General features: G+C 44.3%; 3 protein-coding genes and 1 pseudogene across 3 annotated transcripts; 2 read left to right on the forward strand and 2 right to left on the reverse strand.

Moving 5' to 3' along the window:
• Positions 1 to 5,865: 5,865 nt before the first annotated feature.
• st3gal7 (ST3 beta-galactoside alpha-2,3-sialyltransferase 7) lies at positions 5,866 to 20,073 on the reverse strand. The gene is made up of 8 exons (XM_038984525.1): positions 19,819 to 20,073; positions 19,113 to 19,240; positions 18,793 to 18,913; positions 15,908 to 16,266; positions 15,398 to 15,584; positions 10,728 to 10,868; positions 6,420 to 6,569; positions 5,866 to 6,235 (listed from the first exon to the last, which is right to left on the reverse strand). Exons 2-8 carry the CDS (start codon positions 19,232 to 19,234, stop codon positions 6,149 to 6,151), a joined length of 1,167 nt encoding a protein of 388 aa, XP_038840453.1. The 5' UTR covers positions 19,235 to 19,240; positions 19,819 to 20,073; the 3' UTR covers positions 5,866 to 6,148.
• Positions 20,074 to 24,543: 4,470 nt separating this feature from the next.
• LOC120038993 (ankyrin repeat domain-containing protein 2-like) lies at positions 24,544 to 29,920 on the forward strand. The gene is made up of 4 exons (XM_038984522.1): positions 24,544 to 24,606; positions 28,517 to 28,621; positions 29,397 to 29,537; positions 29,704 to 29,920. Exons 1-4 carry the CDS (start codon positions 24,544 to 24,546, stop codon positions 29,857 to 29,859), a joined length of 465 nt encoding a protein of 154 aa, XP_038840450.1. The 3' UTR covers positions 29,860 to 29,920.
• Positions 29,921 to 31,303: 1,383 nt separating this feature from the next.
• Positions 31,304 to 46,351, forward strand: LOC120038994 (annotated as a pseudogene).
• Positions 46,352 to 53,244: 6,893 nt separating this feature from the next.
• Positions 53,245 to 57,811, reverse strand: morn4 (MORN repeat containing 4). The gene is made up of 4 exons (XM_038984528.1): positions 57,746 to 57,811; positions 54,498 to 54,613; positions 54,315 to 54,424; positions 53,245 to 54,184 (listed from the first exon to the last, which is right to left on the reverse strand). The coding sequence occupies exons 1-4, from the start codon at positions 57,809 to 57,811 to the stop codon at positions 54,036 to 54,038; spliced, it is 441 nt and encodes a 146-aa protein (XP_038840456.1). The 3' UTR covers positions 53,245 to 54,035.
• Positions 57,812 to 72,089: the final 14,278 nt, after the last annotated feature.

The raw sequence follows: 72,089 nt of genomic DNA on the forward strand, positions 1-72,089 counted from the left end.
GGAAAGTTCTCCCATCTCCACAAAGGGACTCTAGAGCTCTGTCAGAGTGATCATCGGGTTCTTGGTCACCTCCCTGACCAAGGCCTTTCTTCCCCTATTGCTCAGTTCTGGAGTCTTGGTGGTTCCAAACTTCTTCCATTTAAGAATGATGGAGGCCACTGTGTTCTTGGCATTTGGTATCAAGTAAAGTGTTAATGCAAAGGTTCACCCATTTTGAATGTTATTTCATTTTTGTGCGTCTCTGAGCGATGTTCAATTGATTCCCAGGGTCATTTCATGTTTTCATTTGTATCTGAGCTATTGCCGTTCTAGCAGTCAGAGTAGCGAATACCTCAGAAACATATGAAAACATGAAATTACCCCGGGAATTTTTACTACTCAACTTATTTAGGCTTGCCATAACAAAGGGGGTGAACAGTTATATAACCAAGACATATTAGTAAGTTATTTTCTATTAATTGATAACATTTGTGGAATTTCTTTTAACTTTTCTGTAGATCAGTGACAAAAAAAAAACACTAAATTAAATACATTTCAATCCCACTTTGTAATGCAGAAAAATCATAGGCACTGTAGAGTACATAACCTTGTAATAAGTAGGCAGGTTAAATGTAAATTGTGAAAAGGTCAGCATGTATGTGTAGGTAGGGGCAGGTTGTGGAAGGTACTACAACGTGTTGAGGTAGGGGCAGGTTGTGGAAGGTACTACAACGTGTTGAGGTAGGGGCAGGTTGTGGAAAGTACTGTACTACAATGTGCTGAGGTAGGGGCAGGTTGTGGAAGGTACTACAATGTGTTGAGGTAGGGGCAGGTTGTGGAAGGTACTACAATGTGTTGAGGTAGGGGCAGGTTGTGGAAGGTACTACAATGTGTTGAGGTAGGGGCAGGTTGTGGAAGGTACTACAATGTGTTGACGTAGGGGCAGGTTGTGGAAGGTACTGTACTACAACGTGTTGAGGTAGGGGCAGGTTGTGGAAGGTACTACAACGTGTTGAGGTAGGGGCAGGTTGTGGAAGGTACTACAATGTGTTGAGGTAGGGGCAGGTTGTGGAAGGTACTACAATGTGTTGAGGTAGGGGCAGGTTGTGGAAGGTACTACAACGTGTTGAGGTAGGGGCAGGTTGTGGAAGGTACTACAACGTGCTGAGGTAGGGGCAGGTTGTGGAAGGTACTACAATGTGCTGAGGTAGGAGCAGGTTGTGGAAGGTACTGTACTACAACGTGCTGAGGTAGGGGCAGGTTGTGGAAGGTACTACAATGTGTTGAGGTAGGGGCAGGTTGTGGAAGGTACTACAATGTGCTGAGGTAGGGGCAGGTTGTGGAAGGTACTACAATGTGTTGAGGTAGGGGCAGGTTGTGGAAGGTACTACAATGTGCTGAGGTAGGGGCAGGTTGTGGAAGGTACTACAATGTGTTGAGGTAGGGGCAGGTTGTGGAAGGTACTACAATGTGTTGAGGTAGGGGCAGGTTGTGGAAGGTACTACAATGTGTTGAGGTAGGGGCAGGTTGTGGAAGGTACTACAACGTGTTGAGGTAGGGGCAGGTTGTGGAAGGTACTACAATGTGTTGAGGTAGGGGCAGGTTGTGGAAGGTACTACAACGTGTTGAGGTAGGGGCAGGTTGTGGAAGGTACTACAATGTGTTGAGGTAGGGGCAGGTTGTGGAAGGTACTACAATGTGTTGAGGTAGGGTCAGGTTGTGGAAAGTACTGTACTACAACGTGTTGAGGTAGGGGCAGGTTGTGGAAGGTACTACAACGTGTTGAGGTAGGGGCAGGTTGTGGAAGGTACTACAATGTGCTGAGGTAGGGGCAGGTTGTGGAAAGTACTGTACTACAACGTGTTGAGGTAGGGGCAGGTTGTGGAAGGTACTACAATGTGCTGAGGTAGGGGCAGGTTGTGGAAGGTACTGTACTACAATGTGTTGAGGTAGGGGCAGGTTGTGGAAGGTACTACAATGTGCTGAGGTAGGGGCAGGTTGTGGAAGGTACTACAATGTGTTGAGGTAGGGGCAGGTTGTGGAAGGTACTACAATGTGCTGAGGTAGGGGCAGGTTGTGGAAGGTACTGTGCTACAATGTGTTGAGGTAGGGGCAGGTTGTGGAAGGTACTACAATGTGCTGAGGTAGGGGCAGGTTGTGGAAGGTACTACAATGTGTTGAGGTAGGGGCAGGTTGTGGAAGGTACTACAACGTGTTGAGGTAGGGGCAGGTTGTGGAAGGTACTACAATGTGTTGAGGTAGGGGCAGGTTGTGGAAAGTGCTGTACTACAACATGCTGAGGTAGGGGCAGGTTGTGGAAGGTACTACAACGTGTTGAGGTAGGGGCAGGTTGTGGAAGGTACTACAATGTGCTGAGGTAGGGGCAGGTTGTGGAAGGTACTGTACTACAACGTGTTGAGGTAGGGGCAGGTTGTGGAAGGTACTACAATGTGCTGAGGTAGGGGAAGGTTGTGGAAGGTACTGTACTACAACGTGTTGAGGTAGGGGCAGGTTGTGGAAGGTACTACAATGTGCTGAGGTAGGGGAAGGTTGTGGAAGGTACTACAACGTGCTGAGGTAGGGGAAGGTTGTGGAAGGTACTACAATGTGTTGAGGTAGGGGCAGGTTGTGGAAGGTACTACAACGTGCTGAGGTAGGGGCAGGTTGTGGAAGGTACTGTACTACAACGTGCTGAGGTAGGGGCAGGTTGTGGAAAGTACTGTACTACAACGTGTTGAGGTAGGGGCAGGTTGTGGAAGGTACTACAACGTGCTGAGGTAGGGGCAGGTTGTGGAAAGTACTGTACTACAACGTGTTGAGGTAGGGGCAGGTTGTGGAAGGTACTACAATGTGCTGAGGTAGGGGCAGGTTGTGGAAGGTACTACAACGTGCTGAGGTAGGGGCAGGTTGTGGAAGGTACTACAACGTGTTGAGGTAGGGGCAGGTTGTGGAAGGTACTACAACGTGCTGAGGTAGGGGCAGGTTGTGGAAGGTACTACAACGTGTTGAGGTAGGGGCAGGTTGTGGAAGGTACTACAACGTGCTGAGGTAGGGGCAGGTTGTGGAAGGTACTACAATGTGTTGAGGTAGGGGCAGGTTGTGGAAGGTACTACAATGTGCTGAGGTAGGGGCAGGTTGTGGAAGGTACTACAACGTGCTGAGGTAGGGGCAGGTTGTGGAAGGTACTACAACGTGCTGAGGTAGGGGCAGGTTGTGGAAGGTACTACAATGTGTTGAGGTAGGGGCAGGTTGTGGAAGGTACTACAATGTGTTGAGGTAGGGGCAGGTTGTGGAAGGTACTACAATGTGTTGAGGTAGGGGCAGGTTTTGGAAGGTACTACAACGTGTTGAGGTAGGGGCAGGTTGTGGAAGGTACTACAATGTGCTGAGGTAGGGGCAGGTTGTGGAAGGTACTACAACGTGTTGAGGTAGGGGCAGGTTGTGGAAGGTACTACAATGTGCTGAGGTAGGAGCAGGTTGTGGAAGGTACTGTACTACAATGTGTTGAGGTAGGGGCAGGTTGTGGAAAGTGCTGTACTACAACATGCTGAGGTAGGGGCAGGTTGTGGAAGGTACTACAACGTGTTGAGGTAGGGGCAGGTTGTGGAAGGTACTACAATGTGCTGAGGTAGGGGCAGGTTGTGGAAGGTACTGTACTACAACGTGCTGAGGTAGGGGCAGGTTGTGGAAGGTACTACAATGTGCTGAGGTAGGGGCAGGTTGTGGAAGGTACTACAACGTGCTGAGGTAGGGGCAGGTTGTGGAAGGTACTACAATGTGCTGAGGTAGGGGCAGGTTGTGGAAGGTACTGTACTACAACATGCTGAGGTAGGGGCAGGTTGTGGAAGGTACTACAACGTGTTGAGGTTGGGGCAGGTTGTGGAAGGTACTACAACGTGCTGAGGTAGGGGCAGGTTGTGGAAGGTACTACAATGTGTTGAGGTAGGGGCAGGTTGTGGAAGGTACTACAATGTGTTGAGGTAGGGGCAGGTTGTGGAAGGTACTACAACGTGTTGAGGTAGGGGCAGGTTGTGGAAGGTACTACAATGTGTTGAGGTAGGGGCAGGTTGTGGAAAGTACTGTACTACAACGTGTTGAGGTAGGGGCAGGTTGTGGAAGGTACTGTACTACAACGTGCTGAGGTAGGGGCAGGTTGTGGAAGGTACTGTACTACAATGTGTTGAGGTAGGGGCAGGTTGTGGAAGGTACTGTACTACAACGTGCTGAGGTAGGGGCAGGTTGTGGAAGGTACTGTACTACAATGTGTTGAGGTAGGGGCAGGTTGTGGAAGGTACTGTACTACAACGTGTTGAGGTTGGGGCAGGTTGTGAAAGGTACTACAACGTGCTGAGGTAGGGGCAGGTTGTGGAAGGTACTACAACGTGTTGAGGTTGGGGCAGGTTGTGGAAGGTACTACAACGTGCTGAGGTAGGGGCAGGTTGTGGAAGGCACTACAATGTGTTGAGGTAGGGGCAGGTTGTGGAAGGTACTACAATGTGTTGAGGTAGGGGCAGGTTGTGGAAAGTACTGTACTACAACGTGTTGAGGTAGGGGCAGGTTGTGGAAGGTACTGTACTACAATGTGTTGAGGTAGGGGCAGGTTGTGGAAGGTACTGTACTACAACGTGCTGAGGTAGGGGCAGGTTGTGGAAGGTACTGTACTACAATGTGTTGAGGTAGGGGCAGGTTGTGGAAGGTACTGTACTACAATGTGCTGAGGTAGGGGCAGGTTGTGGAAGGTACTGTACTACAATGTGTTGAGGTAGGGGTCAGGTTGTGGGAGGTACTGTACTACAACGTGTTGAGGTTGGGGCAGGTTGTGAAAGGTACTACAACGTGTTGAGGTAGGGGCAGGTTGTGGAAGGTACTACAACGTGTTGAGGTAGGGGCAGGTTGTGGAAGGTACTGTACTACAACGTGTTGAGGTTGGGGCAGGTTGTGAAAGGTACTACAACGTGTTGAGGTAGGGGCAGGTTGTGGAAGGTACTACAACGTGTTGAGGTAGGGGCAGGTTGTGGAAGGTACTGTACTACAACGTCTTGAGGTAGGGGCAGGTTGTGGAAGGTACTGTACTACAATGTGTTGAGGTAGGGGCAGGTTGTGGAAGGTACTGTACTACAATGTGTTGAGGTAGGGGCAGGTTGTGGAAGGTACTACAACGTGTTGAGGTAGGGGCAGGTTGTTGGAGGTACTGTACTACAACGTGTTGAGGTAGGGGCAGGTTGTTGGAGGTACTGTACTACAACGTGTTGAGGTAGGGGCAGGTTGTTGGAGGTACTGTACTACAATGTGTTGAGGTAGGGGCAGGTTGTTGAAGGTACTGTACCTCAACGTGCTGAAGTAGGGGCAGGTTGTGGAAGGTACTGTACTACAACGTGTTGAGGTAGGGGCAGGTTGTGGGAGGTACTGTACTACAACGTGTTGAGGTTGGGGCAAGTTGTGGTAAGTAGTGCAGAGGTGGTCAATCTTTTGTTCTTACAGGCCCAGTGCAGTCAAAATTCTGTTTTCCCAGGGTTTTGTATCATATTGCTGATTAATCTAACTGTAAAAGTCTAAAAATGAGTTCAGTGTTATTTCCTGATAGTTGCTGGTTGAAAATACAATCTACAAATGACCTAATGAGCAGGTTTGTATTGGAGGGTGTTTCTGCTTTCCATGGTGGCGTCACCATGCAGTAAATTAGTTAATAGACCAATAACAAAGAGAGTTCCAAACCTCTGCCAATAACAGCTAGTTTTCAGTTATCCCTCCCCACTCAGACCACTCCCAGACAGTCCTAGCTAAATTCTAGCTTGAGAAATATTTTTTTGCCCATTTTTATTTAAATCTATTACAGTAAGGTACTTAACTGTTACCCAGAAATGATTTGATATTGATATACAAATGGCTGCTTTGGACATTTAATATAGAATAATGACATATGACATTTAGTAGACACTTTAATCCAAAGCTACTTACAGTAATGGGTGCATACATTTTTATAGTGCATAATATAGTAAATAATAATAGTACATTTTTCAACTAAGCATTGATTGGTTGAATCATCATGGTAGTAGAAGGAACCAGGGGTTGTTAAGAAAGGTCGCTGGTTTGAATCCCTGTGCCGGCAAGGTGGAAACCTCCAACCACAACTGCTAGAACTGTGTCCATCCCTGGTACTGTCTCTCTGTCACAGCGCCCCTGTGAGGTCAGTCAAGACACCTGCAGCCACTAGCTCTCTGAGGAAGAGTTTCTCAGCGCTCACATCATGTACCACCTGGACAAAGACAATCAATACAGGAAGATACTTAAGAGACTTTAATTAGAAAAATATATAATTCAAAAGTGCTTCTCTGACCTGGACCTTACTAGTAGCAGAAGCTAACACATATTTTTATGGGAACAGCAAACAATCAGTGTTTGTCATTCTCTCTCCACTGCTCTTATATACTGTAGTGTACCTGGGCCTTGATGGCGTCCATACATAGACTCTCATAGTAGTGTAGTCTGGCACCGGGATGCTGCAGGTCATAACCAAACCCTGCCAGGCTCACCTCATCACACAGCTGTAGGGCCATCACCACCGCACTGGCACCTAACGTAGGAACCAACTAGAGAGAAGTCAGGATGGTAATTAAGTGTTTATTAAGGCTAACTCGTGTTCAGACTACATCAATCTAAGAAGAAACACTTCCACCCAAATGTTAAAGCAAACCACATGGAGAGAGCCATTCAATTATTGAAACATTCATCCACTGGGTACACATTTATACTGTACATGTACAGGAAACTGCCAAAATAAAGGAAACACCAACATAGTGTAAAAGTAGGGTGTTGGGCCACCACAAGCCATAACAGCTTCAATGCACCTTGGCATACATTCTACAAGTGTCTGGAACTCTATTGGAGGGATGCGACACAGAAATTCCATCATTTGGTGTTTTGTTGATAGTGGTGGAAAACACTCTATGGTGCCCCTGCAGAATCTCCCATAAGTGTTCAATTGGGTTGAGATCTGGTGACTGAGACGGCCTTGTCATGTGGTTTACATCGTCTTCATGCTCATCAAACCATTCATTGTCATCTTATAGGGGCATAGCCACGGTAGCCAAAATAATGGAAAAAACAATGGTCTGCACAGCATTTTTATACAAGACCCTAAGCATGATGGGATGCTAATTGTTTATTTAACTCAGGGACCACACCTGTGTGGAAGCACCTGCTTTCAAAATACTTTGTTTCCCTCATTTACTCAGGTGTTTCAGATATTTTGGCAGTTACCTGTATATCCTTTAAAAGTATTATGTTGCTGTGTGTATCAGTAGTAGTAAGCTTCCTCTGGTACTGTGTCAGTAGTAGTAACCTTCCTCTGTTGCTGTGTCTATCAATAGTACTAACCTTCCTCTGTTGCTGTGTGTATCAGTAGTACTAACCTTCCTCTGTTGCTGTGTGTATCAGTAGTACTAACCTTCCTCTGTTGCTGTGTGTATCAGTAGTACTAACCTTCCTCTGTTGCTGTGTGTATCAGTAGTACTAACCTTCCTCTGTTGCTGTGTGTATCAGTAGTACTAACCTTCCTCTGTTGTTGTGTGTATCAGTAGTACTAACCTTCCTCTGTTGTTGTGTGTATCAGTAGTAGTAACCTTCCTCTGTTGCTGTGTGTATCAGTAGTACTAACCTTCCTCTGTTGTTGTGTGTATCAGTAGTAGTAACCTTCCTCTGTTGTTGTGTGTATCAGTAGTACTAACCTTCCTCTGGTGCTGTGTGTATCAGTAGTAGTAACCTTCCTCTGTTGCTGTGTGTATCAGTACTAACCTCCCTCTGTTACTGTGTGTATCAGTAGTAGTAACCTTCCTCTGTTGTTGCATGTATCAGTAGTAGTAACCTTCCTCTGTTGCTGTGTGTATCAGTAGTAGTAACCGTCCTCTGTTGCTGTGTGTATCAGTAGTAGTAACCTTCCTCTGTTGCTCTGTGTATCAGTAGTAGTAACCTTCCTCTGTTGCTGTGTGTATCAGTAGTAGTAACCTTCCTCTGTTGCTGTGTGTATCAGTACTAACCTTCCTCTGTTACTGTGTGTATCAGTAGTAGTAACCTTCCTCTGTTACTGTGTGTATCAGTAGTAGTAACCTTCCTCTGTTGCTGTGTGTATCAGTACTAACCTTCCTCTGTTGCTGTGTGTATCAGTAGTAGTAACCTTCCTCTGTTGCTCTGTGTATCAGTACTAACCTTCCTCTGTTACTGTGTGTATCAGTAGTAGTAACCTTCCTCTGTTGCTGTGTGTATCAGTAATAACCTTCCTCTGTTGCTGTGTGTATCAGTACTAATATTCCTCTGTTGCTGTGTGTATCAGTAGTAATAACCTTCCTCTGTTGCTGTGTGTATCAGTACTAACCTTCCTCTGTTGCTGTGTGTATCAGTAGTAATAACCTTCCTCTGTTGCTGTGTGTATCAGTAGTACTAACCTTCCTCTGTTGCTGTGTGTATCAGTAGTACTAACCTTCCTCTGTTGCTGTGTGTATCAGTAGTACTAACCTTCCTCTGTTGCTGTGTGTATCAGTAGTAGTAACCTTCCTCTGTTGCTGTGTGTATCAGTAGTACTAACCTTCCTCTGTTGCTGTGTGTATCAGTAGTAGTAACCTTCCTCTGTTACTGTGTGTATCAGTACTAACCTTCCTCTGTTGCTGTGTGTATCAGTACTAACCTTCCTCTGTTGCTGTGTGTATCAGTAGTACTAACCTTCCTCTGTTGCTGTGTGTATCAGTACTAACCTTCCTCTGTTGCTGTGTGTATCAGTAGTAGTAACCTTCCTCTGCTGCTGTGTGTATCAGTAGTAGTAACCTTCCTCTGTTGCTGTGTGTATCAATACTAACCTTCCTCTTTTGCTGTGTGTATCAGTACTAACCTTCCTCTGTTGCTGTGTGTATCAGTAGTACTAACCTTCCTCTGCTGCTGTGTGTATCAGTAGTACTAACCTTCCTCTGTTGCTGTGTGTATCAGTAGTAGTAACCTTCCTCTGTTGCTGTGTGTATCAATACTAACCTTCCTCTTTTGCTGTGTGTATCAGTACTAACCTTCCTCTGTTGCTGTGTGTATCAGTAGTAGTAACCTTCCTCTGTTGCTCTGTGTATCAGTACTAACCTTCCTCTGTTACTGTGTGTATCAGTACTAACCTTCCTATGTTGCTGTGTGTATCAGTACTAACCTTCCTCTGTTGCTGTGTGTATCAGTAGTAATAAACTTCCTCTGTTGCTGTGTGTATCAGTACTAACCTTCCTCTGTTGCTGTGTGTATCAGTAGTAATAAACTTCCTCTGTTGCTGTGTGTATCAGTACTAACCTTCCTCTGTTGCTGTGTGTATCAGTAGTACTAACCTTCCTCTGTTGCTGTGTGTATCAGTAGTAGTAACCTTCCTCTGTTGCTGGGTGTATCAGTACTAACCTTCCTCTGTTGCTGTGTGTATCAGCACTAACCTTCCTCTGTTGCTGTGTGTATCAGTAGTAGTAACCTTCCTCTGTTACTGTGTGTATCAGTACTAACCTTCCTCTGTTGCTGTGTGTATCAGTAGTAGTAACCTCCCTCTGTTGCTGTGTGTATCAGTATTACTAACCTTCCTCTGTTGCTGTGTGTATCAGTAGTACTAACCTTCCTCTGTTGCTGTGCGTATCAGTAGTACTAACCTTCCTCTGTTGCGGTGTGTATCAGTACTAACCTTCCTCTGTTACTGTGTGTATCAGTACTAACCTTCCTCTGTTGCTGTGTGTATCAGTAGTAGTAACCTTCCTCTGTTGCTGTGTGTATCAGTAGTAGTAACCTTCCTCTGTTGCTGTGTGTATCAGTACTAACCTTCCTCTGCTGCTGTGTGTATCAGTACTAACCTTCCTCTGTTGCTGTGTGTATCAGTAGTACTAACCTTCCTCTGTTGCTGTGTGTATCAGTACTAACCTTCCTCTGTTGCTGTGTGTATCAGTAGTAGTAACCTTCCTCTGTTGCTGTGTGTATCAGTAGTAGTAACCTTCCTCTGTTGCTGTGTGTATCAGTAGTATTAACCTTCCTCTGTTGCTGTGTGTATCAGTACTAACCTTCCTCTGTTGCTGTGTGTATCAGTACTAACCTTCCTCTGTTGCTGTGTGTATCAGTAGTAGTAACCTTCCTCTGTTGCTGTGTGTATCAGTAGTACTAACCTTCCTCTGTTGCTGTGTGTATCAGTATAGCCTTCCTCTGTTGCTGTGTGTATCAGTAGTAGTAACCTTCCTCTGTTGCTGTGTGTATCAGTACTAACCTTCCTCTGTTGCTGTGTGTATCAGTATTACTAACCTTCCTCTGTTGCTGTGTGTATCAGTAGTAGTAACCTTCCTCTGTTGCTGTTTGTATCAGTAGTAGTAACCTTCCTCTGTTGCTGTGTGTATCAGTAGTACTAACCTTCCTCTGTTGCTGTGTGTATCAGTAGTACTAACCTTCCTCTGTTGCTGTGTGTATCAGTAGTACTAACCTTCCTCTGTTGCTGTGTGTATCAGTAGTACTAACCTTCCTCTGTTGCTGTGTGTATCAGTAGTAGTAACCTTCCTCTGTTGCTGTTTGTATCAGTAGTAGTAACCTTCCTCTGTTGCTGTTTGTATCAGTAGTAGTAACCTTCCTCTGTTGCTGTGTGTATCAGTAGTAGTAACCTTCCTCTGTTGCTGTGTGTATCAGTAGTAGTAACCTTCCTCTGTTGCTGTGTGTATCAGTAGTAGTAACCTTCCTCTTTTGCTGTGTGTATCAGTAGTACCAACCTCCCTCTGTTGCTGTGTGTATCTTTGCAGTGCTAGGCCTGTCTTGTGCATGATCTCTGGGTTGAGTATCTGGATGTTCTCCGGCTTCAGAGGAATGTTCTCCACTACGTCTCTCCAGAACCACAGCTTGGACCACCAGCTCTAGACAACACAACCACAGGAAGCAGAACCAATTCAGAAACAGCTCTAGAACACAAACATAAACAGGATTGGGGAGTAATTGATTGCATGTAATCAGTTACATGTAATCTGATTAGAAAAAAGTAACTGTAATCATTTACGTTTACAAGCAAAAATTGTAATTTTTGTAATTGTATTACAATTGTAAAATTGTAATTGTATTGTAATCTGATTACAGATACTTTTGAAAGACGAGGTTATTACTTCTTGGATTACTTTTAAATTCAGAAAGACTGTTAACGAAAATTTTATTCGAAGTGCAAATAGGATCATTTTGGTCATAAAGTCAGTCTCGTCTAAAACGGAGTTTAGAGTCTGAATGTGTCACAACGAGTAAATGAAGGTTAGTTTACAATTATGTTGTCACGACTTCCTCCGAAGTCAGTCCCTCTCCTTGTTCGGGCGACGTTCGGCGGTCGACGTCACCAGTCTTCTAGCCATCGCCGATCCACCTTTCATTTTCCATTTGTTTTGTCTTATCTTCCCACACACCTGGTTTCAATTCCATCAATTACATGTTGTGTATTTAAACCTCTGTTCCCCCCATGTCCTTGTCCGGTATTGTTTATTGTAAGTGCTTGTGCACGTTATGTCTGGTGTGCGTCGGGTTTTGTACCCACTTATTGATTGTTCTTGTTTCCGGTGGGGGTTTTTATTATTAAACTGCGCCGTTGGAAACACAGTTTTTGCTCTCCTGCGTCTGACTTCTCTGCCGCCAGAACGCACCCCTTACATATGTCAACAATTCATACCCCTTTTTTGCCTATTAGCACGTGGTGGCACCGTGTTTTCTGGGAAAAGACTGGGCAACTTTGCTTTGCATGGCCCTGGTGGTAACCTAGTTGGCGCAAAATAAAGAAATGCCTGAAACTAGATCCTCTACATACTGGTCTGAAACTAGATCCCCTACATACTGGTCTGAAACTAGATCCCCTACATACTGGTCTGAAACTAGATCCCCTACATACTGGTCTGAAACTAGATCCCCTACACACTGGTCTGAAACTAGATCCCCTACACACTGGTCTGAAACTAGATCCCCTACACACTGGTCTGAAACTAGATCCCCTACATACTGGTCTGAAACTAGATCCCCTACATACTGGTCTGAAACTAGATCCCCCTACACACTGGTCTGAAACTAGATCCCCTACACACTGGTCTGAAACTAGATCCCCTACATACTGGTCTGAAACTAGATCCCCTACACACTGGTCTGAAACTAGATCCCCTACATACTGGTCTGAAACTAGATCCCCTACATACTGGTCTGAAACTAGAACCCCTACACACTGGTCTGAAACTAGATCCCCTACACACTGGTCTGAAACTAGATCCCCTACATACTGGTCTGAAACTAGATCCCCTACACACTGGTCTGAAACTAGATCCCCTACATACTGGTCTGAAACTAGATCCCCTACATACTGGTCTGAAACTAGATCCCCTACATACTGGTCTGAAACTAGATCCCCTACATACTGGTCTGAAACTAGATCCCCTACATACTGGTCTGAAACTAGATCCCCTACATACTGGTCTGAAACTAGATCCCCCTACATACTGGTCTGAAACTAGATCCCCTACATACTGGCCCGAAACTAGATCCCCTACATACTGGTCTGAAACTAGATCCCCAACATACTGGTCTGAAACTAGATCCCCCTACATACTGGTCTGAAACTAGATCCCCTACATACTGGTCTGAAACTAGATCCCCTACATACTGGTCTGAAACTAGATCCTCTACACACTGGTCTGAAACTAGATCCCCTACATACTGGTCTGAAACTAGATCCCCTACATACTGGTCTGAAACTAGATCCCCTACATACTGGTCTGAAACTAGATCCCCTACATACTGGTCTGAAACTAGATCCCCTACATACTGGTCTGAAACTAGATCCTCTACATACTGGTCTGAAACTAGATCCTCTACATACTGGTCTGAAACTAGATCCCCTACATACTGGTCTGAAACTAGATCCCCTACATACTGGTCTGAAACTAGATCCTCTACATACTGGTCTGAAACTAGATCCCCTACATACTGGTCTGAAACTAGATCCTCTACATACTGGTCTGAAACTAGATCCCCCACATACTGGTCTGAAACTAGATCCTCTACATACTGGTCTGAAACTAGATCCCCTACATACTGGTCTGAAAGTAGATCCCCCTACATACTGGTCTTGACAAGAAGAAAATCATATTTTTCACTGTTCAACCAATCCAGTAAATGTAGAGGAGGAGTTAAGATGGAGTGTCGCCTTGTTAACGTCCGAAAGGGGAAGTTGTTGTCACGATCGTCTTGATGAAGAAGAGTGGACCAAGGCGCAGTGTGATATAAATACATCCTCTTTTTATTTACGAAGAAGATGAACACGAAACGAAACACTATACAAACAAACAAAACAACAAACGACCGTGAAGCTACAAAACGAAAGTGCACACACAAGCTACTAACGTTTAGACATAGACAATTACCCACAAAAGCCTACTGCCTATGGCTGCCTTAAATATGGCTCCCAATCAGAGACAATGAATGACAGCTGTCTCTGATTGAGAACCATTCAGGCAACCATAGACTTACCTAGACACCTACACACAACACAAACCCATACACTCTACCAAAACCCCCTATACCATACAACCACCCCAGACGAGACAACTATACACAAACATCCCCCCTGTCACACCCTGACCTAACCAAAATATTACAGAAAACAAAGATAACTAAGGCCAGGGCGTGACAGTTGTGTCACAGGCTCTCTTTCCATTTCCCCTGAAAACCGGAACACCCAGTTGTTGGGGACTCAGCAGAGGCGGGTGCAGATCTCTCCTTAGAGGACAAATGGAATGATTGAAAATTAACAAACCCCGCACACCCAGGGCAACGAACTCGCCCACTGGAAAGTCTTCCCCAGACAGTGGTTTGTACTTGCCCTTGCTCAGGAAATATCCACTCTAGTGAAAATGGGCTTCCATAAAGTTGTTCAACAATCTTAGGCAGATGGCCAGGATATGGATTAAATCTGACTATCTTCTACTTGGGGTGTCAACCATCAAACCTGAGACTGGTGTGCTGTTGGTAAGTAGCTACATTTTGTTTATAGCTAGCTAGTTATAGCTCTCGAAAACGTTAGGCGCCATTCTGCCTTCTCCCTGTAGTTCTCAGCCATTAGCTTCGCCTACGACTGCCTCATGTGAACTACAGTCCCGACGCTGTTTTAACGTTTTGAAACATCAATAATCATTGCTTGAGATACAGCTTTCGAAACATTATGGCCCTTGTCTTTTATCAGCGAGAAAGAATCCTTCAAGTAAAATAAATACACTTATTGTAGCAGTATTGCAAAGATCCATCCAGCTATGGAGCCTCCATCTGACCAAACTACACTTCTGCTACACTTCCCAAGTTACGCTTACATAGTTGTGCGGAGCATACTAGATAGCTAATTTGCACAATGGTCGCCTCTTGTATTTCGTAAACAAACGCTGTAACATGGAGATCTGGCCATGTGGGAACACTAACCCTAACCCTATCAAGCAGTGTATCAATTTAACCTTTTGTTTTTTGAAAATTCTATGAAATATAAGGACCTTATGCTTCTAAAACCGTACCGCAAGCAATGTTCAGATTGAGCATCGGGGCTCTTAACAAAACTCCCCCGTACAGAAAACGCCTTCGTCCAATGACTCTTAAGTGTAATGTAATGGAACTGAGAGTCATGATCAAGGGCTAGCTAGCTACATGTCATTCTTTGATAGGCTTTGCCACTATGATACTAGGCTATAATACTGTGAAGTAACTAGCTAAATACATAGCCTCTCCTTAACATATAACGGGAGAGGAAGATTTGCATATCTAACGTTGCACCTGAAGACAGGTTTGATACCTGCTAGCTAACGTAAGCTAGCTAGCTCATAATCAAGCAAACCTGACATGTTTGATGCATGTTGTTGGCTTTCTTTCAATAATGTTTAAACTCAAACTGGCTGGCAACTGTCCTTGTAGGTTTTGATTGAATGGCAAAGACACACCCATGAAACAGCCACATCAAACCACACCCCCAACACAACTCTCGTTTGCCTTCGCTCAGGGCCGCTAGCATTTCCTAATGACCATTGATGAAAACAAGGCCAAATCAGGAAGTGCAGTTGACCTTTTAGTTTATTCCACCTGAGTGAGTCTGACAACAAGTCAGAGACCACTATGATAGCATACCAAATGCAGTAACTGAAAGTGCAGATTATGTTAGGGTAATCCAAAAGTTATGTTACTGATAAAAATCTTGGACAGGTAAGTAGTAACTGTAACGGAAAGTAACCTACCCAACCCTGTCCATGGACAGCAGAACGTATAGAAGCTACTTTAGAAGTAATTTTCTGTCTGCAAATCTGCACTAAAATTCCTCAAGCCACTGTGCCTCTGACAGGGAAACAAACAGACAAACAGGACAACAAACAGGTAGTAAACACATTCCCACCAGAGGCTGTTTGGTGATGACAGACGTGAGCCAGTCCAGGTCCAGGCACTTGTAGACCACCAGGGTAACCAGGGAGGTGTGTCTGTACTCGTTGGGGGAAAGGGGAGCTCCCTCTGGGTACATCAGACGGACAGTGGTCCTGGAGCCTGCGTCCCTCTCAAAACCTGACACTGGGGCGTTGTTCATCCTGAGAGGACAGAGAAGAGTGAGAAGGGGAAGGAGAAAGAGGAGGGGAAGGAGGCGAGAGAGGAGAAGGAGGAAAAACAGCTTCAGACAATACAAATCTAATCCAGTATATCCCCTTAGTGACCAGGAGTGATAGAGGTTAGTTTGGTTGCTTTGATGTATTTATTTTAGCAGTCTGGAAAACTAAAAACGGGATTGGTTATAATATCAGAAACAGACTGTCACTTAGGTGGTACAGTAGGGGTCATGGAAAATATTATCTGATTTAAAAAGATTGTGCTTCTTTTACAATTACATTGATTGTATGTTTGATTGGTCATTCACCTGATGATGACATCATACTGGTCAATATGGGATCCCAGGTGGCTGCCATGTAGCACCCCTCCACTGCCCACCACCACACACCTCCTACAGCCCCCACCCCTACCTCTCCCCTCCAGGGATGGGGGCAGGCCTGGATGAGTTAGAGAGGCCAGGGCCCGAGCCACGCTCTCGTCACAGCCCTGGAGGCCCAGGGGAGGAGCCAAGTCCCAGGGAATACGCCTGTCTGCTGCAATCCCCGACTGGAGGAACACAGGGATGTCCTGGAGGTCTAGAGAGGAGTCCAAGGACAGGAGACGAGACACACACCAGCCTGGATGGCAGGGCTGCACAAGCAGGGAGGCAGAGCGGTTTAGTAAGACCTGGAGGAGAGAGGAGAGGGGAGAGGGACGGGGAGTTTAGTAAGACCTGGAGGAGAGAGGAGAGAGGAGAGGGGAGAGGGGAGAGGGACGGGGAGTATAGTATGACCTGGAGGAGAGAGGAGAGGGGAGAGAGGGGAGAGGGACGGGGAGTTTAGTAAGACCTGGAGGAGAGAGGAGAGGGGAGAGGGGAGAGGGACGGGGAGTTTAGTATGACCTGGAGGAGTGGGGAGAGGGGAGAGGGGAGAGAGACGGGGAGTTTAGTATGACCTGGGGGAGAGAGGAGAGGGGAGAGGGACGGGGAGTTTAGTATGACCTGGGGAGAGGGGAGAGGGACGGGGAGTATAGTAAGACCTGGAGGAGAGAGGAGAAGGGAGAGGGGAGAGGGACGGGGAGTATAGTATGACCTGGAGGAGAGAGGAAAGGGACGGGGAGTATAGTATGACCTGGAGGAGAGGGGAGAGGGACTTGGAGTTTAGTAAGACCTGGAGGAGAGAGGAGAGGGACGGGGAGTATAGTATGACCTGGAGGAGAGGGGAGAGGGACTTGGAGTTTAGTAAGACCTGGAGGAGAGAGGAGAGGGACGGGGAGTATAGTATGACCTGGAGGAGAGGGGAGAGGGACTTGGAGTTTAGTAAGACCTGGAGGAGAGAGGAGAGGGACGGGGAGTATAGTATGACCTGGAGGAGAGGGGAGAGGGACTTGGAGTTTAGTAAGACCTGGAGGAGAGAGGAGAGGGACGGGGAGTATAGTATGACCTGGAGGAGAGGGGAGAGGGACTTGGAGTTTAGTAAGACCTGGAGGAGAGAGGAGAGGGACGGGGAGTATAGTATGACCTGGAGGAGAGGGGAGAGGGACTTGGAGTTTAGTAAGACCTGGAGGAGAGAGGAGAGGGACGGGGAGTATAGTATGACCTGGAGGAGAGGGACTTGGAGTTTAGTAAGACCTGGAGGAGAGAGGAGAGGGACGGGGAGTATAGTAAGACCTGGAGGAGAGAGGAGAGGGACGGGGAGTATAGTAAGACCTGGAGGAGAGGGACTTGGAGTTTAGTAAGACCTGGAGGAGAGAGGAGAGGGACGGGGAGTATAGTAAGACCTGGAGGAGAGAGGAGAGGGACGGGGAGTATAGTAAGACCTGGAGGAGAGAGGAGAGGGACGGGGAGTATAGTATGACCTGGAGGAGAGGGGAGAGGGACTTGGAGTTTAGTAAGACCTGGAGGAGAGAGGAGAGGGACGGGGAGTATAGTAAGACCTGGAGGAGAGAGGAGAGGGACGGGGAGTTTAGTAAGACCTGAAGGAGAGAGGAGAGGGGAGAGGGAAGGGGAGTTCAATAAGTCCTACAGCACAGACTAGAGTAAGAGAAATCAGTTCATCACAAGAAAGCAGTTTAATACACCCAACACGCACCCAAATATATAGTTGAAGTCGGAAGTTTACACACACTTAGGTTGGAGTCATTAAAACTCGTTTTTCAACCACTCCACAAATTTCTTGTTAACAAACTATAGTTTTGGCAAGTCGACTTGAGGACATCTACTTTGTGCAAAACGTGTCCTATATCAACATAACCTGAAAGGCCGCTCGGCAAGGAAGAAGCCACTGCTCCAAAACCGTCAGATAAAAATCAGACTACGGTTTGCAACTGCACATGGGGACAAAGATCGTACTTTTTGGAGAAATGTCCTCTGGTCTGATGAAACAAAAATAGAACTGTTTGACCATAATGGCCATCGTTATGTTTGGAGGAAAAAGGGGGAGGCATGCAAGCCGAAGAACACCATCCCAACCGTGAAGCACGGGGGTGGCAGCGTCATGTGGTGGTGGTGCTTCGCTACAGGAGGGACTGGTGCACTTCACAAAATAAATGGCATCATGAGGCAGGAAAATTATGTGGATATATTGTAGCAACATCTCAAGACATCAGTCAGGAAGTTAAAGCTTGGTCGCAAATGGATCTTCCAAATGGACAATGACACCAAGCATACTTCCAAAGTTGTGGCAAAATGGCTTAAGGACAACAAAGTCAACGTATTGGAGTGGCCATCACAAAGTCCTGACCTCAATCCTCAATCCACAAATGTGTGGGGAGAACTGAAAAAGTGTGTGTGAGCAAGGAGGCCTACAAACCTGACTCAGTTACACCAGCTCTGTGAGGAGAAATGGACCAAAATTCACCCAACTTATTGTCTGAAGCTTGTGGAAGGCTACCCAAACATTTGACCCACGTTAATCAATTTAATGGCAATGCTACCAAATACTAATTGAGTGTATGTACACTACTGACCCACTGGTAATGCAATGAAAGAAATAAAAGCTGAAATAAATGACTCTCTCTACTATAATTCTGACATTTCAAATTCTTAAAATAAAGTGGTGATCCTAACTGACCTAAAACAGGGAATTTTTACTAGGATTAAATGTCAGGAATTGTGAAAAACGGAGTTAAAATGAATTTGGCTAAGGTGTATGTAAATGTCCGACTCAACTGTATGTATTCATGTATTCATGTGCTTTTGTGTGTGTTCAGTACCATGTCAGTGTGTTGGTTGTCGTTAGCCCCTGACAGAGGGTCTGAAGTTATAAGAGCAGGGACCAGGATAGCAGAGTAGCATCCCACCAGCAGCACTAGACTCAAGGCTAGGTTGTTAGTCCTGGAATAAAATGGATATACGTGAATGACACACACACACACACACACACACACACACACACACACACACACACACACACACACACACACACACACACACACACACACACACACACACACACACACACACACACACACACACACACACACACACACACACACACACACACACACACACACACACACACACAGAGCCATACCTGCTGAGTAGCATCTCCCTGGTGTCAGGTGTAACTGTAACAGGTGTTATCTCAGTGAAGTCAGCATCCGGAGAGCTGTAGTCATCTGGTTCCTCCACACTAAGGTGTTTCAGAGTCACCATGCTGACCTGGGGTCAGACCAGGGAAAGGTAGGATCAGGATTGGGGTTGTGGCTAGGGTTAGGGTTCAGCCAGATTGTGGCCATGCAGCAGGGGTGGCAGGTAGCCTTGAGGTTAAAGCGTTGGGCCAGTGACCGCAAGGTTTTTGGTTCGAGTCCTGGAGCTGACATTGTGAAAAAAGTTGTTGCTGTGCCCTTGTCCCCAACTGCTCCAGGGGTGCTGGACCATGGGGATTCTGGCTGTGACCACATTCCCTGTGGGTGGCTCAGTGAGATTTGGGCTATGCAATAAATGTATTTACATTACAGGGCAAAAATAAACACCCTTCAAATTATTATAGGGTTAGTGTCACACCAGGAAAGGCTAAGGATGAGATCCTACTTTTCTGTGCTTGTCCTGAAATCCATTAAAACTATCCACACCAAGACATTGACAATACTGACTGAACGTTGCTGTTGCTAGCTAACTCCACACAGCCACTAGTAAACTTAATGAAGACATATCTCAGTGACAAACTTGGCTAAATGAAGGTTGAATAGAACAATTCAAAATATTTTATATAATAAAAATACAACAAAAATACCTACCTAAAGACTAGGGGCTCAGAGATGTTAGAGAAAGTCTGTAGACAGCAGTCGTCTGTGGTGTTCTTCTTCTGTCCTCCATGCTCTGGTGACGAACAAGAAGGCAAATTACTATAATTTAGATAAAATGGCTGCCACACTAAACTGAAGATGTCCCTAACCGCTGATCTAAGGTCAGTTTTGCGTTTGTACTACTTGTGGTAAACGTGAAGATTAAGGTGAGAGTGAGCTGATTCTACATCTGTGTCAGAGAGCGTGTAATGCTGTTTATGCACCAGTGAACTCTGCCTCCTCCTTCCTAACTGAAAATTAATAATTCACCTACTGTTACACAGTAAGACGGTCAGGCTCACAGGAACAACAGCCAGTGTGTGTGTGCGTGTCGTTGGAAAATTGAGGATGTGCACCTGTATGTGTGTGTGTGTGTGTGTGTGTGTGTGTATGCTAAAGTACACTACCGTTCAAAAGTTTGGGGTCACTTAGAAATGTCCTTGTTTTTTAAAGAAAAGCACATTTTTTGTCTGTTAAAATAACATCAAATTGATCAGAAATACAGTGTAGACATTGTTAATGTTGTAAATGACTATTGTAGCTGGAAACGGCAGATTTTTTTATGAAATATCTTTATAGGCGTACAGAGACCCATTATCAGCAACCATCAGCAAATGTCACGTTCTGACCTTAGTTCCTTTTTTATGTCTTTGTGTTAGGTTGGTCAGGGCGTGAGTTGGGGTGGGTAGTCTATGTTCTTTTTTCTATGTTGTTATATTTCTGTGTTTGGCCTGGTATGGATCTCAATCAGAGGCAGCTGTCGATCGTTGTCTCTGATTGAGAATCATACTTAGGTAGCCTGTTTTCCCCATTTTGGTTGTGGGTGTCTGTTTCCTGTTTAGTGTTTGTTTCACCTTTCAGAACTGTTTCGTTTTCTCCTCGTTGTTGTTTTGTCTTGTGTTTCATATTTTAATTAAATAGTATGAACACTTACCACGCTGCACCTTGGTCCTCTCCTCCTTCTCCCGACGACGTGCGTTACAGAAACACCCACCAACAAAGGACCAAGCAGCAGGGGAACATGGACTCCTGGACATGGGAGGAAATTTTGGACGGCAAAGGATCCTGGGCACAGCCAGGGGAGTATCACCATCCGAAAGAGGAGCTGGAGGCAGCTAGAGCGGAGCGGCGCCACTACGAGGAATTGGCGCGAGGTAACGGGCACGAGAGGCAGCCCCAGAACTTTTTTGGGGGGGGCACACGGGTAGATTGGCGGACTCCGGTAGGAGACCTGAGCCAACTCCCCGTGCTTACCGTGGCGAGAGAGTGACTGGGCAGGCACCGTGTTATGCAGAGAAGCGCAAGGTGTCCCCAGTGCGCACGCATAGCCCGGTGTGCTACATCGCAGCTCCTCGAATCGGCCGGGCTAGAGTGGGCATCGAGCCAGGAGGGGTGATGCCGGCTCAGCGCATCTGGTCTCCAGTGCGTCTCCTCGGCCCGGGGTATACTGCACCAGCCCTACGCACAGTGTCTCCAGTTCGCCAGCACAGCCCAGTGCGGCCTGCTCCAACTCCCCGCACTTGCCGGGCTACAGGGGGGATCCAGCCAGGACGAGTGGTGCTAGCTCTGCGCTCGAGACCGCCAGTGCGCCTCCACGGTCCAGTGCATCCGGTGCCTCAGCCAAGGACAATGCCTCCTGCATGTCTCCCCAGCCTGGTGAGTTCTGTGCCTGTGCTAAGCACTAACCCTCCTGCATGTCTCCCCAGCCTGGTGAGTCCTGTGCCTTCTCCCAGAGCCAGGCCTCCTGTGTGTCTCTCCACTCCAGTGATAATCCATGGCACAAAGCCTCCAGTGATAATCTATGGCACGAAGCCTCCAGTGGTGATCCATGGCAAGAAGCCTCCAGTGATGATCCATGGCAAGAAGCCTCCAGTGATGATCCAGGCCACGAAGCCTCCAGTGATGCTCCATGGTACGAAGCCTCCTGTGATGATCCATGGCACGAAGCCTCCAGTGATGATCCATGGCAAGAAGCCTCCAGTGATGATCCATGGCAAGAAGCCTCCAGTGATGATCCATGGCAAGAAGCCTCCAGTGATGATCCATGGCACGAAGCCTCCTGTGATGATCCATGGCACGAAGCCTCCTGTGATGATCCATGGCACGAAGCCTCCAGTGAGGATCCATGGCACGAAGCCTCTAGTGAGGAGTTATGGCACGATCGCTCCAACTAAGGAAGCTAGGCCGGAGCCTCCAGCGTCGCCCTCTAGTCCGGAGCCTCCAGCGTCGCCCTCTAGTCCGGAGCCTCCAGCGTCGCCCTCTAGTCCGGAGCCTCCAGCGTCGCCCTCCGGTCCGGAGCAGCCAGAGTCTCCCTCCTGTCCGGAGCAGCGAGAGCCGCCTGTCTGTCCTGAGCTGCCAGAGCCGCCCGTCAGTCAGGAGCTGCCAGAGCCGCCCGTCAGTCAGGAGCTGCCAGAGCCGCCCGTCTGTCAGGAGCTGCCAGAGCCGGCCATCTGTCCTGAGCTGCCAGAGCCGCCTGTCAGTCAGGAGCTGCCAGAGCCGCCCGTCAGTCAGGAGCTGCCGGAGTCGCCCTTCACTACGGCGCTGCCGGAGTTGCCCTTCACCACGGCGCTGCCGGAGTCGCCCTTCACTACGGAGCTGCCGGAGTCTCCCATCTATTCGGGGCCCGCTGCAAGGGTCCCCAGTCCGAGGTCGGCGGGGAGGGTCGCCGCTCCAAAGGCGCCACTTAATCAGGCAAAGACTATGGTGGAGTGGGGTCCACGTCCCGCGCCAGAGCCGCCACCGCGGACAGACGCCCACCCAGACCCTCCTCTATAGGTTCAGGTTTTGCGGCCGGAGTCTGCACCTTTGGGGGGGATACTGTCACGTTCTGACCTTAGTTCCTTTTTTATGTCTTTGTGTTAGGTTGGTCAGGGCGTGAGTTGGGGTGGGGAGTCTATGTTCTTTTTTCTATGTTATATTTCTGTGTTTGGCCTGGTATGGTTCTCAATCAGAGGCAGCTGTCGATCGTTGTCTCTGATTGAGAATCATACTTAGGTAGCCTGTTTTCCCCATTTTGGTTGTGGGTGTTTGTTTCACCTTTCAGAACTGTTTTGTTTTTTCCTCGTTGTTGTTTTGTCTAGTGTTTCATATTTTAATTAAATAGTATGAACACTTACCACGCTGCACCTTGGTCCTCTTCTCCTTCTCCCGACGACGTGCGTTACAGCTAATCCAAGTTTATAGTTTTAAAAGGCTAATTGATCATTAGAAAACCCTTTTGCAATTATGTTAGCACAGCTGAAAACTGTTGTTCTAAATAAAGAAGCAATAAAACTGGCCTTCTTTAGACTAGTTGTGTATCTAGCTTCATTAAATAGTGCCCGCAAAACACCAGTCTCAACGTCAACAGTGAAGAGGTGACTCCGGGATGCTGGCCTTCTAGGCAGAGTTCCTCTGTCCAGTGTCTGTGTTCTTTCGCCCATCTTAATCTTTTCTTTTTATTGGCGAGTCTGAGATATGGCTTTTTCTTTGCAACTCTGCCTAGAAGGCCAGCATCCCGGAGTCACCTCTTCACTGTTGACGTTGAGACTGGTGTTTTTGGGTACTATTTAATGAAGCTGCCAGTTCAGGACTTGTGAGGCGTCTGTTTCTCAAACTATGGGGGCTTCCCACTCCTCTTTCTATTCTGGTTAGAGCCAGTTTGCGCTGTGCGTTTCTTTCAAAAACAAGGACATTTCTAAGTGACCCCAAACTTTTGAACGGCAGTGTATGTACAGAAATATGGGGCCATCTGTACAAATGTAATAACTTTTGTGTATGCCTTTTTACATTTATCCGTCTGAGCACGAAGGCATGCTCATATTGAGGCTTGTTCTGTGCACTGCTCTCGGCCCATGTGTTCTGGTGATGTCACACACACACACACACACACACACAGCCTAAATAATAACTATTTGTATTTACTGCTCTCTAAAGTCCTCTTAACCTGAGATTTATATCAATCACCATGACTCATCCTACTGGATGACACATTTATTACAGCTCAGATAAGTAGCATGCTCTGGTGGTGGGCTGCTCAGTATGTTAGCCTGACCTTTGCTATCTGCTGCTTTTCAAAAGTGTGCATGTGAAAGGGTGGTGTACTGTGTGTGTGTGTGTGTGGGGGGGGGGGGGGGGTCGGGGAACTGTGAACAACATTTGTAACATACAAAGGCTTTTGTAACAGACTGATAAACCTACTGATATTTGTGTCAAACTGTATCCACAAAGGACGGTATGCTTCACGGTATGAGCCTTGCCGATATTTAAAAGGTATCACTTGACGCACTTATAAATAACGTAATCATCCAAAACTGTGTGTTTACAGGCCTGGAGTCTGGAGGCCTTGTAAAACAACAGCTAACAGGGCTGGCATAGGGGCAGGGTAAAACTAAGAGCTCGTGGGGGGGGGGGGGGGGGGGTCACACACGCTCCAGGTCTACTAGGGTTTCACAATGCCCCTGGTGAGCCTGGCATTCCAATCAGGAAGTATAAGATCATCCGGACTGCCACATCCCAGCTGGTAACCAACCGGTCCCCTGAGCAGGTTATATTGACGTTTAGACAAACAATCTGTTTGCTATTCAGCTGTTAGAACTGTTAGATGTAAATTGGAAGTGAGAATTGTGAAGTTGTTTCAACCACAGGTTGTTTTTCTGTCGTTTTGTTTCCATTTCAACCCTGAACGGACACATCAGTATGGAGGAGGATGTGCAGTGGGCTACCAATGTGACAGCAGAACTGGACCTCAAGAAGTCTGAGGTAGGGGGAAATTATCACTTATTTAGCAAGTTTTAAATTCAAGATGCATTCTAGTAGTAAATAGGTAACATGTCATTGCGTTATCATAAACAACAATGGTGTATTAAAAGTCCTTACCCTAGGACACTTCAACGGGTGACTATCCAGGAAAACAAATGAAAGGGAGCACTCTATTGATATGGCTAGTGGGACACTTACCTGTGAGGCTGTATACTTTATGTGCCTCACACCTTTTCCTAACCAAGGCTCTAATGAAGATGGGTGGGAGCATCAAGGCTGAATCTGAATCATGACATAATAGACAAATGTTTTACATTGAGAAAGTTGCCTGAGAGCTCAAATAATGCCATCATATTTAGCCACAGATGAGTATCTAAAGGTCCAATGCAGCCTTTTTTATCTCAATATCAAATCATTTCTGGGTAACAGTTTGTTTTCAATTAAAATGGTCAAAAATAAACAAAAATAGCTTTGAAGCTAATTTCTCAAGCAAGAATTATGCTAGGACTGATTAAGGAGGGGAAAACTGGAAACGATCTGTTATTGGCAGAGAGGTTTGGAACTCTCTTTCTAATTGGTCTATTAACTAATATACAGCATGGTGATGTTACCATAGAAGGCCAAAACTCCACCCCACCAAAACAGGCTGAAACTTCAGGAGATCTTTTCAAACAGCTCTTACACTAAAAGGGCTTTATCATCATTTTCATAATTTCACAGTATTATTTCAACCTCATAGTGTGGAAATTATATAAAACACATGAAAATATCTGGGCCTTTAAAACAATGACGTATCCTGCTGTACATATTAACATAGACACAAACATGTGTACACACACCCGCACATATATGCACTTGCATTAGCTGGTGTGAACTGTGTGTGAGGCTGAGTGACCTGAGCCTTTGCTGTGACTGTGTGACTATGTGTGACCCATTGACTGTTTAAGAATGGACAAAGCGATCAATGACGTCACACCATTCATTCCTATGTGAAGACTCAATGGCGCATTTAAAGCTCAGGAAGTTGGTTTTAGCTTGCTAAGATGGCGTCTCTTGGAAGTGGGGAGAATGGCGTCCACTTCAGGAAGTGGGGAGAATGGCGTCCACTTCAGGAAGTGGGGAGAATGGCGTCCACTTCAGGAAGTGGGGAGAATGGCGTCCACTTCAGGAAGTGGGGAGAATGGCGTCCACTTCAGGAAGTGGGGAGAACGACTGCCCACTCTCATTGAGTATCTTAAGTCCGACCGCGGACTGCAGGCTGCCGGTAGCAACAAATGTATCCTTTTAACTTGTTCTTTGTGAGATTTGTTTATAATTCGTTCAAGGACATACTGTACATTTGGTGTCATAGAAGCAATTATTGATACCGTGACTGTCTTCTGATTTGAATTTTATTCACACAAATATTGACCACGAAGATTCAGTACATAAGGGGATCCTGCTTTCTGAAAACAACAGCCTGCAGTTTTCTGGTCGGCCATGAACTTCATGGCTTCAATGAGAGGGGGCAGTTCTCCCCCTGGTGTGACCTATAGTTATCTGAGGTATCTATAACCACGAGACCCTTTGCTGCTTCTGAAATAGTTTACAGCTCATTAACTTAACAGCCTGACCTCTGACCTACAGTAGGCTATCTATAGTACATTGCTACATCTTCACAACTAATACATGAAATCAAGTAATTACTGAATTATAAATAAAGTAATGTCCTTGATTAGACATTTATTTTGTTTCATAGACTTTCATAGACATTTGTATGTCATGGTGTCTGCAAGGATTTTACTTCAGGATTGTTGTCTATATTTGTTCATGTTTGTACCGTTCTAATATCATCATTTCAGTTTGCAATGATTCATTTGAATATTCCATGCAAAAATACATGATATTGCATGGACAAGTATTCTTGTAGATTCCTCTATGATCCATGCCAACAGATTGTTTGATACTGCCTCCAGGGAGAAGGCAGAGTTCAATCTCCCCTTCCTCTACAAGCAGACAGATTTGAGATTCACAGATTTTAATGAATAACTTCATTTATACTTCTTACACCAGCAGTTCAGCACTAGAGGGCAATTAGCTTGTTAGTTATACATTATATTTACCACTAATCTCATGTTACAGTTTTGTTCATCGCTTTAGTGCAATATTTAGTGCAAGTATGTGGTACATTTTCACAACTCTTAGTACAAAATGCAAAACAGATCATCAAACAGGCAGTTGTTCCAAAACTTTAAGCACATTTTCAATTGACAAAGTACAACACACAAAATCATAAGTCACTTTTTCACAGAACTTAATCAGTGTTTTATCTAGAAATACAAGTTTCACGTTTCATCTAGAAATACATGTTTCACATTGCAATACATGTTAATATAAAGTAATTTTGTTTCATAATGCAATGTTCACATTACTTTTGATATGATTATTTTCTCATTTGCTAAAATGCGTTTTACCATTAATCCAACTGCTCTTAATCGATAATCACTTAACCTTTTGGTAAACCTACAAATGTTAAACGGGATTGTCTACTACAGATTCAGAGAACTAAATCATTAAAATGTATGTCTGAAAAATAGACACATAAAAAGTATTATATATATTTTAATTATTATAATTTTATAAATTTAACTAATACAGAAATAAATACAATACCAATACGAAAAGAATACAGAAATTCCAAAACAAGAAAGAAATGCATCCTCTATGCAGTAAACATGTATGCAAAATTACGTTTCTGGGGTCTTTTTGATCAGGACATTTCATACTGCTTTACTAAAATATCATTGGCCAATACAGTACTTTAATACAGGCTAATACAGCGCTGTAATACAGTAATATATTCCATTTACATAGCAGATTATTTTATCCAAAGTAACTCTAATCATTTTGGTATGTGACGCCAGTGGGAATCAAACCCACAACTCTGGTGTTGCTAGTGCGCTGCTCTTATGAACTGAGCCACATACAGGACCGCTGCAATACATAAGTACAATACAATACTGTAAAATACAATACACGATTACAATGCAGGTGGAAGGTGTATGATTTCCATCTCCATGAGCACACTACCCTCCTTCAGGCCATGGATGAGGCACGCAATGACATCAGTCCAGACCTATGTCAGGCTTGGATTCGCCATGCCAAAAGGTTTTTCCCCAAGTGCATGAACAATTAACATATTTACTGTTAATTCTTTCTATGGGCGAAATGCTCAAAACAGGCTTGATGCATACTAGTGCTGCTAAACATTGTTTCCTTCATTTATTTCATTTGAATACATTGTGAAAGATGTTTCCAATGATCACACATGGGATAGAAATGATGGAAATTGATGTTTAGTAAATTTTAATGGGTAGTGCAAGTGTATTGCCTAATGCAAAACACAGTGTAATGTACTGCACTTTACAGTACTGTAGCTAACTACATTCAAAGGGCCATTTTTTGCTATTGGATTAACTGGTTGTTAAATAACTAAATTGAGAAGATATAATTATGTTGTGTTTTGGTGATTAAATCAATGTTCTCATTATATTTCACAGTAAACTTAGATTTTGGATCAATGGTTGTGTGGTGAAAGATGTCTGCAAACAAAATAAATGCGTAATGAAAGTTTTTGATTGTAAAATGGCTGCTTTACGAGTGTTGCCAATTTGGAGTTTTGTACTAACAGTCTTTAAAATTCATCACATACTTGTGAAAATAGTACCAAAGCGATTAAAAAAACTGTAAACATAAGTACTCTTACTGCAGGCACAGAAGGGTTACGCCGGTTTTCTACAAATGGAAAATAATGTTTTGCTTGTCTTTCTATTTTTGCATTTCTGTTCATTGTAAAGTACATTAATGTGTGTTTTTCATTTCACTTTAGATAGAGTTATGATTTGAATATTATTTCTATGTTATAAACCAGCGTTGCAGAGCGCGAGCGGTGAAGCTGGGACGTATAAAGTGGGACACACCTGAACAGGAAGAACCAGGCTGTGAACCCACCAATCACAATGTTGAACGCATCCAGGTAAAGTAAAAGGGAAAATAAGTAAACTTCTGATACATTTGGTTATGTATTCACCCTCAGTTACATTACAGTCTGTGAATCCTACATTCTAAATCCAGCAATAGTTTACTGTCAATATATTCTACTTAGCTCTCTTTTACCAGGCTTGTTATTGAGACAATATTTGATTCTATTCACCTGTATTTTATGAAGAACACACAACCTATTCACATCTATCTTAAGAGGCTGTTGATATTTCCCCAAGGTTGGTTACTGCCAACAACATTGTTCTATTACCAGATATTTTGTTGAGAACATGTTCTCATTTACGATCACAACCAGGCTATGAGGTTACCATGCTATGAATGTATCTGGCCATTAGCCACTTCAACATGTGCCCCTGGCATCTCTGCTTTTACAGGCACTGACCTGACCCTCTCACACCCTCTCCCCTTCTATCCCCTGTAGTAAATCAGGTGGAGGCTAGCTACTGTTCAAACAGCTGTTGGTTTACACTAGACACAGAACAAAGGAAGGGAGGCCAGTCACTCATACCAGACTCTAGGGCTGGTGTATGAAGAATGAGCGAATAGTAATACTTTTAATAGTGAAGACAATATTACATATAATTACACGATGAATGTGATCTATCTCGTGTCGTGTTTTGGCAGTCGTATTCTTTATTGTTGTTATTATGTCAAGGTAGAGAGAGAGAGAAAGAGGGGGAGTACCAATTCTGAGTCATTCTGTATGAGAGTAGAATCTAATCTTCTGACCACCATCTTATCTCCCCTAGCCAGAGGAGAGAGAGAGGAATTCATTTTCAGAGGGGAAGATAGTTGATCAGGGAGGACCAGAGAGCATCAAGGAGATCTGCCAGAGGAGGAAGTTGAAGAAGTCAGGGTCCTCATCCAAGGTGGCCGTGGACATACCTGTGGTGAGGCAACATTTATATCATATTTAGCAATATTTATTTTTGATGACCGGAACAATGCAGAATATACTCTGTTTGTCATTTTGAAGAGTGGGACCAGGATTTGCTAATTCTGGATCAGTTGCTAAGTCCCAGAGAGTAACACAAACACGTTCTCTGTGTTTGTCAGTTAGGACCTGTAGACACGTTTGACTTCATGAAGGCAGCGACTCAGGGTAAACTCAAAGTGGTGGAGAAATATCTGGAAGATGGAGGAGACCCCAATTTCAGTGATGAGGAAAGTACTAGTCTATATGGTATATGGTCAACTTATCATGTCACATGATCTGGATTTTAACTTCTACTTCATCACAATCCCGGATCCGGGAGCACCCCCATCAGTAAAAAAGCTGACTAGCATAGCCTAGCATAGCGTCACAAGTAAATACTAGCATCTAAATATCATTAAATCACAAGTCCAAGACACCAGATGAAAGATACACATCTTGTGAATCCAGCCATCATTTCTGATTTTTAAAATGTTTTACAGGGAAGACACAATATGTATTTCTATTAGCTAACCACGATAGCAAAAGACATAACTTTTTTTTCTCCACCATTTTTTTCCTGCATAGGTAGCTATCACAATTTCGACCAAATAAAGATATAAATAGTCACTAACCAAGAAACAACTTCATCAGATGACAGCCTGATAACATATTTATTGTATAGCATATGTTTTGTTAGAAAAATGTGCATATTTCAGGTATAAATCATAGTTTTACATTGCAGCCACCATCACAACTCTCACCAAAGCAACTAGAATAACTACAGAGACCAACGTGAATTACCTAAATACTCATCATAAAACATTTATGAAAAATACACAGCGTACAGCAAATGAAAGACAAAGATCTTGTGAATCCAGCCAATATTTCAGATTTTTTAAGTGTTTTACAGCGAAAACACAATATAGCATTATATTAGCTTACTACAATAGCCAACCACACAACAGCATTGATTCAAGCCAACAATAGCGATAACGAATAAACCAGCAAAAGATATTAATTTTTTCACTAACCTTCTCAAACTTCTTCAGATGACAGTCCTATAACATCATATTACACAATACATATAGAGTTTGTTCGAAAATGTGCATATTTAGCGGCACAAATCGTGGTTATACAATGAGAATAGTAGCCAAGCTGCCAACAATATGTCGGGAGAAATCTTGGGAGAGGCACCTAATCTAATCAGTCACTAATCATAAACTTGACTAAAAAATACAGGTTGGACAGCAAATTAAAGATACATTAGTTCTTAATGCAACCGCTGTGTTAGATTTTTAAAATTAACGTTACTACGACATACAGCGTGCGTTAAAGCGAGACCGCACCGAAATTAATGGCGGAATATGAGTTTTACATTTTTCAACAGAACAACGAATTAACATCATAAATAGTTCTTACTTTTTGATGAGCTTTCATCAGAATCTTGGGCAAGTTGTCCTTTGTCCAAAAGAATCGTTGCTCGGTTGTAGATTGTCGCCTTCAACTTTGGAATTAGCAGTAAACATTAGCCATGTGGCCCAGACGTGCCCAACTCACTAGAACGCAGCACAAAGAAATATCCGAAAATCGCAATATACTGATATAAACTGATATAACTCGGTTTAAAATAACAACATTATGATGTCTTTAACACCTATATCGAATAAAATCAGAGCCGGATATATCTAACTCCTATAACGAGAGCTTTTCAGAACGCAATCCTGAGGTCTGTCTTGCGTCATGGCGAATGTTGAAAAGGCTGGACCCCCGGTTCCAAGCCCATTTATATAGCCTCAGATCTGCCTAGCAACTCTATTCCAATTCTCATTGCTTGCTGACATCCAGGGGAAGGCGTATGCAGTGCATGTCGACCAATAGAATACATGCAAATTAATAAACCGACCCTGGAACAGATTGCCTGATTTCAGATTTCTCACTTGCTGACAGGAAGATTGCTCCAACTCGAGTTCTGTTTTACTCACAGATATAATTCAAACGGTTTTAGAAACTAGAGAGTGTTTTCTATCCAATAGTAATAATAATATGCATATTGTACGAGCAAGAATTGAGTACGAGGCAGTTTAATTTGGGAACGAATTTTTTACAAAGTGAAAACAGTACCCCCTATTGAGAAAAGGTTTTAACCTTTATTAAGATTTTTCACCGAACAATTACTTTTTCTTTTAATGTCAGAAAGTCTAGCACCATCCTCAGACAATTCCTTTAATTTTTGGTCTAATTCCCATTTCTGGAAAAGGCTTAAAACAAAGGTTAAAATCCAGGCATGTGACTTCACTTCACAAAATATATGTATTTACTTGTTGAAAGATCTGGCCTCAATAGTTCGAAGTTCAACTGTATTGTCCAAGAGGTAAATTAAAATGATTGTGGCCTAGCAATCTGCAATGGCCTTGCCCTACTGTAGCAGTAGCACAAAATATTTTTAAAAACTCAATTGTACCTTTTACCTTAAACAGATATCATTTTAACAGTTCAACATCTTGCATAACTAAATATTTTTCCAGTTAAGGAGGACAGCACTGCACTTTGCCTCCATCGAGGGACACTACCGTCATCCAGAAGCTTCTAGAGAAAGGAGCTAACATCAATTCTAAAGACCGGGTGAGAGACTCTTGCCATTAACACAGTATGTTCTATAGTCAATGTCCGTTGCCGTGATAAAAGCTATGAAATGACACAGTTGACATAATTGTGTTTTTAACTCCAATACTAGAGAACAAATGGACAACTTTTTTTAATCACATATACAGTATGTAAGCTCTATATAACCTCAGGTATTGTGCTGATAATTGGGTAATTGATAAGGTTAGGGCTGTGGAATGGAAAGCTGGTGACCAGTCAGTTGTTAAGCGTCAGACATTGTACAGTGAAGGTGGCCGTGTGTGTGTTCCAGCTGGAGTCCAGAGCTGTTCACTGGGCCTGTAGAGGAGGAAGCCTAGCTGTGATCAAGGTCCTCCAGAAACATGGAGCTGACCTCAACATCAGGGACAAGGTGAGACGTAGGTGTGTGTGTGTCATGATGAAACATGGAGCTGACCTCAACATCAGGGACAAGGTGAGACGTAGGTGTGTGTGTGTCATGATGAAACATGGAGCTGACCTCAACATCAGGGACAAGGTGAGACGTAGGTGTGTGTGTGTGTCATGATGAAACATGGAGCTGACCTCAACATCAGGGACAAGGTGAGACATGGGTGTGTGTGTGTCATGATGAAACATGGAGCTGACCTCAACATCAGGGACAAGGTGAGACATGGGTGTGTGTGTGTCATGATGAAACATGGAGCTGACCTCAACATCAGGGACAAGGTGAGACGTAGGTGTGTGTGTGTCATGATGAAACATGGAGCTGACCTCAACATCAGGGACAAGGTGAGACATAGGTGTGTGTGTGTCATGATGAAACATGGAGCTGACCTCAACATCAGGGACAAGGTGAGACGTGGGTGTGTGTGTGTGTCATGATGAAACATGGAGCTGACCTCAACATCAGGGACAAGGTGAGATGTGGGTGTGTGTGTGTGTCATGATGAAACATGGAGCTGACCTCAACATCAGGGACAAGGTGAGACGTGGGTGTGTGTGTGTCATGATGAAACATGGAGCTGACCTCAACATCAGGGACAAGGTGAGACGTAGGTGTGTGTGTGTCATGATGAAACATGGAGCTGACCTCAACATCAGGGACAAGGTGAGACGTAGGTGTGTGTGTGTCATGATGAAACATGGAGCTGACCTCAACATCAGGGACAAGGTGAGACGTGGGTGTGTGTGTGTCATGATGAAACATGGAGCTGACCTCAACATCAGGGACAAGGTGAGACGTAGGTGTGTGTGTGTCATGATGAAACATGGAGCTGACCTCAACATCAGGGACAAGGTGAGACGTGGGTGTGTGTGTGTGTCATGATGAAACATGGAGCTGACCTCAACATCAGGGACAAGGTGAGACGTGGGTGTGTGTGTGTGTCATGATGAAACATGGAGCTGACCTCAACATCAGGGACAAGGTGAGACGTGGGTGTGTGTGTGTCATGATGCTTTTGTGCGACTATAGCTACTGACATTTCATTCATTATGGAGTTAGCCAGCTAACAGAATGGCCATCTACCCACGGCCTTATCATTTCACCAGTCCAGGGTTGTCCTCAGTGGGGTTAAGATATATTAAGAATATACATGTTTCTTTGTCATTTGACATGTAGAATTGGGAAGATTTCAGCTACAAGGAATTGTTATCTGCAGCATCTTTCACAATGTATTTCACATCAATCCCGGTGAAGAGGAGGAAATGAGGAGAAATGCGCCCATGTTGGCTGTAACTCTCTCTCATCCCTAGCTGATGGCCAGTCCTCTCCACGTGGCCACCAGGACAGGCCATTCTGACGTAGTGGGACACCTGCTGAACAGTGGAGCCAAAATCAACCCCAGAGACAGGGTAGGACGTCATGCTTTCTCACTGCATCATACCTGGTCTAATATGATTTTGTAAGCCAGTTTTGTGTGGTATTGGTGCTTAAAAATACTTTTATCATTCCTTTCCTCTTGAAATACAATGAACAAACATCATCATTGTAACAATGTGGCTCATCATCTTGGTTGTCCTCGTTGTCATCATGATCTTGGTTGTCTTTGTTGTCATCATTATCTTGGTTGTCCTCGTTGTCATCATTATCTTGGTTGTCCTTGTTGTCATCATTATCTTGGTTGTCTTTGTTGTCATCATTATCTTGGTTGTCTTTGTTGTCATCATTATCCTGGTTGTCCTCGTTGTCATCATGATCTTGGTTGTCTTTGTTGTCATCATTATCTTGGTTGTCCTCGTTGTCTTGGTTGTCCTCTATGTTTAGACTGTTGTTGTTCATGTTTTGCTGTGTTCTAGTGTACTATGGAATATATTGCTTTCTTATTCTTGACACTTCTCCCAGTCATATTTAAGGTTAGAACTACCTTTTAGTGTTCTGATACTTCTAGCTTGGAGTTGTATTTTTATGATAACATAGCTACATATTTCACTTTTTAATGTGTATAGTATTGCTTACTAGGTGTGTCCAATCAATTTTGTAACCACGCCCTCTTCTAATTAGGGCTAATTGGAAAAGCTGTTCAAAAGAGGACATTGTATTATTTCTTTGTACTCCCTGACGAAGGCCATGCAGCCGAAACGAGTCTTATTTTTAAAAACTTTGTTTCTATTGAACATGCCATACAAATACAGGCATTTTAATTAATTATATGAAGAGTGTCTTGGTCCTCCTTTCTTTTTAATGACCAATTTACCCCTTTTACCAAAGAGCACCTTCTGTCTACCAAAATGTACTATTGTGCACCTTAGTAGCGCTTCCCTTCCCCCTCTTTCTACCAATTTTGTGTGGTATTGGTGCTGAAAAATACTTTTATCATTCATTTCCTCTTGAAATACAATAAACAAACATCATCTTGGTTGTCCTCGTTGTCATCATTATCTTGGTTGTCCTCGTTGTCATCATTATCTTGGTTGTCCTCGTTGTCATCATTATCTTGGTTGTCTTTGTTGTCATCATTATCTTGGTTGTCCCTGTTGTCATCATTATCTTGGTTGTCCTCGTTGTCCTCGTTATCTTGGTTGTCCTCGTTGTCCTCGTTATCTTGGTTGTCCTCGTTGTCATCCTTATCTTGGTTGTCCTCGTTGTCATCATTATCTTGGTTGTCCTCGTTGTCATCATTATCTTGGTTGTCTTCATAGTGTAGTATTGTAATTGTGTATTCCAGGAGGGGGACACTCCTCTGCATGATGCTGTGCGTCTGGGCAGATATAAGATACTCAAGCTGCTCATTGTTGGAGGGGCTGATACCAGGCTCAAAAACCATGTGAGTATCACATCTTCTCAAATAAAACTTGAGGTTGGCAGAGACATTTTCTATTCAAATGTGTATTTTTGCTTCCGTGTGTAACTGTTTGTTCAATCAGGCGTCTGTGTGTTTCAGGAGGGATTTACAGCAGTGGAGCAGGTGAAGGAGTGGCAGTTTGACACAAAGGAGACTCTGGAGAAACTGGACCAGCTGAGGGAGGTGGGTCTGGTACCCCCACTGTTACCTACATAACCAGATCACCAAATCAGCCTTCAGCCCTAAACCTCCACACCCCACTGTTACCTACCTAACCAGACCACCAAATCAGCCTTCAGCCCTAAACCTCCACACCCCACTGTTACCTACCTAACTAGACCACCAAATCAGCCTTCAGCCCTAAACCTCCACACCCCACTGTTACCTACCTAACCAGACACCACCATTTCAGCCCTAAACCTCCACACCCCACTGTTACCTACCTAACCAGACCACCAAATCAGCCTTCAGCCCTAAACCTCCACACCCCACTGTTACCTACCTAACCAGACACCACCATTTCAGCCCTAAACCTCCACACCCCACTGTTACCTACCTAGCCAGACCACCAAATCAGCCTTCAGCCCTAAACCTCCACACCCCACTGTTACCTACCTAGCCAGACCACCAAATCAGCCTTCAGCCCTAAACCTCCACACCCCACTGTTACCTACCTAACCAGACCACCAAATCAGCCTTCAGCCCTAAACCTCCACACCCCACTGTTACCTACCTAACCAGACCACCAAATCAGCCTTCAGCCCTAAACCTCCACACCCCACTGTTACATACCTAACCAGACCACCAAATCAGCCTTCAGCCCTAAACCTCCACATCCCACTGGTACCTACCTAACCAGACCACCAAATCAGCCTTCAGCCCTAAACCTCCACATTCCAAATGTTACCTACCTAACCAGACCACCAAATCAGCCTTCAGCCCTAAACCTCCACACCCCACTGTTACCTACCTAACCAGACCACCAAATCAGCCCTCAGCCCTAAACCTCCACATCCCACTGTTACCTACCTAACCAGACCACCAAATCAGCCCTCAGCCCTAAACCTCCACACCCCACTGTTACCTACCTAACCAGACACCACCATTTCAGCCTTCAGCCCTAAACCTCCACATCCCACTGTTACCTACCTAACCAGACCACCATTTCAGCCTTCAGCCCTAAACCTCCACATCCCACTGTTACCTACCTAACCAGACCACCAAATCAGCCTTCAGCCCTAAACCTCCACATCCTATTGTTACCTACCTAACCAGACACCACCAAATCAGCCTTCAGCCCTAAACCTCCACACCCCACTGTTACCTACCTAACCAGACCACCAAATCAGCCTTCAGCCCTAAACCTCCACATCCTATTGTTACCTACCTAACCAGACCACCAAATCAGCCCTCAGCCCTAAACCTCCACATCCCACTGTTACCTACCTAACGAGACCACCAAATCAGCCCTCAGCCCTAAACCTCCACACCCCACTGTTACCTACCTAACCAGACCACCAAATCAGCCTTCAGCCCTAAACCTCCACACCCCACTGTTACCTACCTAACCAGACACCACCAAATCAGCCTTCAGCCCTAAACCTCCAAATCCTACTGGTACCTACCTAACCAGACCACCAAATCAGCCTTCAGCCCTAAACCTCCACACCCCACTGTTACCTACCTAACCAGACACCACCATTTCAGCCTTCAGCCCTAAACCTCCACACCCCACTGTTACCTACCTAACCAGACCACCATTTCAGCCCTAAACCTCCACACCCCACTGTTACCTACCTAACCAGACACCACCATTTCAGCCTTCAGCCCTAAACCTCCACATCCCACTGTTACCTACCTAACCAGACCACCAAATCAGCCTTCAGCCCTAAACCTCCACATCCCACTGTTACCTACCTAACCAGACCACCATTTCAGCCTTCAGCCCTAAACCTCCACATGCCACTGTTACCTACCTAACCAGACCACCAAATCAGCCTTCAGCCCTAAACCTCCACATCCCACTGTTACCTACCTAACCAGAACACCAAATCAGCCTTCAGCCCTAAACCTCCACATCCTATTGTTACCTACCTAACCAGACCACCAAATCAGCCTTCAGCCCTAAACCTCCACACCCCACTGTTACCTACCTAACCAGACCACCAAATCAGCCTTCAGCCCTAAACCTCCACATCCTACTGGTACCTACCTAACCAGACCACCAAATCAGCCTTCAGCCCAAAACCTCCACACCCCACTGTTACCTACCTAACCAGACCACCAAATCAGCCTTCAGCCCTAAACCTCCACACCCCACTGTTACCTACCTAACCAGACACCACCAAATCAGCCTTCAGCCCTAAACCTCCACATCCCACTGTTACCTACCTAACCAGACCACCAAATCAGCCTTCAGCCCTAAACCTCCACACCCCACTGTTACCTACCTAACCAGACCACCAAATCAGCCCTAAACCTCATCACCCCACTGTTACCTACCTAACCAGACACCACCATTTCAGCCCTAAACCTCCACACCCCACTGTTACCTACCTAACCAGACACCACCATTTCAGCCCTACACCTCCACACCCCACTGTTACCTACCTAGCCAGACCACCAAATCAGCCTTCAGCCCTAAACCTCCACACCCCACTGTTACCTACCTAGCCAGACCACCAAATCAGCCTTCAGCCCTAAACCTCCACACCCCACTGTTACCTACCTAACCAGACCACCAAATCAGCCTTCAGCCCTAAACCTCCACACCCCACTGTTACCTACCTAACCAGACCACCAAATCAGCCTTCAGCCCTAAACCTCCACACCCCACTGTTACATACCTAACCAGACCACCAAATCAGCCTTCAGCCCTAAACCTTCACATCCCACTGGTACCTACCTAACCAGACCACCAAATCAGCCTTCAGCCCTAAACCTCCACACCCCACTGTTACCTACCTAGCCAGACCACCAAATCAGCCTTCAGCCCTAAACCTCCACACCCCACTGTTACCTACCTAACCAGACCACCAAATCAGCCTTCAGCCCTAAACCTCCACACCCCACTGTTACCTACCTAACCAGACCACCAAATCAGCCCTAAACCTCATCACCCCACTGTTACCTACCTAACCAGACCACCAAATCAGCCTTCAGCCCTAAACCTCCACATCCTACTGGTACCTACCTAACCAGACCACCAAATCAGCCTTCAGCCCTAAACCTCCACATCCTACTGGTACCTACCTAACCAGACCACCAAATCAGCCTTCAGCCCTAAACCTCCACACCCCACTGTTACCTACCTAACCAGACCACCAAATCAGCCTTCAGCCCTAAACCTCCACATTCCAAATGTTACCTACCTAACCAGACCACCAAATCAGCCTTCAGCCCTAAACCTCCACACCCCACTGTTACCTACCTAACCAGACCACCAAATCAGCCCTCAGCCCTAAACCTCCACATCCCACTGTTACCTACCTAACCAGACCACCAAATCAGCCCTCAGCCCTAAACCTCCACACCCCACTGTTACCTACCTAACCAGACACCACCATTTCAGCCTTCAGCCCTAAACCTCCACATCCCACTGTTACCTACCTAACCAGACCACCATTTCAGCCTTCAGCCCTAAACCTCCACATCCCACTGTTACCTACCTAACCAGACCACCAAATCAGCCTTCAGCCCTAAACCTCCACATCCTATTGTTACCTACCTAACCAGACACCACCAAATCAGCCTTCAGCCCTAAACCTCCACACCCCACTGTTACCTACCTAACCAGACCACCAAATCAGCCTTCAGCCCTAAACCTCCACATCCTATTGTTACCTACCTAACCAGACCACCAAATCAGCCCTCAGCCCTAAACCTCCACATCCCACTGTTACCTACCTAACCAGACCACCAAATCAGCCCTCAGCCCTAAACCTCCACACCCCACTGTTACCTACCTAACCAGACCACCAAATCAGCCTTCAGCCCTAAACCTCCACACCCCACTGTTACCTACCTAACCAGACACCACCAAATCAGCCTTCAGCCCTAAACCTCCAAATCCTACTGGTACCTACCTAACCAGACCACCAAATCAGCCTTCAGCCCTAAACCTCCACACCCCACTGTTACCTACCTAACCAGACACCACCATTTCAGCCTTCAGCCCTAAACCTCCACACCCCACTGTTACCTACCTAACCAGACCACCATTTCAGCCCTAAACCTCCACACCCCACTGTTACCTACCTAACCAGACACCACCATTTCAGCCTTCAGCCCTAAACCTCCACATCCCACTGTTACCTACCTAACCAGACCACCAAATCAGCCTTCAGCCCTAAACCTCCACACCCCACTGTTACCTACCTAACCAGACCACCAAATCAGCCTTCAGCCCTAAACCTCCACATCCTACTGGTACCTACCTAACCAGACCACCAAATCAGCCTTCAGCCCAAAACCTCCACACCCCACTGTTACCTACCTAACCAGACCACCAAATCAGCCTTCAGCCCTAAACCTCAACACCCCACTGTTACCTACCTAACCAGACCACCAAATCAGCCTTCAGCCCTAAACCTCCACATCCTACTGGTACCTACCTAACCAGACCACCAAATCAGCCTTCAGCCCAAAACCTCCACACCCCACTGTTACCTACCTAACCAGACCACCAAATCAGCCTTCAGCCCTAAACCTCAACACCCCACTGTTACCTACCTAACCAGACCACCAAATCAGCCTTCAGCCCTAAACCTCCACATCCCACTGTTACCTACCTAACCAGACCACCAAATCAGCCTTCAGCCCTAAACCTCCACATCCCACTGTTACCTACCTAACCAGACCACCAAATCAGCCTTCAGCCCTAAACCTCCACATCCTACTGGTACCTACCTAACCAGACCACCAAATCAGCTTTCAGCCCTACACCTCCACACCCCACTGTTACCTACCTAGCCAGACAACCAAATCAGCCTTCAGCCCTAAACCTCCACACCCCACTGTTACCTACCTAGCCAGACCACCAAATCACCATTTCAGCCCTACACCTCCACATTCCACTGTTACCTACCTAACCAGACCACCATTTCAGCCTTCAGCCCTAAACCTCCACATCCCACTGTTACCTACCTAACCAGACCACCAAATCAGCCTTCAGCCCTAAACCTCCACACCCCACTGTTACCTACCTAACCAGACCACCAAATCAGCCTTCAGCCCTAAACCTCCACACCCCACTGTTACATACCTAACCAGACCACCAAATCAGCCTTCAGCCCTAAACCTCCACACCCCACTGTCACCTACCTAACCAGACACCACCATTTCAGCCCTAAACCTCCACATCCCACTGTTACCTACCTAACCAGACCACCAAATCAGCCTTCAGCCCTAAACCTCCACATCCCACTGTTACCTACCTAACCAGACCACCAAATCAGCCTTCAGCCCTAAACCTCCACATCCCACTGTTACCTACCTAACCAGACCACCATTTCAGCCTTCAGCCCTAAACCTCCACATGCCACTGTTACCTACCTAACCAGACCACCAAATCAGCCTTCAGCCCTAAACCTCCACACCCCACTGTTACCTACCTAACCAGACCACCAAATCAGCCTTCAGCCCTAAACCTCCACACCCCACTGTTACCTACCTAACCAGAACACCAAATCAGCCTTCAGCCCTAAACCTCCACATCCCACTGTTACCTACCTAACCAGACCACCAAATCAGCCCTCAGCCCTAAACCTCCACACCCCACTGTTACCTACCTAACCAGACCACCAAATCAGCCTTCAGCCCTAAACCTCCACACCCCACTGTTACCTACCTAACCAGACCACCAAATCAGCCTTCAGCCCTAAACCTCCACATCCTACTGGTACCTACCTAACCAGAACACCAAATCAGCCTTCAGCCCTAAACCTCCACACCCCACTGTTACCTACCTAACCAGACCACCAAATCAGCCTTCAGCCCTAAACCTCCACATCCCACTGTTACCTACCTACCTAACCAGAACACCAAATCAGCCTTCAGCCCTAAACCTCCACATCCCACTGTTACCTACCTAACCAGACCACCAAATCAGCCTTCAGCCCTAAACCTCCACATCCTACTGGTACCTACCTAACCAGATCACCAAATCAGCCTTCAGCCCTAAACCTCCACATCCTATTGTTACCTACCTAACCAGACCACCAAATCAGACTTCAGCCCTAAACCTCCACATCCTACTGGTACCTACCTAACCAGACCACCAAATCAGCTTTCAGCCCTAAACCTCCACACCCCACTGTTACCTACCTAACCAGACCACCAAATCAGCCTTCAGCCCTAAACCTCCACATCCTACTGGTACCTACCTAACCAGACACCACCATTTCAGCCCTAAACCTCCACACCCCACTGTTACCTACCTAGCCAGACCACCAAATCAGCCTTCAGCCCTAAACCTCCACATCCCACTGTTACCTACCTAACCAGACCACCAAATCAGCCTTCAGCCCTAAACCTCCACACCCCACTGTTACCTACCTAGCCAGACCACCAAATCAGCCTTCAGCCCTAAACCTCCACATCCCACTGGTACCTACCTAACCAGACCACCAAATCAGCCTTCAGACCTAAACCTCCACACCCCACTGTTACCTACCTAACCAGACCACCAAATCAGCCTTCAGCCCTAAACCTCCACACCCCACTGTTACCTACCTAGCCAGACACCACCATTTCAGCCTTCAGCCCTAAACCTCCACACCCCACTGTTACCTACCTAACCAGACACCACCATTTCAGCCCCTGACTGGGTGCATAGGGCTTAACTTCAACTCCCATACTGGACAGGCACAGTGTGTGCAGGCTTTTGAGTCCTCTTAGAAAAAATTGTGCTATCTAGAACCTAAAAGGGTTCTTTGGCTGTCCACATACCCTATTTGGTTCCAGGTAGAACCCTTTCCACAGAGGGCTGTATATGGAACCCAAAAGAGTTCAATCTGGAACCAAAAAGGGTTCTCCAATGGGGACAGCCGAAGAACCCTTTTGTAACCCTTTTTTCTACAAGTGTATCTCTCAAATGTAAATCAAAACTAGACGATGAAGTGATGTTTGTGCCCAGTGGGCTACCGCATATTTGATCAAGTCATTTCAACGCAGACCTACAGTCATGGCAAACTCTCATCATCTTGTTTTCTGGGTATATTTGATATAACAGGATCGTACCGTTACAGTAGTGGCCTGATAATATATTCTCTACTCTCCTAGTGTGTGTCTGCATGGCTCTCAGGAACATAAACCAAGCACTTTTCCTGTATTTGTTATATATTTCCTGTATACTCATGCCCCTTATGTACATGGTATTTGATTCATGTGTTATCTGCAGTGTGTCTTTCTAGGACACAACAGGCTGAAGGTCAGAGATGAGTTGTGTGTGCCGTTATACCAGCGAGGATGAGACTGCTGCTTTCATGTCATCTGCTTTTGCTGAAAATACATTTTTAGAAAAGTCCTTTCAGCTGAGCAGTGTGGTGCTGGTGACAGGACTTAAAAAAGCAGCTCATTGGCGATTCTCTTCTGAAGAGCTTTAAAACCCCTGAAAAGCTGTGTTCTTGCATTAGAATCGACGTTGAATTGAAGTCTGTGCCTAGTGGGGACACTATCTTGCCATATAGGCTAGTCACCATAGAGTCAATGTAAATTGCAGATAATCCATATGAGAATCCAAGATTCACAGTACATTCACTGCTGGCTTTGCTCTCCAACATTACACCATCCATGGGGATTTTAAATCAACAAATGATGTACAAATGTATGTCAAAGTGCATTTTTGTTCTTGTTGTTAAAAGTCTTTCTGAGCAGTATTTTCTGAGCAGATTTAAAATGCTACCAATGCAGTAGGCCCATGTGTTGATTGCATCATCATAGCTTTATATCAGCACTGGGTTTTCATTTGAAACTGCGTCTGGTTTATCCTCCATTATTACAGTAATTAAAACATCGACTGTCCAGCAGCAGTTGTTCCACGTTTAAAGGTCACTGAAAAATGGTTAATTTTACAGAGGCTAGAGTCACAGACAATGTTTAGTTAACACTGGCTCTATTGTCTCTGTGGTGCCCCAGGGGTGGATGGGATGGTTGGGGTGGCTGTTTTTCCTAAGTTAAACCCCAGGATTGGGTTACAAATGTGTGGACATACTTCCGTGGGTCCAGTGGAAATATTTTCCTGTTGTCATCATAGGTACAGTCCTGCCTGAGGGAAAACGATCTCTAGCTCAGGGATAGGATAGACCTGTCAGAATGTCTGTTGGTTTGGTTACATTGACGTGTATCTCTGAATAGTGGAAGGACTTAAAGCAGTAGTAACAATAGTATAAGCCCTGTGAATGTGAGTTCACTGTACCTTTGCCAAGAGGTCTGGATTACTGTAGGGTTGCTCCCTAAATCACTACAATGGTATTGATTTGATTGCAATGTCTGAAAAGCACCTGAAAGATAAAGCTATTAATATTAGTAGTAATCCTCACTTTACAGAATATGTTCCTGCCAAGTTAAATAAAGGTAAAAAAAGAAATAAAAAAGAAATAAAACTGGTTAAACTTTGACTTCTGAGCCATCGGGGGACATTGTTGCCATATGCCATATGTATGTTGTGTATGGATTATGTACAGAAAAAGTGCATCCAAGCGTGTTGGTTTTGAATAACAGATAATGTATGTGTATGCCAATGTTATTTATATTAGCTTAGAAAACCTATAATCAACTGCATACTTCTGTATATAATTTGCCATGTAGTGTACTGCTGACATCCACACATTAAGCTTATTCCAAATAAAATAAACAGCAGATTTCAGTAGGATATCCAGTAAGCCTCCCTTTGTCATAGTGGGATCTCAATGTTACCTCCTCTCCTTGGTAGAGCAACATGCTCAATGCCTGTGTATTTGAGGGAGGAGATAGGATGGTTAGCTTCAACAAAGTGAGCTGCTACTGGATAGTCAATGTTCTCACACCTGATTGAAATGCGGTGTCCAGCTATGCGTTGTTCTAATTGTCTTTTCGTTTGTCCTACGTAGGCTTTTCCACATGAACAGGTGATGAGATAGATTTTCCCTTAGTCTTGCATGTGATGATACCGCTTACAGGGATTTTTCGACCTGTATAGTTCTCAATTAGTAAACATCAACTTTACAAAACGCACACTAAAACTATGATACTTGATACTATCAACAGTCTTATATGTCGTCTTCTATTCTCCTGAACCACATCTGCTCTGCACATCTGCTCTGACATGAAAGAACAGCACTGGCACAGATCAAAACTATTTCCAATAACCCTAACCCTAACCCATATTGCTCTCTTCTACACTGTATTTACAGTTAGTGAAATTGGAGAGGAGACGAGGAGACCACTATAGACTATTGAAATGAAGGAGAGGAGATGAGGAGAGGAGACCACTATAGACTATTGAAATTAAGGAGAGGAGATGAGGAGAGGAGACCACTATAGACTATTGAAATGAAGGAGAGGAGATGAGGAGAGGAGACCACTATAGACTATTGAAATGAAGGAGAGGAGATGAGGAGAGGAGACCACTATAGACTATTGAAATGAAGGAGAAGAGACCAATATTGACTATTGAGATACAGTCCTGGAGTAGAGTAGTATGAAGAGGGGGAGGGGAAGGAAAGGAGATCCAACCTGCAGCAGTCCACAAGACAGACCTGTTAGCTTACTATTAAACGGTTATAACAACAGGGCTGTCTTCAACTGCCACCGGGTTTATGTCAATCTCTTTAGTCTACAGAACCTGTAGAATTCTCTGTTGTGAAAAATGTTGTTTGTCATGATGAGTATGATTATTTTGTTTCTGGTTCTTTTTATAGACTATCTGACAGGAAACCTTACTCAAGTACACCACAGTGGGCAAAATATATCAGCCGTTTATCTTCCATTTTGATTTATTTCTTGTTGCCATAGAGTCCCATTGACACTCTCAAATACTTAAGTATCTTACTGCCTGGTGTAGTGAAAAGAATCCATTCAGAAACTTCAGATGAATGTCATGACAACCAAGGCTGACTCATTACTGTCTCACCATGAATGAGGATGTCTGGAGAGATAATATAGGACGGAAACCCTAATGAAGGGTATGCTTTAAAGACACAACAACAGGGAGATATATATGAAGGTTTAACTAATGCACCTAAAATGCCATACAAACAAAACATATCTGCCTGTAGGCCTCCATACTAGGCTCTGCATGTATAACACAAGCTAAAATGAGTCCGACGTACCAGACATGGCAGACTTATTCATACATGATGTTCCAAATGCCTCGCATCAATTGACTTCATTTATTCAAGGACTTCTCTGTTAGAAAATCTCAGTTGTGGTACAAATTTCCAAAGATTTTCTTTGCAAAATTATCTGCAAGAGACAAACCCTTGCAGACAATACATCGTATTTGTATCTGTCTAAATCAGTCTGGTCTTATTATGGTGGCTTGTGGGTGGATCATTTACAGTGTTTGAGCTTCTCAACAGCACCAGCTCTTGGGTTGGGGCCCCCACCTCACAACCTTTTGACAATCAGATTTTTTGGGGGACCCCAAAAATTACTCAAAAGAGCGTTAGTTCTGTATGTGGCGGAAAATTGCGCCCACATCTGTTCATCCCCTTAGCTTTGAGAGGACCGTGTTAAAGACAGCAAACTGCAGGATCAAATGGGTTCCAACGACAGCAGAATTCACATTATTGGCAGAATTTGTATTTATTTCTGTTGACATTCACTTTGTGGTATAGGCAGCTCTTTGTCTCTCTACAGGGAAATATTCAGGATACCCAGTGAAAGAGAACTCTCCTTTATTTTGATTTGGAAGAATAGATATGTGGATAAACCTTTATCGTTGTAAGAAACAATCTTTCTATCAAATGAAAATGTTAAATTTATTAAATGATTATTTTTAACATAACTATTTTCTCTAGTCTGTGTTGCCTATCGAACAAAGAGATCTCAACAAAGGTACAGATTTATTAGAAGGTACTTTTTATTGTCAAATTAGCAGCCAGAATGTCAGCAGTAAGACGTCTCCTGTCAATCTCTTTATCTTTGTTATTAGCATGAATCCCTTTGGGATAAGTCTTTACCATATAGCATTGATCTCCATGTCATTCTACCCTCTGGGGAATAACGGAGTATATCTTGATAATGATGGTCTCATTACAGACACGTCTGCTTCCCAAAGCCTCTGTGTATCTAATCATTCCATTGTCTTTAGTAAAGGCTCTAGTTATCCACCGACAAAACCATATATTTACTCATTCAGAGTAAACTGTTAATGTACAATGGATTCATTCGGGTTTCATCACACTATAGCCATGATCAATTCTAGTAGAATACAATTCAACCCCACAGAATACAGATACCAACCGTCCTATGACTAATAATGACAAGTAACATAGGTGTGTAATTAATGGTTAATAAAGTGTCCCTAGCCTATAAAGTGTTACTTGTCCCCTAACAGAGATATACTGTAAGACACACATGTAATGCTATTCACACCATAGAGAATAAACAGCCAGCTATCAGATCAACCATATCCTTCCCTCATGTCTTGACAAAGGGAAGGATATGTCACAGAAATGTTGCATTTGTTATATGTTGGTTTTTAGAAGTATACGGACTGTGCAAGAGTTCACTTTTACCATTTCCCTCTATTCGTTCCGTTAAAGCTAGAATCTTTCATTGGAGCAATAACAAAGCATACTCCCCACCCGTTTCGCTACAAAGCTAAGGGAGGGTCTGGAGAAATGCAACCACTCTCAAATTCAAAGACAGAGCTATGGATTCAAGGACTGAACATCAAATGTATAATTTTAGCCATGTTTTGAGACTATACAGTGTTTGTTTAAATGTACAAACCTCTTAAGGATCCGACCCTTTTTTTCAATTTTCGCCTAAAATGACATACCCAAATCTAACTGCCTGTAGCTCAGGACCTGAAGCAAGTATATGCATATTCTTGATACCATTTGAAAGCAAACACTTTGATGTTTGTGGAAATGTGAAATGAATGGAGGAGAATAACACATTAGATCTGGTAAAAGATCATTCAAAGAAAATAAAAAAACATTTTTTTGTACCATCATCTTTGAAATGGAAGAGAAAGGCCATAATGTATTATTCCATCCCAGGCACAATTTCGATTCTGGCCACTAGATGGCAGCAGTTTATGCGCACCGTTTTAGACTGATCCAATGAACCATTGCATTTCTGTTCAAAATGTTGTATCAAGACTGCCCAAATGTGCCTAACTGGTTTATTAATACATTTTTATGTATTAATAAATTTTTACAGTTCATTTCAGTTACATTTTTACAGTTCATAACTGTGCACTCTCCTCAAACAATAGCATGGTATTCTTTCACTGTAATACCTACTGTAAATTGGACAGTGAAGTTTGATAAACAAGAATTTAAGCTTTCTGACCATATCAGATATGTCTATGTCCTGGGAAATGTTCTTGTTACTTACAAGAACTGACAAGTTCTTGTTACTTAATGCTAATCACATTAGCCTACGTTAGCTCAACCGTCCCACGGGGGTACACCGATCCTGTAGAGGTTAAACAGACTAAAACAAGTGTATATTGGGTTCTGATGGTTATGCAAGTTAAACTAAGCACATGAGTAATTTACAAGTTATATTCTTCAATAATCAATGATGTAGCAACTAAGGACTCATGCCTGTCAAAATCATAGTGTTGAACCTACTCTCTCCTTACAAATGACATCCTTGGAGAGGCTGTTAGAGTGGAAAACTACTGGAGTCATTTGAGTTGAATCCCGTCATCACCACAGCATGTGTCTCAGAGGATAGTATGTGTGTGTGTGTGTGTTAGCCTCATTAGGATGTAATGCTTCTGGATACACCCTCAGAACAAATGGAGGGGTAGGAGAGGAAGAGGAGGAGGAATTAAGGAAGAGGATGGGAGGGGTTACAGAGGGAGGACGAGAGAACGGATGAGGGTAGAAGAGGTTGAGATAGGAGAGGAGGGAAAGGAAGAGGATGGGAGGGGTTACAGAGGGAGGACGAGAGAACGGATGAGGGTAGAAGAGGTTGAGATAGGAGAGGAGGGAAAGGAAGAAGAGGATGGGAGGGGTTACAGAGGGAGGACGAGAGAACGGATGAGGGTAGAAGAGGTTGAGATAGGAGAGGAGGGAAAGGAAGAAGAGGATGGGAGGGGTTACAGAGGGAGGAAGAGAGAACGGATGAGGGTAGAAGAGGTTGAGATAGGAGAGGAGGGAAAGGAAGAAGAGGATGGGAGGGGTTACAGAGGGAGGACGAGAGAACGGATGAGGGTAGAAGAGGTTGAGATAGGAGAGGAGGGAAAGGAAGAAGAGGATGGCAGAGGGGAGAAAGAAGTTCATTTTGATCCTCCTCAAATGAACAGTTCCCTTATTTAGACAATTATTCCAACACACCCTGTTAAGGCAAATGTGAAATGTGTGTTTTACCTACAATACAAACATATCAATAGGTCATTATTCACATATTGTAGATACGTCTCAGTATAGGACTAGTTCACCAGAGTGATGCCTATTTGATCAATAGCTGAAAAATGAAATGCTTGATTCTTTAAATAGTGCAATTCCATTATGAAAATCGAGCTTAATGTTGTAGGTGAGAACCACTATTTAGTGAATAATAAATGAATCATGTTTTGGGACACTTCCACGTTTTCAAAACAATACATCTGCGGGCAATGTTTTGTTCGAGACCTAAAGTGAGACCGATTCAAGACCAAGACTGGGGGGCGAGTGCTAACCTGAGAAGCAGCCTGCCAGTGTTATCATGAAGCAGCGCTGTTCAATGTGGGTCCAGGAGGGCCGAAACACATCTGGTTTTCATCCTCTATTTCTTATAAAGGACTAGTTCAGACCTGGGACACCAGGTGAGTGCAATTAACTACCAGGTAGAAGAAAAACATTTGTATGTGTTTCGGCCCTCCAGGACCGATATTAAACAGCCCTGACATAAAGATATTTCAAGACAAAAGAGAACAATGTGGCCTGACAGGTTCCCACACATGCATTAAGACATAGATTAAAGTACAAGTAACAGCTCAGTTAACTGCATACTTTTCATTCTACTTGAATAACAATCATACCTGTCTTTATTCTATCATCATGTTCAGTAAGCACCCTCCTGACCTGAACAGGCGTCAGATGGAGTATGGAATTCAGATTGCCAGCAAGCAGTGTTTTCCTGTTCTAAAGTGAGATGCTGTGACTGTGTTGTGTGTTTCATTGCAGAAACATTGTCCTTGTTGTAGTTCTAATCGTTTACATTTCAGACACTGTAGGCTTATGGTGACAATTTTTGTTGCTGAAATTTGCTACAGTCCTGAATGACAGACATAGAGACCAATCCCAAGGCTGTGTAGAGTCAGTAGCCCCTCCTAGCAGCGCAGACAGGCATTCAGTTTGCCCCATGTCCATCCAAGGTAAGTTCTGGGTGAATTCACACAACCACAGTTCCACACAATGAAAGGCATCCCAGTTTCCCTTTACGTCGCTTGTTGAGGTGATAGACTTCTGCTATGTACAGAAGAGCCATAACGGTGTACAGAAAAACACAAAAATGGTGTGTAGTATAGAGCCATAAACCTGGTGTGGGCACCAATGTGAGGCATTGAGGAGTATACCACCTCAGTCACCAGCTTCATCAATAAATGCATCGACGATGTCCACATAGTGACCGCACGTACATTTCTCAACCAGAAGCCATGGATTACAGGCAGCATCCACACCGAGCTAAAAGGCTAGAGCTGCTGCTTTCAAGGAGCGGGACACTAATCCGGACGCTTAGAAGAAATCCCGCTATACCCTCAGACGAACCATCAAACAGGCAAAGCGTCAATACAGGACTAGGACTGAATCGTACTACACCGGCTCTGACGCTCGTCGGATGTGGCAGGGCTCAAAAGATATTACGGACTACAAAAGGGAAACCCAGCTGCAAGCTGCCCAGTGACACAAGCCTACTAGACAAGCTAAATGTATTTTATGCTCGCGTCGAGGCAAGCAACAGCGAACCATGCATGAGAGCACCAGCTGTTCTGGAAGACTGTGATCACGCTCTCCTTAGCCGATGTGAGCAAGAACTTTAAAAACTGGTCAACATTCATAAAGCCGCGGGCCAGATGGATTACCAGGACGTGTACTCAAAGCATGTGCGAACCAACTGGCAAGTGTCTTCACTGACATTTTCAATCTCTCCCTGACCAAGTCTGTAATAACTACATGTTTTAAGCAGACCACCAAAGTCCTTGTGCCCAAGAAAACGAAGGTAACCTGACTAAACGATTACCGCCCCGTAGCACTCACATCAGTAGCCATGAAGTGCTTTGAATGGCTGGTCATGGGTCACATCAACACCATCATGCCGGAAACCCTATACCCACTCCAATTCACATACCGCCCCAACAGATGACACAATCTCAATCGCACTCCACACTGCCCATTCCCACCAGGACAAAAGGAACACCTACAGTATGTGAGAATGCTGTTCATTGATTACAGCTGTGTTCAACACCATGATGCCCACAAAGCTCATCACTAAGCTAAGGATCCTGGGACTAAACACTTCCCTCTGCAACTGCATCCTGAACTTCCTGATGGGCTGCCCCCAGGTGGTAAGGGTAGGCAACAACACATCTGCCACGCTTATCCTCAACACTGGGGCTCCTCAGGGGTGCATACTTAGTCCCCTCCTGAACTCCCTGTTCACCCATGACTGCCTGACCAAGCACGACTCCAACGCCATCCTTAAGTTTTCTGATAACACAACAGTGGTAGGCCTGATCACCGACAATGATGAGACAGCCTATAGGGAGGAGGTCAGAGACCTGGCAGTGTGGTGCCAGAACATCAACCTCTCCCTCAATGTGAGCAAGACAAAGGAGATGATCCTGGACTATAGGAAAATGAGGGCCGAACAGGCCCCCATTAACATCGACGGGGTGGAGTGGGTCGAGAGTTTGAAGTTCCTTGGTGTCCACATCACCAACAAACAATTATGGTCCAAACACACCAAGACAGTTAAGAGGCCACGACAACACTTTTTCCCTCTCAGGAGACTGAAAAGATTTGGCATGGGTCCCCAGATCCTCAAGGAGTTCTACAACTGCCCCATCAATAGCATCCTGACTGGTTGCATCACCGCCTGGTATGGCAACTGCTCAGCATCTGACCGTAAGGCGCTACAGAGGGTAGTGTGTACGGCCCAGTACATCACTGGGGCCAAGCTTCCTGACATCCAGGACCTATATACTAGGCGGTGTCAGAGGAAGACCCCCCCCCCCCCAAAAAAAGTCAAAGAGTCCAGTCACCCAAGTCAGACTGTTCTCTCTGCTACCGCACAGTATGCGGTACCCGGAGCGTCAAGTCTAGGACCAGAAGGCGCCTTAACAGCTTCTACCCCCTAGCCATAATACTGCTGAACAATTCATCAAATGGTCACCCAGACTATTTACATAGTTTTTACACTGCTGCTACTCACTGTTTATTATCTATGCAGAGTCAGTTGACCCTTACCTACTGCTACTCACTGTTTATTATCTATGCAGAGTCAGTTTACCCTTACCTACTGCTACTCACTGTTTATTATCTATGCAGAGTCAGTTACCCTTACCTACTGCTACTCACTGTTTATTATCTATGCAGAGTCAGTTGACCCTTACCTACTGCTACTCACTGTTTATTATCTATGCAGAGTCAGTTACCCTTACCTACTGCTACTCACTGTTTATTATCTATGCAGAGTCAGTTGACCCTTACCTACTGCTACTCACTGTTTATTATCTATGCAGAGTCAGTTACCCTTACCTACTGCTACTCACTGTTTATTATCTATGCAGAGTCAGTTTACCCTTACCTACTGCTACTCACTGTTTATTATCTATGCAGAGTCAGTTGACCCTTACCTACTGCTACTCACTGTTTATTATCTATGCAGAGTCAGTTGACCCTTACCTACTGCTACTCACTGTTTATTATCTATGCAGAGTCAGTTTACCCTTACCTACTGCTACTCACTGTTTATTATCTATGCAGAGTCAGTTACCCTTACCTACTGCTACTCACTGTTTATTATATATGCAGAGTCAGTTTACCCTTACCTACTGCTACTCACTGTTTATTATCTATGCAGAGTCAGTTACCCTTACCTACTGCTACTCACTGTTTATTATCTATGCAGAGTCAGTTGACCCTTACCTACTGCTACTCACTGTTTATTATCTATGCAGTCAGTTGACCCTTACCTACTGCTACTCACGGTTTATTATCTATGCAGAGTCAGTTGACCCTTACCTACTGCTACTCACTGTTTATTATCTATGCAGAGTCAGTTGACCCTTACCTACTGCTACTCACTGTTTATTATCTATGCAGAGTCAGTTACCCTTACCTACTGCTACTCACTGTTTATTATCTATGCAGAGTCAGTTGACCCTTACCTACTGCTACTCACTGTTTATTATCTATGCAGAGTCAGTTGACCCTTACCTACTGCTACTCACTGTTTATTATCTATGCAGAGTCAGTTGACCCTTACCTACTTGTACAAATTACCTCGACTAACCTGTACCGTCGCACATTGAATCGGTACCGGCACCACTTGTATATAGCCTTGTTATGACATTTTCTTGTGTTACTTTAGTTTATTTAGTAAATATTTTCTTAACTATTTATTGAACTGCATTGTTAGTTAAGGGCTTGTAAGTAAGCATTTCACGGTAAGGTCTACACTTTTTGTAGTCGGCGCATGTGACAAATAAAATTTGAAGGCAGAACAGCACTGGTGTAGCAGGAGGACACAGAAAGGCAGGGCAGAGAGAGAGACAGAGACAGCGAGAGCATGACAGGGTTGGGGTCAATTCTGAATTTAATTCAACCCATGAAATGCCAAATTCTATTTCAATTGCCCACACCCCACGGGAAGCAGACTTTGAATTGAAGGAAGTAGACATTTAATTCAAACCAATTCAAAGAAATGTAACTTAGACATGAAAGTTTCAATCCTTTGACATATAATTGACCAAAAGCATATGCAACTTATTACTACAAAGAAAACCGCATTTAAAATATTAACTTGTTTATAACTCAGAGGTAATGTTAGGTTTAACCTACAGTATGTTATACATAGTATTAGTAACTGTACATTGTGCATAGGCCAAGTGATGTGTAGAAAAATTAGACAATTGAATTTAAATAAAATACATTGAATTAAATGATACTTCCTTTAATTCAAATTCAATCTTCTTTCTGTGGGGTGTGGCTAATTCAAATTCAAGAATTTAAAGACCAATTCGCAACTCAATAACAATTGACCACAACCCTGGTGCATAACCCTGTTGTCCATCCCCGAGTGCCTGTATGAGGACGTTGTACCCTGGCCATGGTTGAGACCCATTGTTCCACCATTTTGGATCTAAGATGAGTCCAGTTGCTGAACAGCTAGCCACTCCTCATAGTGTCCTGGTGGGGTCTCGGGTGTCTGCAGGGTCATAGAGCCAGACTGCGGGCGGTGGAGGCGGCTCCCTGTGCCTGCAGTACCACCCCTTGGCACTTCTCCCTCTTCTGCAGCTTGTGGTTCTCAAACAGGCCCTCGTTACGCGGCACACCATGGTTCCCATCTGGAAACGTCAGTAACCCTGGACAACAGACAAGATGGAGGATGAGCTGCTGATTGAAACACAAAAAATAAGAACAGCAAGATTGGGTCGGTGTTGTTTGTTTTGCAACTGTTTCTCCTATTAGAGCCTTGTGGTTTGATGAACGTACCATATCCCTCCACACGACCACTCTTGAACTCTCCTTCAAACTTCATCCCATCAAAGCGACTGAAGACCCCGGCTCCCTGGAACTTCCCCTGGGTAAACTGACCCTCATACCTCGGGATGAAGAAGAACAAATCATGAAATAAAGAAGATGTACACGCACGCACACAGACACACAGACACACACCTGGATCCGTCTGGGAAGAGGAGCACCCCCGAGCCTTGGAACAGTCCATTCTCAAACTGTCCCGCGTAGCACGTTCCATCTGAGAACTTCAGCTGGCCCATTCCATGTCTCCGACCGGGGGGGCACAGGAAACAACATTTAAGTTATTAAACACAGAAACAAAAAATACAACAATCTGAGCTGTTACATTCATTTAGAAATGCAGCATTTCTTCCTTCCTTATCATCAAAAAATGAAACCTACTGCATGGCCCAATGCTCTTGTAATAGGCTACGATCGTTTAATAATCTGTGCTTCTTGGCACGAGTCCTGAATACACACCATTTTGAACTAATCTTCCTTCCCTCTATCAACTAGAGGTTGAGTATATTAGGATACCATCTGCCTATTGCCTCCTTAAAGTGATCTAATCCAGCAGGTTGAGTATATTAGGATACCATCTGTGTCACGTTCCTGACCTGTTTTCTCTTGTTTTGTATTTATTTAGTATGGTCAGGGCGTGAGTTGGGTGGGTTGTCTATGTGTTGTTTTCTATGTTGGGGTTTTCTGCGTTCGGCCTGGTATGATTCTCAATCAGAGGCAGCTGTCAATCGTTGTCCCTGATTGAGAATCATATTTAGGCAGCCGGGGTTCACGTGTGTGTTTGTGGGTGTTTGTATTTCGTGTCAGTGTTCATGCCACACGGGACTGGTTTCGGTTAGATTCTCTTTGTTATTTTGTTTCGAGTAGTGTTCAGTTTATTTTCTTAATAAAATATGGACACTTTCCACTCTGCGTCTTGGTCCGATCCCTACACCTCCTCTTCAGACGAAGAGGAGGAAATCTGCCGTTACAGTCTCCTTAAAGTGGTCTAATCCAGCAGGTTTAGTATATTAGGATACCATCTGCCTACTGTCTCCTTAAAGTGGTCTAATCCAGCAGGTTGAGTATATTAGGATACCATCTGCCTACAGCCTCCTTAAAGTGATCTAATCCAGCAGGTTGAGTATATTAGGATACCATATGCATACAGTCTCCTTAAAGTGATCTAATCCAGCAGGTTGAGTATATTAGGATACCATCTGCCTATTGAATCCTTAAAGTGATCTAATCCAGCAGGTTGAGTATATTAGGATACCATATGCATACAGTCTCCTTAAAGTGATCTAATCCAGCAGGTTGAGTATATTAGGATACCATCTGCCTATTGCCTCCTTAAAGTGATCTAATCCAGCAGGTTGAGTATATTAGGATACCATCTGCCTATTGAATCCTTAGTGGTCTAATCCAGCAGGTTGAGTATATTAGGATACCATCTGCCTACAGCCTCCTTAAAGTGGTCTAATCCAGCAGGTTGAGTATATTAGGATACCATCTGCCTATTGCCTCCTTAAAGTGATCTAATCCAGCAGGTTGAGTATATTAGGATACCATCTGCCTACAGTCTCCTTAAAGTGATCTAATCCAGCAGGTTGAGTATATTAGGATACCATCTGCCCATTGCCTCCTTAAAGTGGTCTAATCCAGCAGGTTTAGTATATTAGGATACCATCTGCCTTTTGCCTCCTTAAAGTGGTCTAATCCAGCAAGTTTCTAACAGGGATTCCTACTTCAGAATCTGTCTGTGAATGAGCTACACCACACACACACACACACACACACACACACACACACACACACACACACACACACACACACACACACACACACACACACACACACACACACACACACACACACACACACACACACACACACACACACACACACACACACACAAGAATGCATGTGTGTCTGCTGCCTGTATGATCCAATACAATATGTATGTGGCTGTTCTCTCCATATTTTTTTTATTTTACTAGGCATATAACCCTAAGTATGTGTACTTAGCCAATCATCAACAGGTCGGATACAAGAAAGTTTAGGATATTTATTCTACATTTTACAGTAAACGTTACGGTATATAAACTGCAATCCTGCTCTCTTGACCTTCTTTGACCTTTGATTGGACTTCTATGCTCATTAAAACCGTGGGAACTGTTCATAACATGGCTGTGTTTGAGGGAGCTGACATTTTAAACAAAGAGTATGTTTTAACGATCTCAAGTTTTGAAATATTCTCATGAATATTATAGTTCCTCCTGGCAGATGTGTTTGGCTGTTCTGCTGCTTGAACTTAGTCTCCTCAACAGGGGTTGAGTCTGAGCTTTCTAGTGTGTTTCCAAAAGCAGTCCAAGGTCTATTCCTGATGGGGCGGCAGGTAACCTAGTGGTTAGAGTGCTGGACTAGTAACCGGAAGGTTGCAAGATTGAATCCCCAAGCTGACATGGTAAAAATCTGTCGTTCTGCCCCTGAACAAGGCAGTTAACCCACTGTTCCTAGGCCGTCATTGAAAATAAGAATTTGTTCTTAACTGACTAGTTAAATAAAGGTTTAAAAAAAAGCTACGTGAGGTCAGCGTTGACGTCATGGGTTAAAGGTTAGTTAGGATTTGGCTTAATAGACAACGACTGTGTGTGTTGTCAGAATAATAAGATCAAACACTTTTAGAAATGGGGAGACATGTTTGTCACATATGTTTCTATGTTTAAAAACCTAGTCTGGTGCCTTACAGAAAGAACAAAGGACAGGAGGACGACAAAGGGTTGTTAAGTTCACAGTATTCCCCCAACCCCCATCCTCTCACTGGTATATATCCTGCCCAGATTACCCCTAATTACTGACAGCACCAACTACTGACTAACTAAATAAATATGTACAGTTAAGACACATTGAGAAACAGACACGGGAGACTGTTAGTTAAAACACAGAGAAACAGAGCCACGGGAGACTGTTAGTTAAGACACAGAGAAACAGAGCCACGGGAGACTGTTAGGTAACATCTTATGGAGTCAGAGACTCCAGGGGACTGCCTAGATAGGCTAGCTGCTGGTAATGAGGCTGTAAGGATGTTATATCCGACAGCTCTGTGGATGAATTATCTGGCTGATGCTACCCCCTGAAGATATTACGCTCAGATTATTGAGCCAATGAATTGAGTAACCTCTGGACTTCAGTGTGAAGGCTTCGTCGTAATATTAGAACACAATGAGGATTAGAGAATCACCAGACTCTCATATATACATGAAGGCCTACATACCAGTATAAAGCATGATGCACTGATGCGTTGGCACCATATTGATCAGCCACTATATGTGCCTACTGTACAGTATAACGATGTCAAATGAAGTGAACTTGATAAAGAAGGTTAATAGAGGAGATGTCTTGCCTTCTTTCCACTCCCCGTGGTACTCCTCCCCCGTGGTGTAGGTGAACGACCCTCTCGTCAGTGTCATGGCTCCTCCGCTCTGCACACACACACACACACACACACACGCAGTCTTAACGTAACCCTGACATTAGTGTGATCTCAGAGGTACAGTATGTTAAAGTCAAGGGGAGAGAGGGCTGGGGAGAGGGATGGTGAGAGGAGGGGAGGGAGGGACAGTGAGATTAAGGGATGGGGAGAGATTGAAGGATGGGCAAAGGAGGCTGGGGAAAGACGAATGGAGAGATGTGAGACAAACGGATAGGCTGAGGTCGAGGGAGAGGAGAGGATGGGCAGAAGACAAGGATGGGGAGAGAGAGAGAAGGGACGAGGTAGGCGTGGGGGCAGAGGACAGGTGCTGAACTCCAGAGGCACAGCAGGAAAGACAAAAGATCAATAGCTTTCCAGAGACTGTACTATCAAGTGACGTGTGCACACTTGAGGTGGGCTAGCTAGCCTATTGACATTGCATCACAAGAATCTAAAGCATGGGCCTCTACTGGACTCTGGATGGTTTTTACACACACAGACAAAGGAAAAGGGGAATATGTGTGAGAAAGAGGATTGGCAAAGCTTCCCTTAATTTTCAATAATTTCTTAATCAATTTGCAGCAGGAATATAACCTAATCAGTCAGAGAACTTGATAAGGTAGGCTATTCACTGCCACATTGCCATTGGCACGTGAGACAAATGCTGCCAATGATGTAATTCAAGTATGAACCCGTTGACACTGGATGAGTAATAAATTATTCAAAGGCTCGTCTATATGTAAATTAGTCTACAGTGACACCGCTCTCCCAATGCAGCTATATTCTCACCTGTAAAACACCTAGGATTACTGAGTAATCCTAGGTGATCACACGTCTGCCTTCATACATGTTGTCAACATTATTATTATTATTTCGCCGGCGTATCGTCTATCATGTCTGTATATTACAGTAGCTACTGTAGCTACTGTAGCTACAGTAACTGAGCTAATTTGGACAAATCCTGAACTGCATTCTAATGACAGTGTACATAGCCTACAATCAAATAACCAAACGGCTTACCTGTGCGCGACCTTCTCTGTCTCTGGAGCATTGGAATCCACCTTTACGACATTAGCGAGTTGATTTGACGATTAGAGAGCAGAAGCACATATCGACTAGTGGACATTATAAGCCTGCCGCTATAAGCTTCAGTGTTCCTGACGCGGACCGTATGGCATCACTACGCGCTCACATAGCCGTGCTGTTTCATTGCAGGATTTAGGCTGCCGCTCATTTGAAACCCTGTTCTGATTGGTTTGATGTGATACAGCAGTGGTTCCCAGACTCTGGGGCACGCCCCCTGAGGTGGGGGGCAGAGAGGGGGGGGGGGGGGGGGGGGGGGGGGGGTGTCAGCGGGGGGGCGCGAGGGGTCGGCAGGGTGGCGCGGGTTCACCCCCTCCCCATAAAAAAAATATACACTACAGGTCAAAAGTTTAAGAACACCCACTCATTCAAGGGTTTTTCTTTATTTTTACTATTTTCTACATTGTAGAATAATAGTGAAGACATCAAAACTATGAAATAACACATATGGAACCATATAGTAACCAAAAAGGTGTTAAACAAATCAAAATCTATATATATTTGAGATTTTTCAAATAGGCACCCTTAGCCTTGATGACAGCTTTGCACACTCTTGGCAATCTCTCAACCAAGCATAAGGTAGTCACCTGGAATGCATTTCAATTAACAGGTGTTCCGGAGTAGAAGGCTGCCGTTTTACGCGTCCCAAACCGATTGTTTTTTTGTTTGTTTATTTGCGTTGTTTGCAACTTGTTTTTTAAATTATTTTGTACATAATGTTGCCGCTACCGTCTCTTATGACCAAAAATAACTTCTGGACATCAGGACTGCGATTACTCACCATGGACTGCCGGTGTCACGCCCTGACCTTAGAGATCCTTTAAATTCTCTATTTGGTAGGTCAGGGTGTGACTAGGGTGGGAAATCTATGTTTATATTTCTTTGTTGGCCGAGTATGGTTCCCAATCAGAGGCAGCTGTCTATCGTTGTCTCTGATTGGGGATCATACCTAGGCAGCCCTTTTTCCCACCTTCTGTTGTGGGATCTTGTCTTGTTTGTTGCATGTGTTTGCACTCCTAGCTTTACGTTCGTTGAGTTGTTTATTGTTTTTGATGGAACATTTATATTAAAGAAAATGTACGCCTACGACGCTCATGCTCACCTACCACGCTTGGTCTCATTCCGACGACAGCCGTAACAGCCAGAATCCTATTTTTCATTTAACGAGTCTGACGAGCCTGACGCGAATGATATACTGCTTTCTCGGGGACAGGCCCAGATCCCTGTGATTTGCGTGATGAGGAGGTGGAGAAAATGGGGCCAGAGGGCGGGCTGCCTTCTGAGAATTCATAGGCATTCGAATAAACCCCACCTTCTATTCTGCTAGCAAACGTACAAACGTGCAAGAGGCAGCGCTCCTAGTGGCCAGGGACTTTAATGCAGGGAAACTTAAATCCGTTTTACCAAATTTATATCAGCATGTGCAACCAAAGGGGAAAAAACTCTGGACCACCTTTACTCCACACACAGAGATGCATACAAAGCTCTCCCTCGCCCTCCATTTGGAAAATCTGACCATAATTCTATCCTCCTGATTCCTGCTTACAAGCAAAAATTAAGGAAGGAAGCACCAGTGACTCGGTCAATAAAAAAGTGGTCAGATGAAGCAGATGCTAAACTATAGGACTGTTTTGAAAGCACAAACTGGAATATGTTACAGAATCAAATCGAATCAAATCAAATCAAATCAAGTTTATTTTATATAGCCCTTCGTACATCAGCTAATATCTCGAAGTGCTGTACAGAAACCCAGCCTAAAACCCCAAACAGCAAGCAATGCAGATGTAGAAGCACGGTGGCTAGGAAAAACTCCCTAGAAAGGCCAAAACCTAGGAAGAAACCTAGAGAGGAACCAGGCTATGAGGGGTGGCCAGTCCTCTTCTGGCTGTGCCGGGTGGAGATTATAACAGAACAGGATTCCTCCGATGGCATTGAGGAGTACACCCCATCAGTCATTGGCTTCATCAATAAGTGCATCGATGACGTCGTCCCCACAGTGACCGTACGTACATACCCCAACCAGAAGCCATGGATTACAGGCAACATCTGCACTGAGCTAGTTTAGAGCTTTCAAGGAGCTGGACTCTAACCCGGAAGACTACAAGAAATCCCACTATGCCCTCTGACGAACCATCAAACAGGCAAAGCGTCAACACAGGACTAAGATCATTCATACTACACCGGCTCTGACGCTCGTTGGATGTGGCAGGGCTTGCAAACCATTACAGACTACAAAGGGAGAGCCCTCTCTCCCCACAGCCGAGAGCTGCCCAGTGACACGAGCCTACTAGATGAGCTAAACTACTTCTATGCTCGCTTCGAGGCAAATAACACTGAAACATGCATGAGAGCACCAGCTGTTACGGAAGACTGTGTGATCACGCTCTCCACAGCCGATGTGAGTAAGACCTTTAAACAGGTCAACATTCACAAGGCCCGCAGGGCCAGACGGTCAACCAGGACGTGTACTGCGAGCATGCGCTGACCAACTGGCAAGTGTCTTCACTGACATTTTCAACCTCTCCCTGTCCTAGTCTAAGAGTAGGTAACAACACATCCATCACGCTGATCCTCAACACAGGGGTCGAGTCCCCTGCTGTACTCCCTGTTCACTCATGACTGCACAGCCGGGCACGACTCCAACACCATCGTTAAGTTTGCAGATGACACAACAGTGATAGGCCTGATCACCGACAACGACGAGACAGCCTATAGGGAGGAGGTCAGAGACCTGGCCGTGTGGTGCCAGGACAACAACCTCCCCCTCAACATGATCAAGACTTTGGAGATGTTTTTTCATTTTTTTAATAATAATTATTTATTACAAAAAAGAGGGATAACATTAAAATGGACAAACAATACAGCATCAAGACACTATCAAACATGTATCAGTCTTTCCGCAACAGAGCCGTACTTATGTGTGAGGGTGCATGTGCATGATAGTGATATAAAATATATGTCATTGTAACGTTCGTCTTGTGGTGAATGAGCGGACCAAGGCGCAGCGGGTGATGAATACATAACGAATTTATTAAATGAAAGACGAAACACGAAAACACTTGAACAAACTACAAAACAAATAAACGAAGTAGACAGACCTGAACAAACAAACTTACATAAGAACACGAAGAACGCACGAAACAGGAACAGACTACCTAAAACGAACGAACAAACGAAACAGTCCCGTGTGGTATACACAGACACAGGAACAATCACCCACAAACAAACAGTGAAAACAGCCTACCTTAATATGGTTCTCAATCAGAGGAAACGTCAAACACCTGCCTCTAATTGAGAACCATATCAGGCAACACCTAAACCCAACATAGAAAACACATAACATAGACTACCCACCCCAACTCACGCCCTGACCAACTAAACACATACAAAACAACAGAAAACAGGTCAGGAACGTGACAGTCATAGTTTCCTTTTTGGTGATCACAATCTTGTGAAACCCGAACCCTCCAAGATCCCCCCCACAGTTCCCCAATAGCTGTCCCTCAACCATTCGAGACCCCTCCCACAGACCCCCCCCCCCCCCCCCGGAAAAAAAAAAAAAATCCCCAAGAAACCCCCCAATGCACCAACAACCAAGAGAATGAACTAAAGAGAAAAAAGGAAAAGACAGAAGAAAACAGCAAACAACAACGCAAAAAAACATAAAAAATAATACATTTTAAACAAAGGACATCAAGGACAACTGAAATCATAACAGCAATACCTACTGTATATGTTTGTGTGCATGTCTGGCACTATTACATGTATGTGTGTGTTCTTGTAAGTGTTTATTTGAATGAGAGTGTGTGTATATGCATGTGTACAAACACCTGCACGGCATCAGCCTCAGGCAAACCGGCATTAGTTGTAAAAACACTGCCACTAGTTTCATTCAAATGTACTTTTGGACATTGGAGATATTTGTGGACTACAGGAAAAAGAGTACTGAGCACGCCCCTATTCTCATCGATGGGGCTGCAGTGGAGCAGGTTGAGAGCTTCAAGTTCCTTGGTGTCCACATCACCAACAAACTAACACGGTCCAAGCACACCAAGACAGTTGTGAAGAGGGCACCACAAACCTATTCCCCCTCAGGAGACTGAAAAGATATGACATGGGTCCTCAGATCCTCAAAAGGTTCTACAGCTGCACCATCGAGAGCATCCTGATTGGTTGCATCACTGCCTGGTATGGCAACTGCCCGGCCACCGACTGCAAGGCACTACAGAGGGTAGTGCGAACAGCCCAGTACATATACCAGGCCGTGTCAGAGGAAGGCCCTAAATATTTTCAAAGACTCCAGCCACCCTAGTCATAGACTGTTCTATCTGCTATCGCATGGCAAGCGGTACTGGAGCGCCAAATCTAGGTCAAAGAGGCTAAACAGCTTCTACCCCCAAGCCATAAGACTCCTGAACATCTAATCAAATGGCTACCCAGACTATTTGCATTGCCACCCCCCACCCCACCCTCCCCCTCTTTTACACCGCTGCTACTCTCTGTTGTTATCATCTATGCATAGTCACTTTAATAACCCTACCTACATGTACATTTTACATCAACTAACCGGTGCCCCCGCACATTGACTCTGTACTGGTACCCCCCTGTATATAGTCTTGCTATTGTTGTTTTACTGCTGCTCTTTAATTACTTGTTACTTTTATTTCTTATTCGTATCCGTATTTTTTAAACTGCATTGTTGGTTAGGGGCTCGTAAGTAAGCATTTCACTTTAAAGTCTACACCTGATGTATTTGGCACATGTGACTCATACAATTTGATTTGTTTTGATTTTACAAGTTAATTTGTGGAATTTCTTTCCTTCTTAATGCGTTTGAGCCAATCAGTTGTGTTGTGACAAGATAGGGGTGGTAAACAGAAGATAGCCCTATTTGGTAAAGTACCAAGTCCATATTTTGGCACGAACAGCTCAAATACGTAAAGAGAAACAACAGTCAATCATTACTTTAAGACACGAAGGTCAGTCGATATGGAACATTTCAAGAACTTTGAAAGTTTCTTCAAGTGCATTCGCAAAACACATCTAGTGCTATGATGAAACTGGCTCTCATGAGGACCTCCACGGGAAAGGAAGACCCAGAGTTACCTCTGCTGTAGAGGATTAGTTCATTAGAGTTACCAGCCTCAGACATTGCAGCCCAAATAAATGCTTCACAGAGTTCAAGTAACAGACACATCTCAACAGCAACTGTTCAGAGGAGACTGCGTGAATCAGGCCTTCATGGTCGAATTGCTGCAAAGAAACCACTACTAAAGGACATCAATAATAAGAAGAGACTTGCTTGGGCCAAGAAACACGAGCAATGGAAAATAGACCGATGTAAATGTGTCCTTTGGTCTGGAGTCCAAGTTGGAGATTTTTGGTTCCAACCGCTGTGTCTTTGTGAGAGGTGGTGTGGGTGAACGGATGATCCCTGCATGTGTTTTTCCCACCGTAAACCATGGAGGAGGAGGTGGGATGGTGTGGGGGTGCTTTGCTGGTGACACTGTCTGTGATTTCTTTAGAATTCAAGGCACACTTAACCACCATGGCTACAGTACCACAGCATTCTGCAGCAATACGCCATTCCATCTGGTTTGGGCTTAGTGGGACTATCATTTGTTTTTCAACAGGACAATAACCCAACACATTTCCAGGCTGTGTAAGGGCTATTTGACCAAGAAGGAGAGTGCTGGAGTGCTGCATCAGATGACTGGCCTCCACAATCCCCCGACCTCAACCCAATTGAGATGGTTTGGGAGGAGTCGGACCACAGAGTGATAGAAAAGCAGCCAAGAAGTGCTCAGCATATGTGGGAACTCTTTCAAGGCTGTTGGAAAATAATTCCAGGTGAAGCTGGTTGAGAGAATGCCAAGAGTGTGCAAAGCTGTCATCAAGGCAAAGGGTGGCTATTTGAAGAAACTCAAATAGAAAATATATTTAGATTTGTTTAACACTTTTTTGGTTACTACATGATTCCATATGTGTTATTTCATAGTTTTGATGTCTTCACTGCTATTCAACAATGTAGAAAATAGAACAAATAAAGAAAAACCCTTGAATGAGTAGGTGTTCTAAAACTTTGACCGGTAGTGTATATATACACATATACACAGTGCCTTCGGAAAGTATTCAGACCCCTTGACTTTTTCCACATTTTATTTCCTTACAGCCTTATTCTAAAATGGATTAAATAAAAACAAATCCTCAGCAATCTACACACAATACCATACACATAATGACAAAGCGAAAACTGTTTTTAGATTTTTTTTGTAAATGTTTCAAAATAAAAAAATGAAATACCTTATTTCCATAAGTATTCAGACCCTTGGCTATGAGACTCGAAATTGGTCTCAAGTGCATCCTGTTTCCCCTGATCATCCTTCAGATGTTTCTACAACTTGATTGGAATCCACCTGTGGTAAATTCAATTGATTGGACATGATTTGGAAAGGCACCCACCTGTCTATTTAAGGTCCCACGGTTGACAGTTCATGCCAGAGCAAAAACCAAGCCATGCGGTCAAAGGAATTGTCCGTAGAGACAGGATTGTGTCGAGGCACAGATCTGGGGAAGGGTACAAAAACATTTCTGCAGCATTAAAGTTCCGAATGCACTATATACGTATATTCAAAAGTATGTGGACACCACTTCAAATTAGTGCATTCGGCTATTTCAGTCACACAAGTTGCTGACAGGTGTATAAAATCGGAACAACTGAGTGCTGAAGCGTGTAGCGCATAAAAGTAGTCTGCAATCCATTGCAACACTCACTACCGAGTTCCAAAATGCCTCTGGAAGCAATGTCAGCACAAGAACAGTTATTCTGGATGCTTCATGAAATGAGTTTCCATGGCCGAGCAGTCGCCCACAAGCCTAAGATCACGATGAACAATTCCAAGCGTCAGGTGGAGTGGTGTGGTGTGGTGTAAAGCTCGCCGCTTTTGAATTCTGGAGGAGTGGAAACAAGTTCTCTGGAGTGATGAATCACGCTTCACCATCTGGAAGTCCGATGAACTAATCTGGGTTTGGTGAATGCCCCAATGCATAGTGACAACTGTAAAGTTTGGTGGATGAGAAATTATGGTCTGGGGCTGTTTTTCATGGCTCGGGCTAGGCGTTTGTGGCAACAGTTTGGGGAAGGCCCTTGCCTGTTTCAGCATGACAATTCCCTGTGCACAAAGCTAGGTCCATATACAGAAATGGTTTGTCGAGATTGGTGTGGAAGAACTTGACTGGCCTTCACAGAGTCCTGAAATAAACAACATCGAACACCTTAGGGATGAATTGGAACGCCGACTGCAAGCCAGGCCTAATCGCCCAACATCAGTGCCGACCTCACTAATGCTCTTGGGGCTGAATAGATGCAAGTCCCCGCAGCAATGATAAAATATCTAGTGGAAAGCCTTCCCAGAGTGTGGAGGCTGTTATAGCAGCAAAGGGGGGACCAACTCCATATTAATGGCCGTGATTTTGGAATGAGATGTTTGACGAGCAGTTGTTCACATACTTTTGGTCATGTAGTGTACAAGATACTGTATATATATGCACTACCATTCAAAAGTCTGGGGTCACTTAGAAATGTTCTTGTTTTGAAAGAAAATCACATTTTTTGTCCATTAAAATAACGTCACTGGCAGCTTCATTAAATAGTACCCGCAAAACACCATTCTCAATGTCAACAGTGAAGAGGCGACTTCAGGATGCTGGCCTTCTAGGCAGAGTTGCAAAGAAAAAGCCGTATCTCAGACTGGCCAATAAAAGAAAAGATTAAGATGGGCAAAAGAACACTGACACTGAACAGAAGAACTCTGCCTAGAAGGCCAGCATACCGGAGTCGCCTCTTCACTGTTGAAGTTGAGACTGGTGTTTTGCGGGTACTATTTAATGAAGCTGCCAGTTGAGGACTTGTGTGGCGTCTGTTTCGCAAACTAGACACTGTAATGTACTTGTCCTCTTGCTCAGTTGTGCACCGGGGCCTCCCGCTTCTCTTTCTATTCTGGTTAGAGACAGTTTGCGCTGTTCTGTGAAGGGAGTAGTACACAGCGTTGTACGAGATCTTCAGTTTCTTGGCAATTTCTCGCATGGAATAGCCTTCATTTCTCAGAACAAGAATAGACTGATGAGTTTCAGAAGAAAGTTCTTTGTTTCAGACCATTTTGAGCCTGTAATCAAACCCACAAATACTGACGTTCCAGATACTCAACTAGCCTAAAGAAGGCCTGTTTTATTGCTTCTTTATCAGAACTACAGTTTTCAGCTGTGCTAACATAATTGCAAAAGGGTTTTCTAATGATCAATTAGCCTTTTAAAATGATTAACTTGGATTAGCTAACACAACGAGCCATTGGAACACACGAGTGATGATTGGTGATAATGGGCCTCTGTAGATATTCCATAAAAAATCTGCCATTTCCAGCTACAAAAGTCATTTACAACATTAACAATGTCTACACTGTATTTCTGATCAATTTGATGTTATTTTAACGGACACATTTTTTGCTTTCTTTCAAAAACAAGGACATTTCTAAGTGACCCCAAACTTTTGAACGGTAGTGTATATTTTTAAGGAACTCAGTCCAGCTTTCAGTTTACTCTTGAAAGTTGTAATAGTAGAATGCACAAGGTGTAATGTAGAAATTGGGTGGTGCATCATCAGTTCTCCTTAGTCATTACAAACCTTAGAGAGCTATTTATAACTTGTCAGAAATGTCAGGTAACATTTTTTTGTTAGGTTTTTTTAGCCCATAGATTTTGTAGTGTTTGTGTTACTGAAATATCACATGAATACACATTAGACATGAACATAGATTTGCTAGAAAATTTGCTTCAAAACTGCTAAAATGTCTCTCCGCCAACAAGAGCGGTGTGAACAGTTTGTGTCATGAACAATGCTTTTCCCCATAGATATAGATGTGGCGCGCACGCAGGGTGGGAGGGTGGTTGAGCGGAATATTCCCCAATACGGGGGCCCAGAGTGAAACAGTTTGGGAACCGCTGTGCTAGAGCACTCTGGCAGACATGGTTCAATGGGGCAGTGAATTAATGCTGCATTTTAAACGTCCTATTTCAATGACTAGCTCAAATATGTGTAGGCACAATATTTTTGAATAAAGAATTAGCTATGATTGGGAGTCCCATAGGCCGGCGAACAATTGGCCCAGTGTCCGGGTTAGGTTTTGGCCAGGGTAGGCCGTCATTGTAAATAGGAATTTTTAACTGACTTGCCTAGTTAAATAAAGGTTAAATATATATTTTTTAATAGATGTGAACTTGTAGGGTGTGACAGCGCAACTGAGCTTTGACAGCAGTTTAGTGCGCACTCGGTAGAGCGCCTATTCTTCATTGCGTGCGCGCTCATCTTAATGTTAGCGCTTCCTCTCTGCCAACGCGCGCGTTCCCGAGAGGGCTCGGTAGAAAATGGCGAGTGTGTGTAAGAGGCAGCAATGTTCGATCGAGAGGCGAGGCTTTCGGCAGGATCTTGATTCGTGGCGGCACAAACTCATTCATTGTGTAGGTAAGGATGTTCAGAAATGCACGCCGAAGCGACAGGCGGGTTTTCAGGTACCAATTTCTGTAATTGTTAATTTCTTCGCTATCTACGTTGCTCAAATTCGGGCTGTGACCATCAGGGGCAACACAGAGCGACTTTCTGTTGTCTTCAACTGTTCTATTTCCTCTCGACAGTCACTGTTGAGCGCAATGTAATATTGTTTACATCGGAATGTAATTACATGGCTCTCTGTATTATACGTTTACTATTTATTAATGCATTTGTATCTATCTGTTATCTGTGTATTTGTGGTTTTATCTGTAGTTTATAATTTGTTTAAAGGGCACTGTTAGTTGTAGAGGGAGTGTCAAACCGAGCAGGAATGATGCCTCGACCAATGAGCGCAGATTCCGTTTCATTGAAATGCGCGCTCCCGCGTTATTTTACTGTATTTTGGTTGGGGGAGGGCGATGCTCCGGGGTCAACGAGCTTTCTTCCAAATCAGCTTTCGGTAGCGCGCATTGCTACAATGAGGAAGTAAGGGTCGACTCTGATAGGGTGGAATTTGCTCCTTGGAAACAAAGCTAGTCAGGCAGCACTTTTTGGCTCTACTGAATTCTTATTTCCTGCATTGTTTGTCAACATTATGTGCATTCTACTCCACTTGTCTGAAGCTGACTTGCAACACCTATGGATCAGTGTGTTCTTGCTCCAAGAAGTGGGATTAGTTGTTTTGGCATTGCATCAACCTTACCTGTAATTACCTACTAATCTGGGGTGTATTCATTATGTGGATTCTATTGCAAAACGTTTCTTTAACATTAGCAAATGGAAGGAGACTGGGAGGGGCCTGCATTTGTCCAAAATATACTTGTTTTACTTGTTTGGACTAATGATTACACCTCAGGTTACTATTAGAATTCCCTAAACTGTGTGTGTTCTGTGGAAATAACCAGGCCCAATTTCTCAGTCACACTCACCTACTTACAGAAGGAGTTAAACATACTGGCCAAGGAATTGCAACAATTTGTACCTCTACTTGGGAAGTGTGTCAAATGTGTTTTTTTCCCACACTGCTGTACAGTGCATTTGGCCAAGCTTGAGTTCAGCATGCACGAAACGGGATACAATATTTTGAACATAACATGTGCAGCTTTTATTATGTAATGCTTTGGTGGTAGGTTACCTCTTCTGTTTTTAAACAAACATTTACCCCTGTTTTGTCACATGCTTACTGAAGACGACCCAGATCTCCATTGTCTACTTAAAGCTTCAATATATAACCTTTTGGGCGACCTGTCCAAATTCTCATTGACAGATCTATAACTAATATTTCTTTCTCATTCAAATGAAGTCTAAGAAGCGGTAGGTCTGTTTTTATGTGCACTTTTTCTATGCTTCCTGTTTAGTTTTTGTGTATTTTACGTTCTGTACACAACCAAAAATGTTGTATTTTCAGCTGATGGAAAATATATTTCACAGCAGTTTAGATGGTACAATGATTCTCTACACTGTACTTGTTTGTTTTGTCACACAAACTGAAATTAGGTGACCTATTCTAATTTTAGCAACCATAAAATGGCGGAAGGATTTCTGCGTAATGCATCTTTAATGCAGTGAAAAGGAAGGAGGGGGTGAAAGAGAAACCTAAATAAAGGTAATTCTTGCTGTCCATTGCTCCAGGCCAAGTCAACCCCTATGGTCAGCCTTCCATCCTTGACCCATAACTGTCCTGTTGTTCCCCTGCTGCTATGCTACAGTATGGATGCCTGGCGAGCAGACATCATAACATCCCCTATTATTACCTAAAGTCAAGACAACACAAGGTTTTTGGTGGAGGGACGAGAGTAGCACCACCGCCCTGCTCAAACTGAAATTGACATTTTGTTCCTTGTGTGTTTTCATGTGAACACTAAAGTAATGGAGAGGAGAATGTTTGTCCAATAGAACAACAGAAACTATTCTGTCTCTGTGTCCACCAGCCTTCGTATGCAAACGTGTGTCCACTGTACATTCATCCTCTGTCTTCTTTTGGCAGTGTTTTGCATTCCAAATGGTTTGGAATAGCCTAACAAGAACCACGAATGCCAGTGAAACATGGAAGTCCATTACAGATTCTATGGCGGAGAAGTCGATTGGAGGGGGTCATACCAATTTCAGATTGGAACTGACTTCTTTTACTGCTGTTAGCGGGGTAACATTGCTGTGAATTACGCTAGATGTGGCACTCAGTTAGGCTAGTTCAAATCACACTTCACTGCACTGCCCCAACCCAGAGCTGTGGTGGTCTCGGCAGGTAGCCTAGTTCTATATCTCTGTGGTCATTTTGAGGGTTCTGGGTTATAGTGCAGGGCTTATTTAGTCTTTCCTTGTTACAGACGGGGGCGAAAGGTTTCCTCAAAGCAACAGTCTCCTAGTACCACCATGTAGCTTTCAGCTGAAGCCATGGCTAGTCTTCACTCTTTAGGATTCCCTTTTGAAGAGGAGTGTATTATGGCTAGGGGCTTCAGGGCTAGGTGGAGAACCCCACCCCGCCTGAATAATAGTAGGGGAAACACTGTTGTGGCGTCTCCAAACAAAGTCATGGCTGGCGGTTAGAAACATTTAGTGGATGTGCTTCTGTGAGCCTGTTCTGAGAGGTCGGCTAACGTAGCTCCTTCTTCTTAATGACATTGTTTATTTTCTCCAGAAGCCATTGGTGTGGCCCGGGCCTGTGTTATTACAGAGGGATGAGCTTAGACAAACAGTGCACAGGCTCTACATATTTACATTAGTGAAAATGTCTTCCATTTGACAGTAGATTATAGTTGACAACATAGTTGAAAACGCAACGGCTATACGGTTTATCTTCATGCCTTTAATACACTGCTTATATCAGTACTTCATCCATAGTTATGTTGCCAAGCGCAATTGGCAGAATTCTAAAGAATTCCCACTATAACTAGGTCTGCATAAGAAGCCATTTCTCTGTGAAAGAACAGACAAAGCCTTTCAGCACGCATCCCTGCTAAAGCATTTTCTTAATGGAAGGCAGAATTCCCCCCCTTACCCACCAATCATTCTGATTATACCCATTCTATTTCAAAGGAAAGGGAACGATGCACTTTTCATCTCTTTACAGGTAGCCTACATTGTACGTTGTTGGGCTGCTCTGTATCATTTAGCACTGGGGGATTCAACCGGGGGTCCTCTAGGGATCTGCAAAAATATATTTAGAAAAAAAAGTTACTCACTGGAGTATCTGACAGAGGTTTTGAAAAAGCAAATGTGAATTAGCTATCAGTTTGGCACGTGCCTCTGGCTGCTGGTAAGCTTTCTTAACTTGAACATTTTGACAACACATGGCTTTTTGACAACACATGGCTTTTTGACAACACATGGCTTTTTGACAACACATGGCTTTTTGACAACACATGGCTTTTTGACAACACATGGCTTTTTGACAACACATGGCTTTTTGACAACACATGGCTGACCTTTGTTTAACTGCTCTGTTCTTAGTGAAAATGTGTTTGGCGTTTTCTAGCTAATAGGCTATGTTTGAGTTTACACTTCCTCTTCCGATTTATAATGTGGGGAGGTCAAAATCATGAAACTATCTACCAAATCGATTCATTTTTAAATGTTGATTACTTCTTGCCATCATTCTCCTGATAAGATGAGGCGTGTGCAGGGCTCAACATTAATGCTTGTCTGGGAC

This window comes from Salvelinus namaycush, unplaced genomic scaffold, assembly GCF_016432855.1.
Source record: "Salvelinus namaycush isolate Seneca unplaced genomic scaffold, SaNama_1.0 Scaffold247, whole genome shotgun sequence".
In the NCBI taxonomy this organism is placed as follows: Eukaryota; Metazoa; Chordata; class Actinopteri; order Salmoniformes; family Salmonidae; genus Salvelinus; species Salvelinus namaycush.

Bases quoted from the DNA above. Each gene is read 5' to 3' on its own strand.
- LOC120038993 (XM_038984522.1), top strand. From the start codon at position 24,544: ATGGAGGAGGATGTGCAGTGGGCTACCAATGTGACAGCAGAACTGGAC. The intron at 24,607-28,516 runs GTAGGGGGAAAT...GTTATAAACCAG, and splicing joins TGGACCTCAAGAAGTCTGAG to CGTTGCAGAGCGCGAGCGGT. The intron at 29,538-29,703 runs GTGAGGCAACAT...TGTGTTTGTCAG, and splicing joins TGGCCGTGGACATACCTGTG to TTAGGACCTGTAGACACGTT.
- st3gal7 (XM_038984525.1), bottom strand. From the start codon at position 19,234: ATGGTGACTCTGAAACACCTTAGTGTGGAGGAACCAGATGACTACAGC. The intron at 10,869-15,397 runs GTGGGAATGTGT...TGTGTTGTCTAG, and splicing joins TCATCACCAAACAGCCTCTG to AGCTGGTGGTCCAAGCTGTG. The intron at 6,570-10,727 runs GTTGGTACTACT...ACTTCTCTCTAG, and splicing joins ACACACAGCAACAGAGGGAG to TTGGTTCCTACGTTAGGTGC.
- morn4 (XM_038984528.1), bottom strand. From the start codon at position 57,811: ATGACACTGACGAGAGGGTCGTTCACCTACACCACGGGGGAGGAGTAC. The intron at 54,614-57,745 runs GGCAAGACATCT...CTGTGCCCCCCC, and splicing joins ACCACGGGGAGTGGAAAGAA to GGTCGGAGACATGGAATGGG. The intron at 54,185-54,314 runs GTACGTTCATCA...TCTGTTGTCCAG, and splicing joins TGGTCGTGTGGAGGGATATG to GGTTACTGACGTTTCCAGAT.